Raw genomic sequence first — 72,089 nt, forward strand, 5'->3', positions numbered from 1 at the left:
TTGCTATACATGCCTTTATGGAGCCCCTCTGAAGGCAAGTCGGGGCTGTCCTGCACGATAAAATTTGGCAGAAGTATGATGTGTGTCTTTCAAAAGTGGTACAACTTCTGCTGCAGTTTCTTGTACTGCTGGCTTGGGGGAGTGGACCATCATTTTAAGGGGACTAAAACAAACAATGGAAAGGACTCATATGAAACATAGGCAACTCTTGCCAATGTCACCTTGTCACTCATGCCAGAGTCGCCTCGGTAGTGTCCATGATGAGTCTTTCAGATGTCTGGCACAGCAATTTCACGAGACATCATGAACATAAACCATCCAAGAAGATGCCCCTAAATTCCTGGCCCATACATACCAGGAGCAGATAATAGAGGCTTGCTGTCTTATGTTACCCAGAAAATAATAATTCTGATTTTTTTTAGTGCAGTCCTTATCTCTGTCGATACTAGAAGCAAAATCATCAGTGTTGTTCAGAAATGACACTAAATGACCAAAGAAAATGCCATCAGGAATAGAAAAGGCATGCACATGGTTAAGTATCAGCAAAATGCCCAAGATAAGGAAAAGTTACATTATAATGAGAGAACTGGGTGTTGTGGCACACACTATAATTCCAGCACTTTGGAGATGTAAGCAGGAGGATCAGGAGTTCAGGGTCATCTTCTATTAGATATCAAGTTCAAGGCCAGCCTGTACTATGTGAGATTCTGTGTCAAATTAAAAAATCAAATAAATAAAACAAATGAGAAGATAGAGGTCAGTATTAGCTGGTACAAATAATTCTGTTCCCCTCTCTTAAGGATACAATTAAGTGTTGGATTCAGGGAAAGAAAAAGTACATAGGTCCTGACAATAAGCCAAGTAATACTTTACAGAACATATTTTATATAAATTTTTATAGAGGAAATAATTTGAAGTCCAAAATTTCAATATAATCAGGGCAGGGTTAAGTAGATATGGCCATAAATGAAACAAGAGAGACAGTAAATCAATAAATACTAAAACAGGATAATAGTTAAGTGAGAGCTCATTTTCCTAGTCATTCCACTTTATGACTTCTGATTTTGACAAAATAAAAAGTAGCCAAACAGCCAGCCAGGTGTTGGTGGCACACGCCTTTAATACTAGCACTCGGGAGGCAGAGGCAGGCGGGTCTCTGTGAGTTCGAGGCCAGCCTGGTCTCCAGAGGAGTGCCAAGATAGGCTCCAAAGCTACACAGAGAAAACCTGTCTCAAAAAACCAAAACAAAAAAAAAAAAAAAAAAAAAAAAAGTAGCACAACAAGGCACCAGTAAGATGGCTCAGCCAGTATTGGTGCTTGCTTCATAAGCCTGACTACCCAGAACCACATGGTAAATGGAGAGAACCACCTCCACAAAATTGTCCTCTGACATCCACACAAGTGCCGTCACACATGCCCTCTCTCCCCCTCTTCCTCTCCCTCTCCCTCTCCCCACCTCTCTCTCACACACACACATCCACACATCCACACGAGTGCTGTCACACATGTATACACACACACACACACACACACACACACACAATATTTTTTTAAGAAGCAAAAGGACCCTGACATGAATGTTATTAGTCCCGTGTTACAATGAGAGCAGACACAGGAATCTTAGTGGTCCAAGTTCACATAGTCAGAGGGTAGAGCCAATGTGATCCAATGTGAAATCTAGCAGGTTTGGAAAATGACAGCAATAAAAACCTTTTCCATTACATTATGCCTCTCCCTATCCCCTCCCCTCCCTTCTTCCCTCCCCCTACTCTCTATCTCCCCCCCTCTCACACACACACAGCAATAACACTACAAAGCTGTAGAGCACTTTATAGTTTACATAGAGAATTACACACACACACACACACACACACACACACACACACACACACACACACTGTTGTCTGAGGAAACCAGGTTTCTTTCTCCTGTCCTACCCAGCTATGGTGGTTAGGACCAGGATATTTCTTGAAAACATGCCTGGAAATTATGCATCCGGATGACAATATCAGTATAGGATTCTGATTGACCACCTGCTGCAATCTGCCCAGGAAAGCAACCACTCATCTACAATAAGCAGCAAACCAGCCTGCAGCCAATAGCATTTTTAGCGAGTCTTGTTGTTATCTCTAGGAACAATCTCCGGAAGTCAGACACTAACCCCTGTTCACCAAGGCCTGTCCAGCAAGTAAGCAGTGGCTTCTTCAATTGTGGTTCTCATTGTAGTTTAAGACCAAGCAGATACAGATGCCTTCTCTGTTCAAAAGCATCTGAATGTCCCAGTGCCACACCCTCCAACAAGAACTCAACTCAAGCCACTTCTTTTTCTCTCTTCTGCTTCAAAGAACTTAGTGGGCTGAAATGGCTCCAACACTTTGGGCTCCTACATCATCAAACTGACAATCAACCCCCCATGTACGCTGTAGAATCACACTTACCACTCAACCCCTCAGCCACCACCAAATAGACTTACCACTTTAATCAATCAAATATGTTCTGTCATGTTGCCTCCAAAACTCGGTAAAAGCCTCTCCACCTGCCTCCTGTAGCAGAGCCACTTGTACTCTGCACTTGCTCTGTTCAGGAATCCTCAAATACTCAAGACGAACTCATTAAAATTTTCGTGTGTTTTAACTTACTTTTTTTTTTATGGGCTAGATAGGTGCTCTTACATAGTCTGTTCTCTCAGTCTCCTGCCTCAGCCTACTGAGTACCCCTGATTACAGATGGGCACCACTGCCCCTGGCTTCTGGGTTTCTCTTAAACATAACTACAAAGCTCCTCTACTCTTTTGCTTGCCTGAATCTGGCCTGAGTGCTACAGCAAGTTCTGAATAAACTAGGTGTGGTAACTCATGCCTGTAACCCTAGTACTGAGGAAGCTGAGGCAGGAGGACTACCATGAGTTCTAATAAATTCTGATTATAGTTTTGTCTACATAGTGAACTTCAGTCCAATCTGAGCTACAGACTGGACCCCCCCACCTCCCCCACACACACAAATAAAAATGGAGGAGAAATAGCTTTTTGGAGACATTTGGTAAGCTAGTCTCTAGTCCTACTTGATTTATTTAAAAAACAAACCAAAGTAATAAACCCATGTATTTAGCATCTACATTTATTCAGGGTCTTTGTATGGAAGAGGAGAAAGCCAACTCTGGATTTGTCTGGGTGTCTCTGTATCTTTTCCCTTTAGAGGAAAAGCCATAGTTAGCTTTCTGTTTTCACTGAAAGGGTGCTAGCCAGAGGCAGCCCTCATGAGAAGATCCCTGCCATACTCATCTCCAAACCTGAAACCAGGGTGGGTTTACTTGTAGACTAAGATTATTGTTTTTTTGCTTTGACTTCTTTATTTATACTTTGGGAGTTTCACATCATCCATTCCAATTCCGCTCACCTCCTGATCAACCCACATCCTCTCATCATCCCTGCAGCCACCACCCTCCCAAAGAAAACAAAACAAAGCAAGCAACAAACAAAAAACAAGAACATAACAAAACAAACAAACAAAAAATCAAAACCCCAAATCCTCTTCTGTTTCCCCTTCTTCCCCGCTCCTCCAGCACCTCTTCATTCATTCTGGTGGCATTGTGTGTTATATAGTTTTATATATAGTTGGCCCAATCAGCTTTACTAGCAAATGTTCATTACAATGAGTCACAGGTCTGGTTCAAAGCCTCTGGTTTCTGATACACCATCATCACTTCTCCAGGATATTCCGTGGCCACCCACCGAGTCCTGGAGATCCTGTGGGTATTGTTCCACAGGACCAGTTCCTTCATGAGCTCCAACAGGGCCTAGATGGGGCAGATGTTAGGGTGGGCCAACCCAAGGCTCAGCTGTGGGCCTGGGTGGTAGCTGAGCTGGTCAGTTCCAGCCACTGGGGCCACCCACCTCAGGCAAGGGGGTGGAGTCAGCTCCTCTATTCCCATGCCCTCAGAGTCGGTTCTTCCTCACCTGTGTTGAGGGGTGGGGACATCTCTCCTGAGTACAGGGGCCAGCTCTCACATGATGGTCAGGGCCAGCTCTCTTGTTGCAGTGTCCAGCGAGAGGCAAGACCAGTCCCCCCCCCCCCCCCCCCTACCTCGGAGCCCAACAGCAGTGTGGCCCTCAGATACCAACATGGCCCTAGACCTTGGAGCCTCGGACATCAGCACAGACTCTGGCTGCAGTAGGGCCACTGGCTCTGACATGGCCCCTCAGCTGCAGTTCTGGCCTGGACATCACTATGGCATTGGATAGCAGTCCAGGCCACTCAGATCTGCATGCATCGTGGCCCTCTGATACCAACCTGAACTCAGGTGGCTGAGCTGACCCTGGGCATCCTCATGGTCCTCTGTGGTAACAGGAGCCACATATGTCAATCCAGACTCTGGCTGCTATAGGGCCATGGACCCAGCAGCAGCCTGGGCCTGGATGACACCATGGCCCAGGTGGCAGCACAGGCCACCCAGATCTATATAACCCCTGCTGCAGCATGACCCCTAGACTCCAACAAGGCCACTGGCTGTTGCCCACATCCCGGGCCTCCAAGTGGGCCCTAGTGGCAACCTGTGCCACAAACTTCAACATAGAACCCAGCTGCAGCTGGACCATAGACCCAGATATGGCCATTGGCAGCAGCTTGGTCGGTTGACATCCTAGCTCCATGTGGTAGCCACAGCCACTCAAATCAGGATGTAGTCAGAGATTTTTGGCTCACCTTTTTTGACTTCATGCTAAAAGGGTATTTTCATATGCTAGGTTCAGCTTCTTTTGAGTCCCTGGCTTTGGATTCTTCCAAGCTGGTGTAGTCCTGAATCTCAGGATATTCCCACTTAGCAAAAATAAAACAACCCCGTTCCCAGCAAAGTCACCAGAGGCAATCAGAGGGGCAAAGAAAAAAAGCGGAGGCTGTTCTCAAACCTAGTCACCAAGGTCTAACAATACCTATAGGCCCAGCCCAGGTTGTTCTTCAGACTTGAGGGAAGTGTTCACTTTAAATTAAAAAGGGGAGACTGAGTGTTGCTACAACAACATGAAGATTATCAGGAAACCAAGAACCTACAGCACTTCCCCTTACTGTCCCACTAACTGGGCAGAGGTTGTGAAGCCCTAGAGCAAACCCAGGGCCTCTTTCTGGAGGCACACTTGAGCCAAACCAGAGATTAAGGGGAAGCCTTGTGTGCTTGATTTTTCTGGGGTGACAGGAGGAGAAACCATGGAGCCTCTGCTGAAATGATAGCAAGAAGGATTAGGAAACTGAGTGCTGGCCTAGCATTAGGATTCAGGCAAACTTCAGGAATGGCCGTGGTCTAATTCCACATTCAGATCCCTGCTTCTCTTTGCTTGACTGGAACTCGAGGTTCTCATCAAATCAATACTTTATCTTGGGAGTGGGGCTCTATGGGTAGCTTCAGATTTAGATAGGAAAAAACAAGGGTGGGCATTATGAGTGTCTGGAGCTGCAGGGCTGCAATGATGTGACTGACACTGTCTAACACATATCCTGATTAACCAGAGGAAGGCAATATCAGCTAAAGAGAGAGCCTCAAGAGCCACTGTGCTGATCAATCTTGCATTTTTCTCCCCCAGCTCACCCCAAGGCCTCAGTATGTAGCCCTAGTACTTGATAAGGTAAACATGGCTGCCCCTGACCCTAGTGTTGGGATTAAAGGCGTGTTCACCGTACTTGGCCAGTGGTCTACTTGCTTTCCAGGCTGCAGAGACAATGTGATCAGCTGCCTCACACCCACCCTCACACTGAGATAAAAATAGCCGTAGTTCTCACTTTACGTAATTTCAGAACCAATGAGCATCTAAAATCTCAGTGCCTAGAAAATGAATGCCAGGACTAGGGCGAGTTTAATTACTTTCACACATGCATGCATGCATGCACGCATGCACGCGCGTGCACACACACACACACACACACACACACACACACACACAAAACCTTCACACACTGCAACAAGCACAGAAGGTGATAATAGCTTTTCATCATCTCTTTTTGCCTTATATTCAGTAGTAGAATTATAACAGACACTTAAACGATTGATTTTGCTAAAAAGAACAGACTCTTCATTTGGGTTCATAGGTAACTAGGAGCCCAGTGAAAGCCTGGCACTCCACCTTCATTTTTCATCCACATCTTTTGAGCGATCGGTCTCCCTTTGCGTACGGGCATGTTAATTACTCAAGGAGTGTGTGATGGTTTGGATTAGAAATGTACCCCCCCCCATAGGCTCAAACATGTAAACACTTGGTCCTCAGTCGGTGGCACTATTTTGAGAGGCTGTAGAGAGATGCAGCCTTGCTGAAAGAAGTGTGGCACTGACGGCCTACTTTGAGAGTTTACAGCCTTGGACCACTTGCAGTTCACTCAGATGCAGTCACTCAGCTCCCTGCTCCTGTTGGCTCTTGATGCTATGACCACTCCCCACCATCACAGCCTCTTACTCTCTGGAACCAGAAACCCAAATAAACTCTTTCTCTTATACGTTGTCTTGGTCTTGATACCTTGTTACAGCAACAGAAAAGTAATAAATGCAGAGTAGCTGCATAAAATCTTGTACATTTTATAGGTTTTAGATACCTAATCTATTTTACTTAATCCTTCCAAGCTGAAGCCACAGTTAAAGTTAACATATTAGTGCCAGCTTTCTTGAATGTCCTGTTCCAGACTTTAACAAAGCACCCAAAGATCTCCAGTGGTCCTAAACCTGCAGTTGTCTTGGATTCCAAGAACATCAGAGCCTTGCATAACAGACTACCTCCCAGAGAGGACAATCATTGGCAATGCTGAGACTGCTCCTTGGAACAGTGTCCAGGAAGCAAGCAGAACCAAAGCTAAGAGCAGTCAGTTGAGGCACCAAGTCCCAAGAGATCCCAACCAATTGGTCACCATCTTTTATTTGCTTAAATACACTCACACAAGTGAACTTAGCAGTTTAAGCCCTCTTTGAACTCAGCTCACTCCTGTTCTCAATGTCTTAGGAACCTTTCAAAGCAGATTGTGTACATCAAGTCCATTAGAATCTTTCCTTGGTAAGACAAGACTCCCTCCAGACTCCACTACTTCTTGTGTCTGGGAAGGAAGCATAGTCCATGATCATCGGTAACGCATCGTCTTCCTGTCAGGCTTCACAGAATTGAATTAGAGAAGAGGAAGAAAGTAACTGAAGCAGAAACAGGCAGGAGTGAAACTCTATGGCCACGAGACAGATAATCCCACTGCAGTGGAAGGAAACAAGAATGTCTGATAAGGCCTTTGGTGTTTGCTAGTGCTAAACACGAACGTTGGTGAGATAGCTCTTTATGTGTCATGGTAGCTAGTCAGTAGTCTGTTCAATATTTGAGTCCAAGGAAACCGAGGTCTGACAGACCCTACAAGCTTTGAGGATCACAAAGTAGGTTTCCTTGAACTTTTTTATTTTGCAGGCGTAGACAATAGGGTTCATCATGGAGTTGGCATGGGACAGCAGGATCCCCAGGCACATTGCAGGCTCTGGTATATCGACGTTAAAGTAGGACACCAAGTTGTTGATGGACAAAGGTAACCAGCACAAAGCGAACAAGAAGAGAACCAGAAATAGGGACTTTGCTGTCTTGAACTCCCGTCCATAAAATGCCCGAGTCTCTCTGAAGCCAGACAAGTTCTGACTGAGTTTGTTGCGGAGGATGTAGAAGATGTCCAGGTAGATGATGCACATGACAATGAGGGGGATGAGGATCCAGGTGATGAAACTGAAGAAGACCATGTAATCCAGAGGCACGACCGAACGAAAATGGCACGAAAGCGTGGTACTATTGGGGGAGAGCCCTGAGGTCATTTTTTTATTCCAGCCAAACATGGGGGTCAGCCCAACCAGGAAGGATAATAGCCAGCAAAGGCCCAGGGATAACCATATTCTTCTCTGAGTAGTGACTGTCCTATATCTGTTTGAATGGAAAAAAGTTGGTGAGGTCACAAAAGGAAACGATTAGTTGAGGGGAAGGGAGGCAGAGTAAGTAAGCTCTTCAATTCCCTAACCTTCTGCTGAAAGATGAAACGCCCATAGTGTAAGGTGGTACTAAAAACAACAACAACAACAATCTAGAATGATCAGCAATATGTTTCCAAGAATCAGGTGCCTCCTTGCCTCCATTCAATCGTGGCTCCAAAAATTTTTTTTTTTTTAAAGATTAATTTTATTTTATGTGTATGTTTTGTTTGCATGTATGTCTGTGTACCATGTGCATGCCTGGTGCCGAGGGTGGTGAGAAGAAAGCATTGGATCTCCTGGAACTAGAATTACAGACAAGTGCTGGGTGCTGGAATGGAACCTGAATCCCCTGCCAAAATAGCAAGTGCTTTTCTCTATTGAGCCATCGGGCCAGCAGCACCTTCCTGTCCTGCCATGTAAGAGTTACCTGTCTTGGGATCCCCTAAGCTGATGAGAACCTCCCCAAGGCTTGCTGGTGGGCGGTGCTCTGCACTGCTTTGGTCATAAGTTCCACTACACCTCTACACTTCTCTGTACCTGTGACCCGCCCCCTCTTCCACATGGTCATCTATTCTGCTCTTGGAGTTAATCGATCTGTGTTTTCTTAAGGTTATGCCTAAGTGTTTCAGAGCCTTAATAAGTTCATTCTGGGGAGTCATAATTTCTCCTTAAACCGTACTTCCTAAATAACCTAAAACAAACTACAAAAGAAAGAAACTGATATTTAACTAAACCTCATAGCTAACAAGAGACATCTTTATGATAATCGCTATTTTACCGATGGCAGTGGCATTGTTGAACACAGACTCTGTAGCAGGATTTTTCTGAGAACTTTTGATTGACTAACTTGATTGACTAAACCTTATAAAGATGAAATTATCTTCATTTTATAGATCTAAAAAATAATGTAAAAGGGCTTTAGGTAACATATAGAAGCCAGAAGTTGTAGGGCTACAATTAAAATAAGGTAATCCTGGTTCAGATGCTCGGAACCACTCAGATATGGAGACTGAAGCAGAGAAAGCTAAATAACATTCCCAGTGCCAGATCACAAGACCAGGGACAAGAACCCAGACTTGTTTTCTAGCTTGTTTGTAGTTTCCTCGCCATGCTCTTTACCTAAGAGACACCGGAAGGAGCCAAGAAATGTGATTTTTCATTGGACTGTCTGTTCTTTTTGCATGGTCACAGGAAAAGATGCTACCATTTTGCACAGTATTTTTGCACATATTGCAAAAATATCTTTGTCTCACAAGTGCTTTACACTTTATTTTTAAAAAGAGGAAAATATACATTTTTTTTCCATTTTCTAAGATAGGGTTCGCTTTGTAGCTCTAGCTGTCTTGTAACTCACTTTCTGGACCAGGCTGGCCTTGAACTCACAAGAGATCTGCCTGCCTCTGCCTCCTGAGTGGTGGGGTTAAAGGTGTGAGCCACCACCACCTGGCAAAAATAAACATTTTTAGAATCTTCATTCAACATTAGGACAGATTCAGACAGAAGCAATGTTAAAATCCAACCTACGCCTGCAAAGTCACACAGCCAGCTGCTTATCTCTTATTACACTTATCTTTCTATTTCTCGTAAAACAAGATATCCTATCTACTAGGCCCTACCATTTTGAAAACGAGATCAGATTTTTAAAAACCAAAGATACATCAGACTTTCATCATCTTGGGCTGCTCTAGACAGTAGCAGATACCCATGGTCTTTGGAGAAGACCTCAGAGTGCCTGTTCCCTATTCCTGAGTCTTCATGTCTAACCTCCTCACAAACCATATGGTGCAAAGATATCTACTGCCATTTGTAAACATCAACGGCCAGTTTTGGTTTATTTCTACTGAGTAGGTCTAAGAGTCAAACTTGGTAAGCTCTATTTTCTACCTCTCTCACACACTGCTGCCCCACCCTTCTTCAAGCAGGTTACCTGACTGTCAGCTTGACCCGCAGGTATCGGTCTATGGCAATGGCCAGCAAGGACATGATGGAGGCGTGGGTGAAGATCAGAAGCACGCAGGACATGAAAAGGCAGACATAGAAGTGCATCTCCACTTCCAGGCTGACAGCAATAGCCAAAGGCATGACCAGCACCCCAACAGCAATGTCAGCCAGTGCTAGGGAGACTATGAAATAGAAGGTGGTGGTCCTCAGACTGGGATTCAGCTTAACCACCCAGATGACCAGCATGTTGCCCACTACAGCACAGAGCCCGATGACAACCTCCATGGAGATGTAGGTGATCTTCAACCACAGCGCAGTTGTGGTATTGTCAGGTTTCATGATGTCTCGGAGAAGCTTCTCGGGACAGGTTTGTCAGCAGGAGGTGTATGGGCTGGTGGACCTAGCTCGTGCCAGACATCTGCCCAGAAGTCTGCATGTAGCAGTGGTCGAGAACTCACAACTCACTCTTCCCTTCCAGTGTGATGCTCTCTTGGAGACTCTTCTCAAAAAGGGCCTGTTACAGGACCACCAGCTTCAGCCACACATCTTTGGTCTCCCAGTAACCTGGAGGATGCAGCTCTGTGCATCTCAATCTGGAGTGCTGCTGTTCTTGCTTCCCCAAACACACAGTCAAGCCTTCTGACTTCCCTGCCCCCCTCAGAGGGCTTTTCAAGCTCCATCAAGATAAGCACCCCTCTTTATAGTGTTTCAAGAAGTGAGATAGACCAAGAGGAAGTACAGGGCCAGGAACCCTCAGAAAAGAAAAAAAAAAAAAAAAGGTAGGAAGAACCTGGGAAGCTGGCATGAGTCGCATGCAGACAGCTCAAAGAGAAGATGAGAGTCGGGTAGTGAAAGCTGATGCTCTCAGCTACATGGAAAGCTAAGGCAGGGAGATCACAGGTTCAAGGCCTGTTTCAGTTACACAGTGGGGTTAATGCCAGCCTAAGTAACTTAACAGACATTTCTAAAAAAAAGAAAAAAAAAATCTCAAATGAGGGTGTGGGGAGCTAGAGATATATTTCAGTATTAGAATGATTGCCTAGCATGCATCAGAGCCTGGGTACCACCCCATCACAACACACATACACACACACACACACACACACACACACACACACACAGAGAGAGAGAGAGAGAGAGAGAGAGAGAGAGAGAGAGAGAGAGAGTACCAGATGGAATCAGGGACCAGATGAGTGTAGGGATAGGATTGGGTAGAAGAAGAAATGGAAACACTAAATAGGTAGTATTTCCTCCCTCTGCCTAATTAGCACAGAGTGACAAAGGACTTTCTTGTGACAAACAAAGCGGTGACAGCACATACCTTTAATTCCAGCACTGGGGAATCAGAGGCAGGCAGTCACCAGGAGTTCGAGGTCATCCAGGTCTACCTACAGAGCCCAGATCAGTGAAGGACAGACTCAAAACAATTTGTACACACACACACACACACACACACACACACACACACACACACATATGTGTATACATATATACAGATATAGGTATGTTTGTATATATGTGTCTGTGTGTATGCACATATGTGTGCAGGTGCCCATGGAGGCCAGAAGAGGGCATCAAGTCTCCCTCTGCAATAGCAGCAGACACACTTAAACCACCGAGCCATCTCTCCAGCCCCAATGTTCAAGGTGGTTGGCTTTTGTTGTTGTTGTTGTTTTCATTTGGCTTGGCTTTTTATTTTTGTTTGGAAGGTTTCAACAGCCTGTCTTGTGGCCCTTGGTCTTACTTCTGCTGTAACTGCTTTCCTTATCTCTCCTTCATTGGAGGAAGTTACTGAGAACAATTTCTATCAAGTGGCAAGAAAAAGCCTTTTTTTTTTTTTTTTTACCAAAATCAATCTGAATCTTGCTTGGTTAGTTACTGGAAAAAAAACCCACAAAAACAAAAACAAAACTCCATCCTTTGCCACTCAGTACACAAAGCAACCTCATGTGAGAGAAACACCTTCCTGGGCATAGGGTGGTTCACACTGCCTGGGTACTGTGGCAATTGTACACCCAAGGGCATCTTTCTGGAGAGGTTCAGCATCTCCAGGCATGGCTGAAGTCCAGCTTTAGGGGTGAGTATGGAGAATGGAGCTGGTAGAAATCAGACTTTCATCTCTAAGGTTTGTTGGTCACCAATGAGCAGCTGCTATATTAACAACAACAGAAACAAGATGGCAGTCCACATTTTGTTACAACAAAAGCTGAGTGGACAGGCTGAAGAGATGGTTCAACCATTAAGACCCTGGTTCAATTTCCAGCACCCAGATGTTAGCTCACAACCATCTGTAACTGCAGTTTCAGGGGTTCAGACACCCTCTTCTGTCCTCCAAAGACACTTCATACATGCCGTGCACAGACATACATGAAAGTTAAAACATCCATACACATACAATAATTTTTTTTTAAGATGAAAGAAGTGAGGAGGGTGGCAGCGGCCAGGAACATAGTTCTAGCCCACTGGAAGTAAAAGGACATAGTTAAAGATACAGTTAAAGGACATAGTTAAAGACAGGTGGATCTGAAAACCTGTCTATCTGTGCTTTCATGTTATCCCCTCCTCCTTTCGTTCTCTTACAGAACCTGAGTTCTTTTGAAACCAATTCATTTCCACTGGGTTGGGGAAGTCAATGGGACGGCCTGAGTCTAAGACCACACAATCTGTGAAAGACCAACTCCCCAAGTGAAGAGGGACAGAGGGCACACATACGGCCACAAACTTAGGCACCTCGTCCTACCTAGAAACATTATCCCAGAGGCCTCTGCAATGCCTTGGGTGCTTCCTTGAAGGACAAAAGCCCTTCCTGTTTTCTGAATACACAAGCATCATGCTTGGCCTATGACTGGGCTGTCTGTTCACTAGAGATTGAAATCCAAAAGGCAATCTGGGAAAGGAGACAGAGAGACCAGGATAGACAACAAACCTCTTCCCTCACTGGTACTCATGGGCCCATTACCTCCCATCCTATGTGATCAAGTCCTGGCTCCTTGAAATTGCTTTCATTCCAAGTCCCAGGGTTCAGCCTCTGCGGGCTCCTGCCATCTGCTTCTCTCCCAGATGACAGAAGCCACACAACAGCAATTCATGGCTTGGTCATTCCCTTTCACTCTCTCTTTTGGTCTAGCTGGAGGGCCTCTTTCTTGGCCCACTTAGGAAAATAAAAAGTCTCCCTTCAAGACAGTCCTCCAGCAAGGCCTTGAAGGAAACTTTTACACCACCTCTCTCTCATGCAGGTCCCACCATGCTGCCTTCACAGTTGGCTCCCCACCAACCCTACCCTATAACCCTGTAGTTTCCTGAGACCAGACCAGAACTTTTCATTTCTGTACCACAGTGCCTGGCAGGAAGCCTCACACTATTGCTACATGAATGGTTAGAGACACTTCTTAGCAAGCCAGGTGGCAGAAGCCTGTCACTGGGTACACAGTGACAGAAACCCTCAGCTAGGACCTGTTAGGTACTCTCCAGGACACCAGCTACTGGGGGCTGGAGGAGGGAGGTAAACATCTCATTATTGTAGTCTCATTTACTGTCTTCTGGGGCGAGACACTGCTTATTAATGGTGAACAAACAGAGCCTCAGAAAGGTTAAATAACTTGGCCCAGAGAGCACAGTTAGGAAGTGACAAGCTGACATTCAAACCCACACGGTTGCCTCAGAACCTATGTTCTGAATGGTAGCCCTCAGAAAGTGGAGAAGCAAATGACCAACCACAATATGAAACTGTCACGAGTGCCAGGAGCCTCTCATTTTGCTGTCGCTATATGATCAATATTAGGAAGAAACTAGTATTACAAAATGTAGGTGTCTAGGCCACCAAGATCACAAGAGGATTCAGTGTCTTCTCTGAGTCAGGAAGAGATGGTAGGACCAGAAAAAGGGCCACAGAAGCAGGCCCCTGGTGAAGCTCTGGGTCACACCGAAGACCAAAAAGTCAGTTTTAGACAGGGAATTGAAGAGTAAGTGAACTGGGGCTCATTATCACCCTGCCATTCTTCCCCATCTAAAAAGAGAGCCATTGTGATTTTCAGTTCTACTGGAATAGCCTGATCACTTCGAGGGAAATAAGAATGGGCTGGAGAATCACTACTCTAAAGAAGTGACGGGAATCCAGGAAAAGGCATTCCAAGCTCTGGCCGGGAGCAACAGAGCACAGTCACGGGTTGCATACATCTTGAGAAGGCTGTCCAGGGTGAGAAGACTCATGGCTCTTTCGTAGTGTCTCAGAAAAGCCTAGAGAACTTCAGTTGCCAGCCTTTAACAGCAAGGTGCAGTAGCCGGAGACCACCGGAACCCAGAACTGGCCCAACCCAGAGCCAAGACAGGATGTCAGGCAGCCGGATGGTGGAAACCACTGCTCAGAGCTCTCACTGACTCGATGTGGGCATGCGTGCATAAAATCCATCTACTCACTTCCTCTTGACACCATTACCACTTCCCCCAAAGCCTTAGACATTTCCAGATCTTTCTGTGTGCCAGTGAACAGCAAGACCTCAGAAGGAACCAGCGCTCGTCATCCCTGAAGCTGCCTTCTCTTTCCCCCTTCCTCTAACATGCTCCCCTTCCGGTCTCTGTCGGTTATAGGGAAGATGCTAAATCCTTCGGGAAGGTTCCCACAGGCACTGCTCTAAGCTCCCGGGATCTTCTTAGGACTAGGTCAAGGCCCCTTCAATTTACAGGGCCTGGGAGTCAATGTGCAGAGCTTGCTAGGTGTCAGTGAAAGTGAGAGGTATCGATGAGGCCCAGAAACCCAAGTCAAGGTTCCTGAAATCGGAGTTGCAGGAAATCCTGCTCTGGAAAGGAAACTGCTCCATCCTTGGCGCCCACACCCTGGCTATCATATCCTGACCCACACCAAGTGATCCAGGCCTTCAAGCCCAAGAGAGCGTCTAGAGGGTTCATCTGCCCCTAACGTTCTTTCAGATTATAGACTCTCAAAACGTGAGTAAGCCTTTCAACTATCTATGTAGGGGTAGAGCATTAGTTTGAGTGTTTGAGATCTGGCTAAGGAGCTATGCTCAGACTCGGCCACGAGGTGGCAGCACATTTCCATCGTCCACTAGAACACAGAGGAAAGAAAATGAGGAGAGAGAGCTTTAGCCAGCCAGACAACTCAGGCTTGCTATGACGAGAAGCAAGGGCTGGGGAGGGCAGGAGAGAGGAGCTGACTAAGGTCAGTCTAGTCCAATCCCACACAGTATTGTAATCCTCTGGACTCAAGAAGGCTGGCAAACAACATTCATCCTAACAAAAAGCTTGCTTTCTGCTCTACAAGACAGAGACAATTACCCTCACCTCAGAGAGGAGGAATGTGCTTAGGCCCGTTCTAGTAAAGAGCCCTTTCCAGAACGAAGACCAGCCCTGTCTGGTCTCCCGACAAAACGGCAGGGAGGACTCAGGAGGGGTCTGCTGCCATGAGATGTCTGCCTAAGGAGGTCTCACTGGTGTAATCCTTCCCTTAGCAGCCTCCAGTCCGTAACCTATCCACCTGTGGGCACAGGACCCTCTGGTCACTCGCCTTTTCTAGAAAGCATCCTTCTAAAGTCCATGATTTCTCCAAACGTCCTTGGGCCTTTTCATATCCTAGTCTCAGGCGTTCCCTTACCCATGCTGGTGTTTTTGTTTGTTTGTTTTTTGTTTTGTTTTGTTTTCACTCAAGCCAGGGATATCTGCGGAGTCTGAAGCTCATCCTCTGATTTTACACAGGTCAACTATGAGTCCTGATGTCACTTTCAATGCCCTTTATGTAAACACTAGTAGGTGTAGGGATGAAGTCCTGACACAACACTGCCAGTTACAAATGTTTGCCTCTGGGCTATGCCTTGGCCCCATCTTAACCTATCCTATCCTTAACGACTTGGATTCAGGTCTCCCAGCTACAGCAAGAAATCTGCAGTCTCAACTACTTTAATGACACCTTTTCCCCTCCTACTCCACAAGGTCCTGCTGTGGGAACTCATTCAGTCAATAGCCTTTGAAGTACCATTGTTGTGGGAACTCATTCAGCCAGTAATATCCTTCTATAAGTAGTGTATAAAATCTGGTGTTGATAGGATGCTAACTGACACATGACAGGCTCCTTGATAGGAGTTTTATGCGTATCACTTATAATCATTTGCCAAACCTAGTAAGGTAAGTAAGGCTAACCCATTTCACAAGCAAGGAAACCAAGGTTTGATGAGAGGTGACTTTTGACTAGCAAGTAGCAGAGCCAGAATCTGAACCTGCGCTCCAAGGTTAAAGGCACAGTCAATTACGATGGGAAAAGGTGGCAGGACTATGAAGCAGTTGGTCACATTGTCAAATATTCTATTAGAGAATTTCTCGGGGTCCGGGAGCCCCAGCCTCCATTGTATTGCAGACGCTAGCTGATTTGCCGCTGAATGGCATAGCCTCAGTGGAGAATGTCCCCTAGCTTGCATCTCTACAGACCTAGCATTTTGAATAGGCCTGCACCAGGGCGGAGGTCGAGGTCTATGAGAGGAGAGACTGTTTTGAAGGTTCGGCTGATAGGGTCTAGAAAGAGGATGAGGAGAAATGGTCTCTGCTATCACCAGGGAATGGTTAGAAAGCAGTTGAGGAAAATGCTAGAATAAATGGGAGACTCCAGTTTGCAGCATGGAACTGAGAGCTCTCCAAAGATGACAAGATGCCTATGTCTGGTCTTTATCGCCATTGGGTTGCTAGGAATTTCCAAGTCCATGCTCCCCCACTCAGGCCAGACCTCGTGGCTTCTGTGGTTTGGGACTGAGACAAGCCGGGTCACGTCATCACATTCCACCCACACTTGGAAAGCAAAGAATGATAAGCACTCATTCTCAGTGCCCCCCCCCCGCCGCCCCGTCACTCAGTCCTGGACCCCAATCCATAGAATTGTGTCACCTTCAGCTAGAGTGGGTCCTCCCAATCTAGAAACTCTCACAGACATGCTGAGAGGTTTGTTTGTTTGTCTTGACAGAATTTAGTCTGTCAAGTTGGCAGTCTTCATTTCACAGAGCCTAAACTACCTGTTTAGGTAGTTTAAACTATTTCAAACCCAAGCCCTTTCTGGTGAATTATGCAAGAATAGGCCAACATCAATTATACCAAACCTAAACTGTTATTGGGTAGAAACTCTGAGTTTCCGTGGGTTGGGCCAGCTACTGGGAACAGGACATGTTGCCAGTTTTCTGGTTTCTGGTTCCTCCGCTGAGGTTGCTTTGTGGTGGAAAACAGCCAGGCAACCCTCCCTCATCCCTCTCCACTCCCACACTCCTCCATCTAGTCCATGGTCAGACAACATCAGGAAACCACATTACTTTACTGCCTACTGAAGTGTTCCCCTGGATAACTTTATTTCCCTCAGCTTTTCATTAAAGCTATTATACAGAGTGTGTCTCAGCATTTTATTCTGATTAAAGATACTATGTTGTTATTGCCTATCGATGAGGTCTCAGAGACGGATTCCTCTAAGGAGTTTAGTGCTAGAGAGGAGGCTGCTTTTCTCACTGCTTCCCCTGCTCTGCTCATCAGGTTGGTAAAGAATGCCATGTGGTCATTTCTGCATGGGCAGCCAGGAGACTTAGTGGAGCAGCCCAAGCCAGGCTGTTTCAGCAATCATGTTGCACTTAAAAGACTTCCTAGAAAATCTATATGCATCGTCTCAATTTCGGGTTCCTAGTGTCTTTTAAAATTATTAATTTTGTATTCTTATTTATGTGCATGTGTGCATGCACACTTACATGACAGTACCATAGAGGTCAGAGGTCATTATTGGACCCCTTGCAGCGGGAGTTATGGACCACATGATGTGGGTGTTGGGAACTGAACTCAGGTGACACTGAGTCAACTCTCCAGCCCTGGCTCCGGGTGTCTTAGTTCTGTTATGCCCTATTCTTTTAAAAGTGTCACATGCTTTTTGGAAGGAAGCAAGTCACAAATAATGAGCACACAGAAGGAGCATTAGTGTCTGTTTCCAGTGCACTATAGGGATTTGTGCAATTTTTAAGATAAACCACCTGTCCAGAGCAAGTATACAAACTTGTTGTCCCAGAACTAGGGAGGCAGAGGCAGGGTGACCTTGGTGAGATCAAAGCCAGCTTGGACTGTGTAGCAAGTTAGGGCCAGCCAAGGTTACCAAGTGAGACTCCATCTCAAGAAACAAGAAACAAAGTAGTATCACATAGCTTTGTCATTTTGAGTGTTTAGGAGAGGACTCAGTGCAGGGTACGGATGCCCACCCGTGTTCAGGACGGTCCTTACAGGAAGAACTCATAACTGCGTGTACAAACCACGCCCAGGAAGGAGCAAAGTCACTGTGGGCAGTCAGTCACTGTGTCTACAAACCACGCCCAGCAAGGAGCAAAGTCACTGTGGGCGCTATCCTCTCAACAGGATCCCACTTCAGCTTATGCAGGCCTCTCTTTGAGCACTTAATGCTGCTTTGAGCTTTCTGTTTATGGTGCTTCTCCTACCACCTAGTCAACTTCTTGTTCAACTTTGGACCCCACCCCCATTGCCTTATCATAAAAGTACCAAGAACCTAAAAGAGTACCCTGCGCATGCAAGAGCTGCCTCACGTACAAGCTGAATATGTATAATGCATTAGCTTCAGGTCTGTCTTCTTGTGTGCTCACCATGTCACCGTGTTCAATAGAAACTGGGAGGAACAATCCTAAAGCAATGCAGGTAGAAAATATCATGTGACTTACTTAGGTCTAGATAAGAGGCTCTTAGAGAGAATGCATAACAAAGCTGTGTATGGCTTGCACATATTTGCTTATCGCCATGGGTTCATTCTCTCATCACTGGTATTTGTCTAATATACCATGGGCACCCTCTTTTCTATCTTCCATGATCAGAGCTCCTTTGTTGTCTTGGCCCTGTTCTCTTGTCTTCTTCATGCTTTTTCTGTGGGGCCCAGAACTGCTTCTGGCAGTTTGTGGCTTCACCTGGTTGCACTCATCACTTTTTTTTTTTGTCTCAAATCCATGTTAACAGTGAATCAAAAGAGAGGGAACTGATGTCCAGAGTGGCCAATCCAAGGTCAAAACTGGGACACAGTCTGGTTTCGTGGCTGGCTAGCAATTTTAGCCCCTTTCCCACTCTGGTGCTCACCTCCCTGAACCCCTGGAACCCCCCAATCAAGCACACAGCTAGTGCTTCCATCTGATTCACTGCACTATTTTATAACTGGTCTGCCTATCCTGCCCATCCAGGGTTAAGTGCCAGCCAGCCGCATCTCCTCATATTGGCAGCACCGTCCAGACCTTCAGCCCTCAAAGCTGTGTCAAGAGTCCTCAGCCTCAGTGAGATGCCTGTGGTTGTCTCCCGTCACGCACGATGTGCACACTGCACTTCTGCCTCCAGGTGTCAGGTCTGTCTCACTGTTTTCCTGCCCTGAGGACCAGCCCCAGAGAAGAAATCACTATGGGCTGCTGCCAGCATGTAACTCAGAAGTTGAATATGCCATGCCTTGTTTTGTGAGCTCTTTTTTCTAAGTGGATAACCTTGGCCACATTGCCTAATCTCTCAAGTCTTAATTTCCTCTTTGGGGAAGGAGGGAAAGATTATTCTCTGGACACTGAATGAAATAAAAAGGGCCAAACAGCTGGAGCAGGGTCCTGACCAAACAGGTAGTTACCAGAATCCTGCATTCATGTTCTTCCTTGTGGACCTCACTGGCACCCAGCCAGTGACTCCTCATGAGGTGCTTGGTGGATGCTGAACCAGCAGAAGGTCTTCCTATACCTTACCGACCCTCTGCTTCAGGCTTGCTGGGCACCTGGGGGTGGCCCTGTCTAGATTTGACTTTCCCTGCCATCCATCTTTTGCTGGAGAAGCTCTAGGCTCCAAATCCTCTGTTGGTCCTCCTTTCTTTAGAAACTGGACTCACCCAAAGGCAACAGCAGGAAGGCAGTGACGTCTTCTCCCATCTTTTCTACTTGCCAGGAAGCTTGTCAGCATGAAGAAGCTTGCACCAGAGTTCAGCCTTGGCTCCACCCTCCTTTGTGAGCCTCCGAGGGACAGCCTGGGGGCCTGACTGCAGGCAGTTTCTAGACAGGCAGGATGGAGCTCCTGCAGCTGCAGGGGCCTCTCGGGTGCTGCAGGTGAAACCTTCCCAGGGTTATCTCAAGAGCCAGCTCTATTCAGAACCATAATCACAGTTTCTGTGTCTCGCCTGTCACTCATTCTGGAGGGCCTGGCAGAGTGCTTGGCACTCTCCACTGCTATAAAAAGGCCACCTCCAGGGCAGGGTGTGAAGGTTGCTGAGTATTGTGGTCGCCTCCTGCCAAAATATCTGCTTGACAAACATGAAACACACAGCACACAACTTAAGATTTGATGCTCACTGCTTTCATTTGTGTTTGCTCTTGATCCCGAATACCAAATACTCTCTAATCTCTCATTAACCCTGGAATAGCTCCTGATTATGAAGGGGCAAGGAAACAGAACACTTTATCCTCAGAGCCACTCTCCAGTCACGCCCAGGCCTCCAGGAGAATGCCTCTCTCTGACCTGGTCCCTCCGAGATGACTTAACTGACCCATTCCGGGCCCTCCCAGAGGGAAGCTAGATAGATGCTGCTTCAGTGGCCATGACTTCACCGGGGGTCAGCAGAAGTCTAGGTCACTGCAGATGGTTCAGTCTCTGGTCCTTGCCAACCTTCCCCCTCCCCCATCTAGTGCCCATGACTGGGGCTTTTTGTGTCATCCTGAAGTTGGCACTCTCTCGTTTCCTGACAATAATGCTGGCTGTTGTTCTGAGCAAATGGAACAAATGACCGATGTGAACCTAATGCAATCTGCAAACTGGAAACATCTGCAGGGAGGCAAGGGCAGCTTGCTGGCTGGGAAGGGCTGCAAGATGCTGCCAAAGGTCCACAGAGTGGGAGGCTGCTCCAGAAACCTACAGACAGGCAAGGGAGCTGTGCGTAGGTCCTTCTGGGAGAAGGAAAGTCAGTGTTCTTTAAGGGCATGGCCCCTGGAAGGTCAACCACACACTCCAATGGATGGACACACACCCGTGAATATACAGATAGCAGACTAGACTCAATGGGTTATAAAAAGGATTTTTTAAAGGCTATGACGTTAGGAGGGGGTGGGGTGGGAGTAGACTTGGGAGGAGTTAAGGGGAGAAGTAGGGAATGAATGTGATCAAAATACATTGTGTGTGTAATTCTCAAAAGATTAATAAAAACCATCTTAAAGAGTTACCTCACAACCTTTGTTTCTTCTCACTTACAGAAGATGAACTCCTCGTCATGTTTTGATCAAGTCAAAGGAGCTATGAAGTCCCTCTCCTAAATACCATTTAGACGTTAGATGTGGTAAAGCTGAAGTGGCTCTTATTTCACAGACGACGGCAAAGACCCAAAGAGGAGGCAGGTGCAGTGAGAAACAAGCAGTCTATGCTGGTACTGAGCAACTGCCCTACCCACAGTGAGTCTGTGAGGGGATGGGTAGGAGGGACACACACACACACACACACACACACACACACACACACACACACAAATCCTGTATCACCTTCCTAAAAGTTATTACAAAGCAGTCATTCCTTCCTTAAAGCCAAGAGCCTAAGGATAGTTCTATGCAGTAACACAGTAGGCTCTTTGTAACTCCCAGCTCTCTGGGCCTGGCACAGTGCGTCCCTAACCATCCCATTTTTTTTTTTTTAATGGTCTGTTGCTAACTTTCCCTTGATTCTTGGTACATGGAGCCTATCATTCACTCGGTAACATCTGCTTTCACAGGTAAGGACATTGACATTGACATCACATCAAGTTAAGTAGCTTCTCCTTGGTGGCTTGGCTAGCAGCTGCATCTGTCAGCCAACCTGAGGCACTCACATCTCTGAACACTGTGCCTGTCTGCCCGGAGCAGATCATGTAATCCAACTTTGAGAGCTAGATTTTCTTCAGTTCTACAGTAACTAAGGTTGAACATCAAAAGTCTGGATTCAACAGAAAGATAGCCTAGAGCTAGCTCTTCGACTGCAGAGATCATCTCAAAAACCAAACCTATTTCTCGACACGGACCCTGACCTGGGGAGTTACTGTGGAGGGACACAGATGAGCTTGTACTGCCTTACTTCACAGGGATTGCTCAGACCAGGACTGCCACCTGCTAAGAACTGACTGGCATTCCCTTGGGCCTTGGCAATGAAGTTATAGTTTCTAAACTATTCTCTGCCAGGCCTCAGCCTGCATGTGTAATGAGAAAGAAGGTAGAGGGTGAGGCTCCATGATTCCTGATAGGAGCTGGAGACCAGTCTCAAGAGAACACTAAGGAGGAGGGCCCTGCCGGCAGGTCACCAACCCTTGTACTAGAGGCCACAGGCATGCAGTATTGTAGGCAGCCATTGGGTGCCAAATGCACTTCAGGGTCTCCACTATGTACGGAGGTCTCAAAGGCATCAACAGAAACTATGAGGTCTCCAAGTAGTGTCTTATGGCTGCGGCAGCCCCCCAGGAGCCAAAGTGATCTCAGCTCATCTCCTTTGCATTGTAAATGGTGGACAGAATGGGGCTTTGCTATGACTCATCAGTCACACAGTTTGAGAGTGCTGGTGGTGCACCTGGCCAGACATACGCCCCCGGAACTCAGTGACACTAGAGGGACAGGTGCCCTCACAGACCACAGAAGGCAGCCCAGCCTGGTCCCAGATAGGGGAGCTCCCTGAAGGACAGACCAGTTGACAACACTGAGGTATTCTTATATTTGTCTGGATGCCACAGACTGGGTCACAGGATTCCTAAGTGGCTGCTCTGGCTATCTCCCCTCTCTGAGACCAAGACCTAGACCTGGAGAGCTGGGACTCCTCCACACTGCCCTGTCATGAGCCCAGTGGGGTTTGTGTTCAGCCTGACAGAGTCAGCACCTTGGATTCCCTCCTCAGCTTTTGTCATTGCCCATACAGAGACAGCTCTCACCTCCCACAGCCTGGCAGGCTGTGCCAGAATTGGTCTACCAAAGAAGCAGAGGACATAAGCCAAAAGGAAGTCACAAAGATCAGCTTAAAAATAGCTCTCTCATGTCAATCATGAGGAGCAGCTTGCAGAGAAGCCAAGTTCTGAGGGGGATATAGCCCACGGTAATGTCAGAAGGGCTCTACAGCAAATCAGCCAAGGTTGGGTTTGCAGCCCCTACCTTCTTATCAGCCTGGGCAAGCCACAGCCTGAACCCTCTGCACTCCTCAGATACTTCCGCCCAGCTAGCATCTGTTTCCTTTCCTATATTTAAAGCCAGGTTAGTGAGCTTTCAATGCATTTTTCTGCCAGGGTTGAGCAGAGCCTTTCACAGAACACATGGACCACACAGTAGCCTATTGCTGCTCACCTTCTCTGCTGAGTATGCGGGGCCCAATCATCCTGAGACAGTTTCCATCTCCGATATTTTGTGATGCATGCAAGAGGCAGAGCTGGAGGGCGGGCGGGCAAGCAGCTGGGCAATGGACCCAGATGCTGTCCTACTGTGGGCAGTGTGTGATACCTTTGGCTATGGTTTGAATGTGAACTATCCCCCACAAGCTTTTACTCAGCCTGCTTTCCCAGCCTGTGATGTTAACTTTAAGGCTAAGGGAAGAGGGGAACCTGTTCAGCTTCAGTAAATGTCAGTGTGGCCGGGCCTTTGACGGTGACACCTGCCCCAGGTTCCACATAGCCACTGTTTCATATGAAGAGCATTGCTGCTGCCACAACTTCCCTGCCACAGTGGCCTGAAACCATGAGCCAGACTGTTAGTTCCTCCCTCAAGTTCTTCTCTCAGGTAGGAATTTCATTGCAACAATGAGAAAAGTAACAAATGCATTTGTCCAATACCAGGAGAGGCAAAGGGGCCCTGCAGGGCACCAGAGCTGCAGATGCCATCATCTACTGCACAATTATAAGGGCTCCCGGTGCAGCCTCCTCACGGCCAGGCCCTCGGGACTCTAGGCTATTCCTGCCATCATTCCCACTCCACTAAATAGAGCTGTTTAGAGGAAGACCACCATAGTTCTCCAGTTCTACGGTCCAGGTTATTCACGTCATTGTGGCCCTATCTCAGCACACAAAGTGCTTGCTGGGAATTGTCACCAGAACCTTCTAGAAAGGTCTCCCCTTGTGGTGGGAAATAACATGAGTAACCTAAGAGCCCACATTCCTTGTCTTTGGCCCTCAGTTCTCAGACATCACTAAGAAATGTGCCCTATGGGTAACATTGCAGGGTGACTTGCCTGGACCCAGCAGCTGTCACTGGAGTAAAGCAGAAAGGACTCCTACTAGCAGCTGCCTGCTCTCATCACCACATACCCAGGCTGCCTGTTCCAGCCAAGACACAGAGGCTGGGCTTTCACACTGTCTTCTTCGCCCTAAACATAGAAACCTCCTAACTTGTTAATGTTTTATGTTCTGGGAATTGGCCCTGAGTTGAGCATTGCTGAATTTCAGCCCATGAAAACACAGGCTAGAGTCACACTGGGGATTCAAAAGCCCAGCTCTGCCCTTCTGCAGCCGTGTGATCTTAAATGAGATGACTAACTATTGTGAGCCCATTTCCATAATTGTCAAATAAGACTCATAGAAATGGCTAATAAAAGCCACTTCAAAGGGGTGTGAGAAAAGTCATGAAGATGACATTTATGAACACCCAGCTCCTTGCCACCAGATCCTCTGATGTTTTCCAGGGCGGTGTGGATTCTCTGGTTTGTGTCTAAAGTATACACCATATACTTTAGAGTTGCTTATTAAAATCATTGTTCTTCTGAGCTCAGCAGGTAACAACACTCACAGTCAAGCCTGACAACTGGAGTTTAGTCCCCAGAATCCACATAGCAGGAGAGAATTGACTCCTTCAGGTTGTCCTCTGACCTCCACACATGTGCTTTGGCACAAGCAGGCCTGCATATATTCAGTTATAAATAGACAAACGTTAAAAACAACAACAACCAAAATCATTCCTCCTAATAGTCTCCCTAACTACTCCCCTGCAAGAACAGCAAGTATCAGTTGAACACTTGCTATGCTATGCAGACTGACCCTTCACATGCCTCAATGTATTTCCTATGAGGCAGATTTTTTTTTTTGAGGCAGGTGTTATGAAGGCCATAATACCTATGTAGTGTAGACAAGTGGGCTTAGCTAAATGGCTTTCCCAAGATATGTATATCGTCAATGGTAGAGTCAGGCCTCAGAACCTTCACTCTAAACCTCTTGGCTGGCCTGTGTTACAGTCGGGCTTGTAGGTACCACTGATGAGAGAATTTTCTTTTTTTTTTTTAACTCTACCCAGAAGTGGTTCTGTTTGTTTTTTGTTGTTTTTTATCAAATCACACTAAACTGATCATTTGCTGATGACAGTACAGATGATTTGGCACCTTCCAATCTTGTGTCAAACTCTAAATGCACCTAAGCCAGAGGGTCTTTTTTTTTTTTCATTTCCCCTCTACTACCTGTTTTGACTAAATAATTCTTTTTTGTGAGGGTAGATGTCTACCATGTGATACTGGGTTACTGGATGTTACCATCACCCTTGGCTTCTACCCGAAAATATCAGCAGCAGTCACTGTTCCCCATCAATATGTCTTCAGATATTGCCAAATATTTCAGGGTGGGGTACAAAATCACTACTGTTTGGGAAGTGCTGTTCTGAGCACAAAGTCTGAAATTGACAGAGGTTACGCTGTTTTCTCAAGATCACAAAGGCTGGCAGAGCTGAATCTGAACCAAGGCCTAAATGTTTACTCTGGAACCATGCTTTCAGTTCCTAAATAAAGAAAACTCAGACATGAGACTGCAATGTATTTGCCAAAAACCAGTAGTATCAATGCACTGGGATCCCCTCCCCCAGCACTGTTCAAATTCACAAACTCTAGCTAAGGCTTACCAAACCATGGTCTAAGTATAAGCCATTGACAAGGAAATCATCTGCGGAGTTTGAGTGAGGCCATCCTGCCAAGCCTAAGTTTAAGTTGTGGTTTACAACCTTGTGTCCCTTGGGTGTGCCACAAGATCTGGCCTGAGCATCCATCCATCCTGCTGTTTTTTTCTAGAATCACTATGAAGGTTTTTGGGAAACAATGACCATTCTTAACTTTCACATATTCAGCCACTGTTTAAAAACAGACAGACAGACAGACAAATACCAAAGCTGGAGCCATCACTCTGACTTCTGCCCTAGTTTCATCTCCTTTTTGGTTTCAGACTGTTTATGAAACGCTGACATGAAATGGACTTTTGGCGGAGAAAGAATCTAGATGAGGTGCCACCTTATAACCCAGTTGTTCTGCCTTGTTTTGCCAAATGCTAGGACTACAGGCATGTGCCACCATGCCCAAGCTAATTCAGGCCTAATGTGCAAATTACACCACTGCTCGAGACACAGAGAGATGTGTAATTGAAGAGACCACTAGGCACATAATTATCAAGTTACAGGAGCAATTCAAGGCAGAATGAGGCTATCCCAAGCCTAGGTTTCTTTCATTGCTGTTTTTTGGGGATTTTGGGGGGTGGTGGGGTTTCTCTGCTTCCTCCACTGGTTTGGTGACTTTTCTTCAGTGGGCCCTGTTACACACAGGTAGATTCACGTACTGCATACCCATTAGCAAGCCAGAACTCCTTCCATTCCATCTTCAAATATCAAGGCAAAAATTGGCAACAAATGCAAGCAAATTCTCCAGGAAACCACTAAGTTGTTTCAAAGATGGGATCATTGCTGGAACCAGCATGCTTCCCTCTATGTGAGAAACAGCAGCCAAGAACAGGTGTCTAAAGTCTGAAGGCCTTGACCACCTTTAACAATTGTGTAGTTGTCAACCAGGGAGCCACCACCTCAGTATTCCCGAAGAGCCCCTCTGTACACACACCACCTGACTCCTCACCACGAAGAGTTATGATGATGACATCAAGTGATGATCTCTTAAACAGATCAAATAGTGACAAGAGAGAGCCTATGATCCAAGACTTTGAAAGGCTGGGATTTCTAAGTATGTTAGGGCTCAATGATTTCTCAATTACACGAACAGTAGAAAAGAGAAAGATTTGTGCTCATGACAGGGGCACTGCCTCAGCAGGGCTTGTCCATGAAGCTACAAGGCTGTTTCCATGAAATCCTTTTGTTTTGCAGATAAGAGTGTTTTCAAACTGCAGGTATCAAACCATTACTGATTGTGAAGTCAACCCAGCGGATCATGACCATGGTGTATTTTTAGCTGAAGTGGAAGAAAGAGGTACGTCAGGCTTTACTGCACCTGGTAACCGTGCTACTGTTTGGACTGTATGATTGTTAGTGGGTGTCAGTCTAAAATGAATTCTTTTTGTTTTAAACTTCTGCTGGAGTGCAACACACTGCACAGAAAGCACACACTCTGGTAAATTGTGACATATGAGCATACCCGTGTAAACATTACAATCATCGAAACAAACGTGCCCATGTCTCCCCAGAGTCCTCTTCTATCCCCCTCATAATTCCTCCCTCCCTCTCTTCACTCGGCTCTCTAACTACAGATCCATGGTCTGTCACTGTAGATTAGTTTAGACTTTCTGGAAATATGTAAATGGAGCGACAGTGTAAATAAGTACTAGATTCTCTCAGCATGGTTTTGAGACTCACCCAGGCTGTCACGTGTATCCATAGCTGGCTGTTGTTGCAGCTCTTCCGTTGCACACAGACCACAGTCAGCTTATGCATGCCTCTGTCGATGGACATCTGGGGTGTCTCCACATTGGAGACATTACAAATGGAGTTGTCCTAAGCATTCAAGTACAAGTCTTTCTCCTCGGGCAAATACATGGTTACAAAATAACTGGTCATATAGTGGGTGTCTGTATAACTCCTTATGAAGTTCCCAATCTTACAGTAGAATGATTGTAGCATTTTACATTCCCACAAGTCATCAATGACACCAGTAATGAGTCAGAGTCCCATTTCCTGGAAATAGACTCTCATCGATGCTTGAAATGGCCTGATACATGGTTTCATTTGAGCCCTTCTTGTGGGCATGTGATAAAATCTCATTTAATTTGTGTGTACAGTCATGCACCAATTAATGAAGGAAATTTGTTAGGCAATTTTTCTCATAGCATGACTATCATACAGAGTGTACCTGCACACAAACCTGAATCATTCCACGTGGCCTATGAATAGAATCAAGATAGACAGGAAACCAGATATATGAGGTTGCTAACAGTGCTGCATGGCACACTGTTCTATAGGAGATATATTTTTAGAAATAGAAGTATATCTTAAAATAATGACAAAATGTATAGTATAGTAAACACTTAAGCCAGTCAAAGCCATTTATCATCATTATCAACAATCATATACCGGATGAGATTATATGTGCTACACTTTTATAGAGCAGTCTGCAAACACATGAGTGATGAGCTTAGCATGGCATCACTAGTCCGAAGGTTTCAGTTTCATTATAATTTTCTCTTAGTTGCTACATGGATATTTAACTCATGGCCCTGAGCATGCTAAGCATATTTCTGCCACTGAGCTGCATTCTTAGATCAACTCCATTATAATCTTACAGGGTCACCATTGTATCTGCCAGTCTACCATTGAGCAACATGTCGTTACACAGTGCTGACTGCACTTAATGACCAGTAAGATTTCACGTCTTTTCATGAAATCATCTGACATTTGAATATTTTCCTTGACAAAGTAATTGTTAAATTTCCCACCAATTTTAAAAAGAAGGACATCCCCTCTACAAACTCATGAACTCACAGCATCTGTGGTTGCCCACACAAGATCAAGCCAGGTAGCATTCCAGTGTGGAATTCTACCTACATCTAGCTGATGGCTTCTAGGAGAGGAAAAGCCAGATTTCTTTAAGGTTGGAGCCCATGCTAGGTTGGCCATGCTTGCTGGTAGTTGTACCCCACACACTTGAATATACAGACACTATAAATAGGATTCAGTGGATTATAAAAAGTAAGATTACATGAAATCGGGAATGGTAGCTGGGCGTTGGTGGCACACGCCTTTAATCCCAGCCCTCGGGAGGCAGAGGCAGGCAGATCTCTGTGAGTTCGAGACCAGCCTGGTCTATAAGAGCTGGTTCCAGGACAGCCTCCAAAGCCACAGAGAAACCCGCTCCCCCCCCAAAAAAAATTGGGAATGTTGGGAATGATGTGGAAGGGTAAAATTTTATTGAAGTTGGGAGTGTGAGTAATGAATGGGCTCAAAATAAATTGTATGTACATATGAAATTCTCAAAACAAAATCTTAAAAAAACAAAAAAAAAACCAATAATAAACTCTCATGTTTTTAAAAATAGAAAGCTGCAAATTAACAATATTCTGTAGGGGAACATTTTATAAATGAATTGCATAAACTTATCCCCTTTGAATTTGTGCCCACATGGAGAGGGGAAATTCCTTTTGCATTTTGTGTCTAATAACCACTTAATTGGGCAAAGAAAAATGAAATTAGGCAAAGAAAAATATCTTACACAACATGAACCCAGGGTCATTCAAGATTTTAATGGAGTTAAGTTGTTTTTTCTACATATTTTAGATACAAATCCTTGTCAGATAAATATGTGACTTGCAAATATTTTTTCTCAGTCTGTGCTAACGCTTTTTTTTTTTTATAGTACCTTTGGGAAGAAAATGGATTTCATTTTGGGCAGCATTTGCTGTGACAGTTATTGCTTACTTAACACTTGATGTTAAAGAATATCTGTCAAAGCCATGGCCACTAAGATGTCTCCTGTGTTTTCTCCTAGAACTTTCATGGTCTAAACCTGGCATTTACGTCTATGTCCACTTCAAGTTAGTTTTTATAGATGCTGCAAGGTAAGAGTTGAGCCTCAGTTCATTGCATTAAGCACTGTTGGTTGAAAAATGTGTCCACTGTCCACTCAGTTGCTTTGGCACTGTTCTTGAAAAACAGTTGGTTGCAAGTATGGGGCCATTTCTATGTGTGTTCTGAACACGATTCCACCTGTCTATTTGTCTTCGCACCAATACCACATTTTGATTGCCATAGTTTCTTTTAAATTCTTCATTCCTTAGGGCAGTTTCAACTTCATAGCAAACCCGAATGGACTATACAGAGAGAGCACAGTGATTTCCTGCGCCCTCCTCATACAGTCTCCTTTTATCCAGCTTTCTTGCCAGACTGGCACATCCCAACAATGGCATGTTGCTGGGGACAGCACCATCACCCAAAGTTCATGGGCAGTGCAGTAGGGTGCATTCTAGGTGTTTTACTAAGGGTTTTGACAGAAGTATAATTACATGCATCTACCATTACCTTAGCACTTAGAGTAATTTCACAGCCCTAAAAAATAATCTCCGTGTTCCACAAATTCAGCCCCCATCTGATTCCTGGAAACCATTGATCCTTTTACTATTTGCACCATCTTGGCATCTCTAGAATGTCGTATAACTGAAGTCAGATAGTCTGTGGTCTTCTGTATTGGTTTCTTTCACTGAGTCATGTGCATTCAAATTTTCTTCATGCATGGTCATTGCTTTGTAGCCGATTTCTTTTTAGTCCCACTGGCAGCTGGTCCCTGTGGGGGATTTGGTTATTCCCAAGTTTCGCCTCTGTGTACAGGTTCATTTGTGGACCCAAGTTTTCAAACAATGTGAATAAACTCCAAAGATCAGTTTATAATCTTCAGATACATAGATTAATGAATGAATTCAATTAAGTGGATTTTCAGGAAACAGTACAAAGAGTGGAGTTTGGTGAGAACACACACAGTTTTGTAACCAGTTTTGCCCTGTATCCTCACAGGCTTTTTGGTCAGTGTTCGGGTCCTGATCATTCCAAGAGGTGTATGATGTTGTCTTATGTTAATCTGCAATCCTCTGATGGCATATGAGGTACTTCATTTCCTCACCTGCTGATTTGCCACCTTTTATATCTTCTTTGGTGAGGTATCTGTTCAAGGCTCTGTTCCACTTTCTATTGGGTAGTTAATTCTCTTGTGATTTAATTTTAAGAGCTCTCTGTACGTTCTAAATAGTAGTACTGTGGTGATATTTATGATCTAATAAAGCTTGCCTGAGGGTTCATAAGGATGTCAGCCCCCCATAAGTTCTTTTATAAGTGTTGCCTTAGCCAGGCGTTGGTGGCGCACGCTTTTAATCCCAGCACTCTGGAGGCAGAGGCAGGTGGATCTCTCTGAGTTCGAGGTCAGCCTGGTCTACAGAGAGAGTTCCAGGACAGCCTCCAAAGCAACAGAGAAACCTTGTCTCAAAGATCCAAACAAACAAACAAAAAAACAGGAGTTGCCTTAGTCATACTGCCTCTTCACAGCAAAAGAATGATGAATAAAACATGGGTCCTTTGCAAAGGCTTTTCCCCTAGTCTGAACTTCCTTTCTTGTTGCAATTTGCCCAGCAGAAGGCTTTCATTCTAGTTTAGCCCTGTTTATCAATGATCTCCTCATGGATCATGCCGTTGGTTGGTGTTGTAGATAACGAAAAACCATCACTGTCAAGCCCATAGGTAATCTAGATTTGCTCATGTTATCAGCCAAGAGTCTTCCAGTCTTGCATTTTTCACTGCAATCTATAATTACCTTGAGCTGACTCTTAGAAAGAAAATTATTTCTACATTTCTTTTTGTTTTGCATGAGTTAGGTCCAGTTTCTTATTATCATTTATTGAAGTACACTAAAAAAAAAAAAATAGGCTGTCTATGCAGCACAGGCTGGCCTCAAACTTGTTATGTAGCTGAGGATAACCTTGAGTTTGAGCCTCCTCCTCCACTTCCCAAGCACTGGGATGCAGGTGTGCCACCACACTTGCTTTATGTGGTGCTGAGGATTGAACTCCAGATTGTATGAATGTTTGGCAAGCACTGCCATTCCAACCACATCCACCCCAGCCCTGAAAACACAATCTTTACTGTATTGCTTTTGTTCCTTTGTCAAAAGCCACTGTCTGTATTTATTTGTGTTAATTCCAGGGCTTTGTTTACTTTAACGATGCAACTGTCTGTGAGTGTGTGTGTGTGTGTGTGTGTGTGTGTGTGTGTGTGTGTGTGTGTGTGTGTAAAGAGAGAGAGGGAGGGGATCTCACTTTGTTGCTCTGGCTTGGGACCCACAATGTAGAGCAGGCTGGTCTTGAACTCATAAATGCAGATATGCATGTATGTGTGTATGCATGTATATATGTATGTATGTATTAAAGCTGTATGATTGCATCTACCTTAAACTAGCATTGTAGTAAGTCTTGAAGTTGAATGTGACAGTCCTGTGACTTTATTCTTTTCCTATTGTGTTGGCAAATATAACGATGCTATTCGTCTCTCTGTATAAACTTACGGTCAATTTGTTATCATCTACAAAGTAATTGGTAGCTTTTCATTTGAGACTGGGTTTAATCTACAGATAAATTATGAAGAATGGAAATCTTGACAGTATTGAGTCCTTTCTTTTCAGGGACATAGAATATTTTCCCATTTCTTTAATTCTAGATCATTTTTTGTTTGTTTTTTGGTTTCCCCTTCCCAATTCTGGGGAAGGAACCCAGGGCTTTCACTTCTTAGGGAAGTGTTCACAACTGAGCCTCACACCATCTTTTTTTTTTCTTTGTTTTTAAGTTCCTTTCATTTGTGTTTTGTAGTTCTCATATAGATTATTTTTCTATTGTTGTTTATTTATTGAGACAGGACCTCATCTATGTATCCCTGCCTGGCCTTGAAACCTGAAACTCTCCATGTAGACCAGGGTGACCACAAACTCAGAGATCTGCCTGCCCCTGCCTCTCAACTGCTAGGATCAATGGCCTGCATCACAACCCCAATCCTCACACAGATCTTACATATGGTGTTGATATATAAGCACTCACCATTGAGCATGTGCATATAAATGATAATGTGTTTCTATTTCCAAAATCCAATTACTCAACATAAGCATACAGAAGCAATTACTCTTTTGATATTGACCTTGTATTCTGCATCTTTGCTATAATCATTTATTAATCCCAGGGTTTTGTTTGGTTTGATTTGGGGAGATTTTCTATATAAACAGTCATGTAATCTGGGAAGAAAACTTTACTTCTTTTTCTATCTTATTTTTATTTCCTTTTCTTGTCCTCCTACACTAGCTAAGACTTCCAGTACAATGCTGAAATGAAGAGAGACATCTTGGCCTTGTTCCTATAATTATCATTAATGACTATTTAGTAGTTTTTACTTGATTCCACTTGTTAGATAATCAGCAGTAATACTTTGCCCTGAACATTTATAGTATACAGGCTATCCTCAATATTATACCATTCCACATCTAATGCAACAACCATTTTAAAACAGTGTATGTACATTTTCTCATTTCTAGTCATTGTCTAATTGCCATAACTTTACTTGCTTCTGCCATAAACTCATACATTGTTACTATTTTTGCTTCCCTCCATAAGCTAGTTTAAATGTTTCAACAGTGAAAAATGTTAATATTTACTATATATTGACAATTCCAGTGGTCTTCACTCTTTTGTATAGATCTAGATTTTCCATTATTCTCTCTTGCTTGTAGACATTCTTTTAAGATTTCTTAGGTTTTTTTTTTGTTTGTTTGTTTTCCTTTTGTGAAGATCGAACTCAGGCTTGGACATATTAGACACATGCTCAACCAACAAGCCAACTTCTAGCACTGCATTAACGTGGTTTGACATGTAGTTATCTATCAATTCTTTCCATTAACAAATAATTGGGGAATGTTTTTAATTATGTGTGTCAGCGTGTGTATGTGTGTGTGTGAGTGTGTGTGTGTGTGTGTGTGTGTGTGTGTGTGTGTGTGTGCACATGAACATAGGTGTCTGCAGAGGCTAAAGAAGCTGGAGTTATATAGGTGATTGTGAGCAGCTCAACATTGATTCCAGAAATGAAACTCTGCTCCTCTAGGCATGGCAAGCACTCCTAACCACTGAACTATCTTCCCCAGCCTTTGAAAAATTTACAATTATTACTATTACTGTGTGTGTGGGGGGGTGTGTGTGTTGGGGCTCATGATCATGGCATGCGTGTAGAGGTCAGAGGCTCTTTCCTACCTTTCTACATGAGTCCTAGGACTCTAACTAGGGTTGCTAGGTTTCTCCAGCTGGTGCCTTTACCCATTGAGATTTCTTGCTGGCCCTCCATTCTTATTTTTTTCAAGACAGGATTTCTCACTTGAACTTGAAGCTCAGCAATTTGTCTGGACCACCTGGCCAGAAAGCCCCAGGAATCCTTTCTGTCTCCCTAGCACCAGGATTACAGAGGCAGGCCAGTACACCCTGCTTTTGTACACAAATTCTGGGGATTCAAAGCAGGTCCTCATGCTTGCACAAGCAGACTCTTTGTCAACTGAAACATGTCCCCATCCCTGAAAAAAAATCCTTTTTGAATGACTTTGTTGTTGTTGTTGAATTTTTCTCTGCTTTCGATGTGTTCCCTACGGTTCATGTGCAGTGGTGCCCTCAGGAATGGATCAGAACCGGGATTATAAGGGTGGGCTCCTAATAAAAGGATGCGTTCCATGTTCTTCTTTCTCTTACACATTCTTTTCTCCTCTTCTTCTTATCCAAGGATCTTGTAAGCAAGGAGGCCCTTACCCAGTTGGTCTCCCAGCAGCAGGAAACGTCTTCAGATGTACAAATCATCCCATCTTGGGAGTTCTTTTTATAGCCACATAAAGCAGATTAGACAATTTTCATGTTTGGGCTTTTTGTTTGCTTGCTCGACTGCTTATTTTGTTTGTGTGTGATTTTATTGACATTGGGGAGGTGGATTTGAGTGGTATGGTAAGACCAGGTCTTACTTTATAGCTCAAGCTGGAATGGAACTTGCTATGTATTGCTATGTATAATGGTTAGGGTTAATTATCATCTTGACAAAATCTAGAATTACCTGAGAGACAAGCCTCTGGGCGTGCCAGTGGGGGATTTTCTTAATTATGTTAATTTTTGAGGAAGGTAGGTAGCTCCTGATTATGTTAATCGGGTTGGGAAGACATGCCCCTGTGGGCGGCACCATTCCCTAGCTTGAATCCTGAACTGTCGAAAGAGAAAGGGCACTGAACAGTAGCACATGTTCATTTTTCTCTGACTCTGGTAGTAGATCTCTTGCTGCCGTGGCTTCCCTGCCAAGATGAACTGTACCCTCTAAGCCAGAATAAACCCTTTCTTCCTTAAGTTGTTTTTGTTGAGAGTGTTTTATCACAGCAACAGGAAGAGAAACTAAGAAACTATGTAACCCAGGCTGCATCCACTTTGACACAATCCTTCTGCCCCAGTGTCCCAAACTCTAAAATTACATGCCCATCTCAATATACCCAGCTTGTTTTCTACTGCCTTCCCTGTCTGCGCTTTGCATGTTCAATCTTTGCCTTCTTCGGCACATAGGATACATTATAGCCACCATTTAGAAAACTGTCAGCAGGAATGAGGACACAGACCTGCAATCCCAACACTTCAGAGGACACAGCAGGATTGTGAGTTCCAGGTTAATCTGGATTATAGGAGACGCCACCTAAACCAAGCCAAACCAAAACAACACAAACTCTATTTACTGATTCTATCAAAAGTGTTCCATCTAGTCTCTGCTTTAATAGTCATTGTTAGTCATATCCCTGTTTCTTTCCATGCCAGCTAAGTTTTTGATTGGATGTCAGGCCTGGAGGACTTTGTCTTGTTAATGTTAGACATTTTTGTATTGCCATAAATACATTTGAGCATTGTTCTAGAGCACAGTTAAATTGCTTGGGGATAATTCCTTCCTTCCCAGGCTTGTAGCATTAGACACCTTTTGTCTAGAGATAATTCTGTCCCATAATTTAAGGTCATATCTTTCACTTTCACCTAAAACCCCACTCACTAATTATGAAGTTCTCTGCTCTGGCCTTTCTGGGTAATTAATTCTCTCCCAATCCAAGTGTCAGCTACTTTCCTCACACATGTGTATTGAAAAGCTCTGAGCAGAAGACTTTAGAGAGATCTTCTGTCCCCCAGAGCTTTCCTTCAGCACAGACGGCACTGTTATTTCCGATGTTTGCTTTTGTTCTCAGTCTCCCTCAGCTCCCAGGTCTGAGTCCTCAACCACACTACCTGGCTTTCTCCTCCCTGTACTGCAGTGGGAAACTACCCTCAAGAGTAACTGTAGGGCTCACTTCCTCTGTTTTCTCTTTTCTTAGGAAGCACCTTCCAACACAATCTGATAAGATTAGCATTAGAATATTGTTATCTTCCAAATTTTTTCCAGTTTATTATTTGGAAGGTAAACTTGGCTCCTCTTACTCCATCTTGGTGTAAGTAAAAATCTCAAACATACTCTGTGTGTCTGGGTGTATGTTTTAAATAGTACCATCTGTGACTTACACATCTATAAGCAATGCATTTCCACCCACACAAAAGCTCAGGCAGCTGTAATACCTTTTCTCAGAATCTCCCTAACTTGTCATTCTAGGGGACACAGTAGCTTATGTGAAGATTAGACTCGAGTTCAAGTGGTTTGAATAATTAATATCTGTACTCAAGACCAGAAGAAATCAAGTCCAGCCCTTACAAATGCACAGATCAGTTTTACTAGGAATAGATACCATCAGCAGAGAAGTAAGTCTTGGATGCCAATCAGCTTGATGGACAGCAATGCCCAGGCAGGGAGGAGCTCAGAGGGCCATCTGGCTTGGCATAGGAAAGAGAAAAGTATCAGCCAGCATTTCTCATAAACCTCTGGACACAAGTAGCACGAATTATATTCTAGACGTAAGTAAAGAATGTTGAGGCTTTGAGTCTTCTAGAATCTCATGGCACTTAGTAGTCAAGTAAATCTCACTTCTAAGACACATACACAAGTGACATTCATAGAAGGTAAGGCAGAGAAGAATGGACATTATGGCCTGTAATATACAACTGCTTATACTACAGTTTTCTCACCTATTAGAAGGTGCTTGACTAAAAAGCCATTCTTATTCCTGTTTGAAAGAACTATCTAGGAAGCACAATGTAAACTTTTATAAGATTTGGAGAATAGACCTGAATTCAAATCCTATCTCTATACAAATGAGTGAGTCTCTTAGCATCTCCGAGTCTCTGTTTTGTTCATAAAATAATGTAGCATTTTGTTGTGAAGAATGTTGTATAGGAGTCTTGGCTTATAATATTCACCCAGAAAACATACCTATTATCACTATTCCAGCAGCTATTTGAGGAAGAAACTGTGACAAAGGCAGCACTTCTTCACTTGTCAAATGAAGACATGGAGTGACCTAAAATGAAGTCCATCTGAGCTCAGAGAAAAACCCAGTCTTGTTTATGCTCCAGAAAAACCACAGTTGTCAGATATTGTAAGGACGGCCGTCATCAGGTATTGCAAGGACAACCGTCATCAGGCCAGCTGACAGCCCTTTCAGGTCTACCTTTCCCAGTAGACTCTGTCTTTCCCATAACAGTGGCCTCTGCTCTGACCCTGGAAAGCAAGGCTTGGTTCCCTGTTCAAGGCTGAGCATTGCCTGTCACTGTGTGTACCCAGAGCCCTCACTCTGGTTCAAGGGTACAGGTGGCTGAGCTTGATAGCAGACCAGGCATAAGAGCTACTAGGATCTGCTGGTGTGGATCCAAGTCAAGACGCCTGCCATGGGGCAGCCAAGTGTCCCAACAGCTGATGCACGACCCCTGCCATGACAGGCTTCTGTGGATGTGGAGTAAAGGGTGTGCAACCTCCCTCCAGAATGACATTTGGCCTCAGTGGAGTGAAACCTAGTAAAACTGACCACCCTCCCTACCCCATCCAGAAAATTCCAATTCCTGGTTAACTTTATAAATGGGCTCAGTGTTTTATTTCTGTGAATGCCATACACAGATCTCCTCACCCCAAGACTTTATATTGACGTGTGGGTCCTTAAAGTTGACTGTGTTGAATCCCTACCTCTTGACCAACATCAACTCACAGATTCAACTCTTCCCTTCTTTGCTGCCTCTTTCAGCTCCTCGGTTCCTTCACCTTCTCTTCACTCCCTGCTGTTTCTCTCTACTTATCAACCTGACACAGTTCTCATTCTTTCTACCTAGAATGGATCCCATCAGTTCTCTTCCATTGTCTAAGGTACCACTGACTCCACAGCTGTCTGCATTCCTAATGGAGGTGCAAAGTTGTAAATAAATTGTAATCTAATTTCAGAATAGCTCCTTCCACAAGGACCTGATTTCTATCTCTAGCATTGCCAAAAAAGAAGAGTGCATATGCTGTAAAAAGAATATATCCCTTCCACCACACCACACCCACTCCCTTACTTCTTAGCTAATGATAGCTGGGAGTTTGTTCTATGTCTTTCTAGATTTTGTTTATATTTACACATATAAGTTAACTTATATTACCACATATAAGTTAACCTATTGGTTAGTAGTGAACATTTTGGAGCCAGGGCACTTGAGAATGAATTCTGACCTTGTCATTTACTAGTTAAGGGATCTTACAGAAGTGGCAACCTTTCTATACATTCGTTTGTTCATATAAGATTGATATAATATCAATATCTACTTCACGGAATTCTTTTCATATAAATCACATTTTAAAAATGTGTGTGTGTGTTTGTGTGTGTGCACGCATGCATGTGTATGCATATGTCATCTGTGGAGGTCAGAGGAAAACTTGAGGAACTTGTTTCTCAGTGTGGAACCCCAGATTAAATTCAGATCAACAGGATAGGGTGCAAGTGCTTTTATCTACTGAACTAGCATTGGAAACCACAGAGTTTTTTGGAGGACCAATAAGTTAGAATAATGCCTGGTATATGATTAATTGTGCATTTTATTGTTATGTATGCATTTTTATCTTTGTTGCACAAAGTGGGACCACAGCATGCATACTGTTCTACAAGCTTATGTCATCTGATAATGTATCATATGTATCTTTGAATGCCAGAACAACCTCATGCATTGTAATGATAGTGTGGCATTGACTGTATTTGTGCAAGAGTTGGATCTACTTTTAAGTCCAGAGTATAAAATAGCATAAGGGGATGGAGGGGCGGGGAGGCTGGACAGAATGGCTCAGTGGTTAAGAGCACTTGCTACTCTTCAGAGGACCGGAATTCAATTCCCATCACCCACCTGGTGGTTCACAACCATCTGTAACTGTAGTTCCAGGGGATCTGATGCACGTGACTGACCTCTGCAGATATTGTTTATGGTGCACATACATACATGCAGGCAAAACACTCACATACATAAAATAAAAACAAAGGAATCTAAAAGAATTTTTAAAGAGCATATGAAATAAATGATACCATATCACATGCTATGACCGGAGAGGGTGATCTTGGAGTCCTAGCTATCTGTTTTCTCAATTCTGAGTTCCTGGAGGACAAGGCTGGTACCCTCCCATACTCTAAGAGCTATCAACTGCACTCTGCTATGCACAGAGATCTGGTGTCAAATATTCTTATTGATCAATTTGTATGTGTTCCTTTCCAAACATGGTTTCCTGACAGGCCCTTGAAAAGGAAGTCCTTTCCTTCTTGCCCCTTCCCATGACCTGGAATAGGAAAAACTATCCCTCAGGGAAGGGCTATGTTTAACCTGCTCAGAAAGCCTCTGGGAGCACAGGAATGATGTGAACACAAAACTAAGAGGCAGAACTGGGCGTGGTGGTGAATGACAGCAATCCCAGCTCCTGGAGACAAGAGCATCAGAAGTTCAAGGGTACTCTCAGCTACATAGCAAGTTCCAGGCCAGCCTGAACTGTATGAGAACCTATTACAAAGAAACCAAAAGAAAAGAGGCTACAAGGATAGTTCAGTCTGTAAAGCATTAGCCTTGCAAGGCATGAAGATATGCATTCAATACCATGACTTCTCTTTGGGGGTAAAGGAAAGAAAAACATTTTAAAGGTTAGGTGTGTGTACATGCGTGTAATCCTGGTACTGAGGAGGCAGCAACAAGTGGGTCCCTGAAGCTTTCCATACTTCCAACCTCTTCTACTTGGTGAGGTGAATCCCAACCCAGTGAGAGACCCCGCCTCAACAGGAAAGAAAAACAAGTTAGATGGCACCTGAGGTTGACTTCTGACTCCCATGCACACTTGCACACATATGCATGCAGATATGCATGCGCACACGTGCATGAGCACACACACACAAACACACACGCACACGCACACGCATGCACACAGACATCCATCTAGATGGATGAATGAATGAATGAATGAATGAATGAATGAATGAATAAGTGTACACATGGGTACATGTATGGCCATGTGCATGTTCTCAATGACATGATTATCTCTTACTCTCTACCCTGTTTATTCTCCCATTATTTCCTACTTATGCCTGGAAATCAGAACACAAAGGTGACAAATAGTTAAGAGATATATTCCAAAGTATATTTATGGCTAGCTTGAACTCAAGAGGCATGAAAATTAGGGAACACCCCATTCACTGGAAATCAGTCTGGCATTTGGTTCTAAGTAACAGATTTAGGAGCCTGACTCAATGATGTATCAGCTCATAACTTTAATCCTTCTGTGCCTCAGTTTCTCCATTTTTAAGGTGATGAGGATAATAATGAAGAGTCACATTGAGGATTGTACAAAGTCAATTCATTAAGTACTTTTAACAGCACCTAGAAGAGTCAGAACCAAACAAATGTCCATTTTATTTCACTGTAGCTAAATGCATCTGCAAGCCCTCACCTGCAAGATTTACTCTTTTTAAAGAGAATTTAAGAGAAAGAGAAATCGTGCATGTGCTCGCGCTCACACACACACACACACACACACACACACACACAGAGAGAGAGAGAGAGAGAGAGAGAGAGAGAGAGAGAGAGAGAGAGAATTACTCAGCGCAGTTTAGTGGGGAGAAAATTTATCACTTCAGAAACTGTTCCCAACGAAAGGGTCAGGGCCATTTCAAGAGCCATCTGATTAAATCCGTAAGCAGTAGGCACAGAGATCCCTCTGGACTTCACAAATCAGATGGGCATCTAGTCAAGTCATTCCTATAGGGGGAGCTTACAAAATTAAACCAACATAGCCAAAGGACCCAAGCAGTCCAGGAATTCAGTCACCTAAAATGGTTGCTGGGGGCAGGGCAACTGTTTAAAAGAGGGATAGAGTGTTTAATGGCTTCTTGATCTACTGAAAATCTTTATTCTCCTTTTGCTCTGCTACTTCCAGAAGCCATGTGCTAACAGAGCTGACAGTCCCATGCAGGAGCAGCACCTCTCCTGCTCCCTGGAGCTAACTGACCAAAAGTATGTGTGTCCTGTGAGGTATGTCTCCTACAGAGGGAGAATCAAAGGGAGACCAAAAGGTGCTGGCCATTGGAAATCCAGCTGCCTGTTCCAGCCTCTGGCCATACAACAGCTTCATTGTATGAGGACAAAAAACTTAACGGAGGCTTGCCTGCAAGCACATTTGAACTTGGACCTCAAGTGCAAGGGCTAGAAGCCAGCTCCCATGCCCAGACACCCCCCTCCTCTCCTTCACTCTCCTCTTCATCTTTGCAAGAGCATTTAGTTCCATTTAAGTCCAGGAGACCTGGCAAAAACAACACTCCAAACGCCACTTCCATTTATGGCAATGGGATCCTCTTCACCAGGGAGACACAGCTTGTCAACTCCTGAGTCTTTTAGGCTCAGTGCTGCTGGCTCCTCTGCTCACACTGAGAGAAGAGCTAGACCTGATGGGTAGGGCTTCTTTTTAAAGTTTTGTTTATCTGTTTGTTTATTTTTAGGAGAATGACTTAAGGTCGGCAAAGGAAGAGTTCCAGATTTCTAACATTAGAGTGATCTTTGCCAGCCACATGTCAGCTTCTGCATCTATCACATGAGGGAACTGAGGCCAAAGAAGCACTTTGAGACAGACCCAGGAGACAAGCCACACCCCTGCCCTCCATGCTTACTCAGTGTTGGCTCTATTAGCATTTGCTGTTCTGTGGGTGTGCTAAATCCTAAGCTCAGGAAAAGGAGAAAATTTTTACCCTGCACAGTCAGTTGACTGTGACTGGTTAATCTCTTTGTCTTTGAATCCACGTCATCTCTCATAGCTCTCAGCTTGTCATTCTTTTTTGTCACTGGGGTTCAAATTCTTCAAGTGAAATCATGTTTCAGTTCTACCCCTGTGGTTAGGTTTTGTCAACTTGACACAGATCTCAACATATCTAGAGAGAAAGAATTACAACGGAGGAACTGACTCCATCGGATTGGCCTGTGGGCATGTCTATGAGGCATTTTCATGATTTGTGATTGATGTGGGAGGGCCCAGCTCATTGTGGGTGGTGCCACCCCTGGGCAGGTGGCCCTGGCTGTATAAGAAAGCAAGCTGTGCAAGTCATGGAAAGCCTTCTAGTCCACAGAATTGCTCTATGGCTTCTGCTTCCACTCCTGCCTCCAGGTTCTTGCCCTGAGTTCCTACCATGGCTTCCCGCAGTGATGGATTGTGACCTGGGAGTTTTAATATGAAATTAAACCCTCTTCTCTCTAAGTTGTTTTTGATCAGTGTTTTATCACAAAAGTAGAAAGCAAACTAGGACAAACCCTTTTGAAAACATTAGCAAGGTCAATGGTCTATCTAAGTGTTAGGCCAGTGTCTCATAAGTTATCTTCTTCGACAAGCCAGGCACAGTCCCTTCACTTCCCTTCTGTAGTGGTCTGAATGAGAATGTCCCACATAGGCTTATATATTTGAACACTTGGTCCTTGGGCTTGCGGGGGGGTGGGGGGAGAAGGATGTTTGGGGAGGTGTGGCCTTGCTGGAGGAAATTAGTCACTAGAGGCAGACTTCAGAGTTTAAACACTCACCATTTCCAGTTCTCTCTTTTACTCTGTGTCGTGCTTACAGCTCAGGATGTGAACCCTCGGCTTCCTGTTCATGTTGGCATGCCTGCTGCCTGCTGCCTGCTGCCCTGTGTCTCCTCTGTGATGGCCATAGGCCCTATCTCTCTAGAACTGTGTGGCAAATGCACTATTTTATGAACAGCCTTGATCGTGGTGTTTTAGTACAGTAACAGAAAAGAAACTAACACACCTGCCACTCCTTCTCTTGTCCTCCTCCAGTCTCAGACTATCTCCTTCCAAACTGTATTACATTTCTTTAGTGTGTGTGTGTGTGTGTGTGTGTGTGTGTGTGTGTGTGTGTGTGTGCATGCGCTTGTGTGTGTGCATGTGTATGCACAGGTGCACACATGCATGCCAGAGTGCTCCTAAGGAGGTAAGAGAGAACCTGAGGAAGTTCAGTCTCTCCTTCCTCTATGGTTTCCCCAGGATTGAACTCAAGTCCTCAGGCTTGGGAGCAAGCACTGCTCCATTTAGCCAGTTCCTATTTTACTATAATCCACTCCCAACTCTCTCTCCTCTGCTCCTGACCCATCTCTCTGACCAGCCCAGGATGGATAGACTTGAACTCACAATTCTCTGCTTTGACCTTCAAGTGGTGGGATTATAGATCTACAGCATGACACCAGCTCCGTGTCCTCCTGGAAGAGTTACACTAATTCTTCCAGGCCTAGGATCAGGCATTAGCTCACCGCTTTAAAATTCCTTCTCTCCAACCTCAGAGTAATGGCTTTCCCTAGCTGTCAACATTCACTCTTACTTCAAGACGGTTCGCATTGCTGTAAGCATCTCTGTTTACTTACAGTCTTTCTTACCTGGGTTCTGAGCTGCTTGAACTCGGGACCATACTCTCCTCCCACGTCTCCTAGTGCATCAAGCTAACACTGAGCTCTCCACAAGTGCTCGATGGAGATCAGCTGAGCACCCACAGGCAAGCAGACACCCAAGCATCCTCCAGTGATGCAGGCGAGCATGTCAGCAGCAATTATGACACACGTGCCTAGTCACAGAGCAGGTTTTTAAAGAGGCAACTTCTCTCTGGAGGAAATCAAAGCCAGGGATTGCCAAAGTCCAAGCACTGCTGTGACATCTTAAGCTGTCAGAGGACACCAGGCCTTTTGAGGAGAATTACTTTGAAGAATTAGAAAGAAGGCAGTCCAAACTTACAAATGCTGTCCAAAATAGCATTTCCAAGAGAATCAGTTTTATTTTACCATGTCTAACGAAACACGTCTGATCTGGAATTCATAATGTTAAGGAAAAAAATATAGTAAGGGATATGAGACACATGGGGTCCATCATAACCAAAGTGAAAATAGAAGTGATCTTTATGATTTATTCAAGGGAATTCCTCCAATCACGTACCCTTACTACTATAATAGTCCTATCATTTTCTTAAACAAATACCAAAGCATTTTTAATTCTAAACAAACAACAACAACAAAAAAAAAAACCCAGACAACTTCTTTGTTAGTTCATGTGCATGTCCACAATTTTTAAAAAGAATGAGTGGAGCCCAAAACTAAGCATACCTGGTTGATACAAAAATTTACTTCCTGGGTTAAGAATGTACTTCAGTTGGTAGAGTGCTTGCTTAGCATGCAAAGCTCTGGGTTTGATCTGTAGTGCCACACACACTGGGCATAATAATACTGCCTATTATGCAATACTTCAGAGGTAGAGGAAGACAGAACAAAAGTTCAAGGTCATCTTTGGATAAAGAGGACATTCAAGGTCATTATAAGATTCGTAACTCTCCTCTTTCTCTCTTCCTTTATATAAAAACTCTTCCTACCTTGAAGTATATCCTAGAATTCTTGCCTACAATACTTAAACCTGAGGTCAGTCCTCAGCTGAAAAACTAACCACACACACACACACACACACACACACACACACACACACCCTACCATGTACACAGGTAATATCAAACCTCGCAGAAAAACAGAATCATTCTTGCTCTCATTTGCCATAAGCGGGAGGGGATGATGGCCCGGGAAAGTCATCACGTATACCTGTGTGTCTTCAGAAACTTTTGTGTTACCACCTCCATGACATACACCCCTCATCAGCCTGTGACTAGTAGATCCAAGCAGGGTGTGAGATTTCCAGCTAAGTATGTCTCTCTCATTGTGGCTGCTGAGCCAGCCTACTCTGCTTATCTTTGGGCTAGACACTTGCCACCACTCACTATGTCCTACATGTATTGTTTTTTATCTTGGATTTCTCAAGAACCAAGCCCATTGGGTCTTCTTTGGATTTAAAACCATTTCATCCACAAAACAATTGCAGTACCTCCAGTCTCCTGAGCTAAATTTGCATAAAGCATGTTTCCACTGTCTAAATGCTCTGGAGAACCAAAGGTCTCCAAGGCCTCTGGCATTCCTCCAGGAAAAGGCTACTGCACCAGAGAAGAATTGGGCTGTTGCCCAGTGGCCTTTGAGGGGCCTTGAACTTTATATAGGTTTTCTGAATAGGAGTTCTGTGTGGTGACCTGGCAAGAGGGGAATTTTCCAAGCCTACTCTATAGAAGTCAGCTGACACTGCTATTATGTAGCAAGTGTTCATACATTCCGAGTCCCAGTGTGCCTGGTCCCCAGGCACCACAGGGCCTCTCCCTCTGGTCCTTCCTTTTACCCAGAGCAGCAATGTCCACTCTTAGTGGCAGGCCTCTTCCTGGGTGATTCCTTCTTCTTTTAGTTCTGTCAAGTTTAACAAAAGTTATTGGTGCACCATTGATTGATTGTATTTATACACTGGAAAAAAAAAACAGAAAATCTAGCTTCTGCCTTTGAAGAGCTACTGGAAATTACCACATAATATTTATTAATCCATACAGCATTGTAACCTAATTCCCAAAGAAAGACCTAGGGGTAATTTGAGGCTAAGAAAATGAGGGAAAGCATGTGTGGCAGAGGGAACGGTAAAGCAAAGGCACAGTGATGCATAGACAACTAGCCATGATAAGAATATCTGCAAGTGATTAGGCATCTGTGAAGCAGTTAGAAAGCAAAGGCCAGAATGAGAAAGGGAAGGGGAGTGGCAAGGAAGAATAACTCCACAGAAGATAGACATGGAGAACTTGAATCACCTGAAGGGGGTGGGGATCAATTTGCTCCAGAGCAGGGACTATTGGAGAGTTGTCCTCTGGTAACACACGGAGTCATTTGGCTACAGTTTCCTATTAAGTTTCACTTTTAGTAGTTTGTTACTAATAAAATTAATATTCATTTCATTTTAAAATCGGAAAAACAAAACCACCTAAAAATGGTAACCCTGAATAGCCAAAATCAACCTTAAAGGGCAAAAAGAAACTCCAGTTTCACAGTTCCCAATTTCAAATGTTAACTGCAAAGCTGCAGTCATCTGGAACAACGTGGTGTTAGCATCAGACAGACATACAGACCAATGGGAAGACTGGAGAGGTCAGAAACAAGCCATCATGCACACAACCAAATTATTTTCAACAAGGGTGCCAAAGACATAGAAAGACAAAGGGGAAACAATTTTCAACAACACTGGATGGAACGCTGCATATTCTCAGCAAAAGTTAGCTTGAATGGATTAAACTGAAGGGGAAGAGCTGAAACTTAAAATTTCTTAGATGAAACGAAGGAGAGCATCAGGCATTCAGTTTGGCAGTGATTTTTTTTTTTAATGTGACACAAAAATCATAGGCAACAAGAGGAAAAATAGATAAGTGGCACACTTCAAATTTCAAACACGTGTGTAAAGGGGCACTAGGAATTGAGTAAAAGGAGGCAACCCATGGACTAGGAGAAAATATCTACAGATAATACATTTAATTAAGGGCCAATATCCCCAATTCAAAAAGAACACCAACAGCTCGACAACTATAGATTTGATTTTAAAATGGGCAGAGAACTGAAATAGGTATTTCTCCAAAAAAAATAAATAAACAAATTCACATTTTGGGCTGGGATAAATGTCTCTGTGGGTAAAAGCACTTACTGCATAAGCCTTATGAGTTCAATCCACAGAACCAGGATGCTGGAAGTAGACAACTGATTCCTGAAAGTTGTTCTCTGACCTCTACACCTTCACTGTGGCATGTGTGTGCCCACATTTCCACACCACATCAAATGCAGACACACAATTTTAATAAATAAAATATATATTTTTTATTTTTTATATATTTTTATTTTTATTCATTTTACTTTATTTTAAATAAAATAAAATAATAAATAAATAAAAATAAATATTTATTTATTAAGATTGTGATATATATATATATATCACCAATAGATGCTCAGTACCATCAATCTCAGGAAATGAAAAGCAGAACCACTAAGATAAAACTCACTACATAAATCAAATAAACAAAACAGGGCCAGCAAGATGACATTTGCCACCAAGCCTGATGACCAACACCTACATGATAGAAGGAGAGAACATACTCTTATGTGTTGTCCTCTAACCTTCACACATGTGTTGTGGCATGTACTCTCACACCTCACCACACACACAACAAATAAATAAATGTAATTAAAACAAATGCAATTTAAAAGAAAGAAGAAATACATCTTGGTAAATATGTGGAAGGTAATGATTAATCTTCATTGTCGACTTGATGGGATTTAGAATCACCTAGGAGACGGGTGAGGTACATCTCTGTGTCTGGAGACCCATGGATAGGGTCTCCAGACAGATGGCCAAGTGGATGCTAGTGTGCTCCCTCTCTGCTTCCTGAGACTTGAACTGGTAAATATCCCCTCCCTTTGTTTCTGTTATGTATCTGGTGTTTTAGAAATGAAAAGTAGCTAATACACAGAGAAAGCAGAAGCTGTTTGCATGGTTGGTAAGGATGTGTAACTGTAACTGCTTTAGACACCAGGAACCTATGGAGACACTTTGAAGCATTACAATAGAAAATTCTATAGGATCCAACAATTTTACTCCTGGGAATAAACCTAGAGTAACCAAAAGCAGAGATTCAAACAGATTCATAGTACAGGTGGGAGTGGTGACTCATAAGCTCAGAGCTATTCTTACAAAGGACTTGGGTTCTACCCACAACACCGACATGGTGGTTCACAACCACCTGTAACTCCAGCTTCAGGGAATCATCGTCCTCTTTGGCTCCCTTAGTACCAAGCATGCATGTGGTGAACAGACACATTCAGGCAAAACACTCATACACATAAAATAAAATAAATCTAAGAAAATGGTTTAAGTTCCTAGTCATAGCAGAATGGCCTGAAGACAGAAGCAGTCTTCCGGAAGAACAAGTAAATGCAATGTAACATGCACAGACAATTTAAGATTACTTAACCTTAAAAGGGAAAGGTGAGTCTGACTCATGAAATGTATGGACAAATGTCTCTGGAGGACACTGTGTTTGGCTCCAAAAGGATAAATGCTGTACAATTCTGCTTATGCAAATACCTGTAGTGGTCAATAGTCAAACTCCTTGGGATAAAAAGCAGGATGGTGGTTTCAAGGAGAAAGATGAACAAAATCCAATGATACATAGTGATAGCAGTGAATACGCACTTAATATCACTGTGCTGCATATCTTTAAAAGACAAGTGGTCAGTTTCAAGTCACTTATATCCAGTCATTTTTTAAATGCTGGAACTATAGAAAAAGGTGAAACATCTTACTCTTTCCAGACTCTATTCACAAGCACAACATTAATTCTGAAGCAGTTAACCGCAGAATGCACTGGTTGTTGGTGTGGGAGTGAGGGTAGAAAAGAGGACCAACAGTGACATCACAGAAGCTAACAAGGTCTCCCTGAGGCCATATCCCTACGACATGACGTAATGAAGGGCCATGACCAAATAAATACACAGAGAAACAAAACCAGTCATCTAACGAGACATCTGAACTATTTGAAATACAATGCAGAATAGCTTAGTTAAACTTAGGGCTAGTGAGATGGCTCAGTGGTTAAGAGTGCATGTTGCTTAATGCTAAAGGCTGGAGTTAGGCATCCTACATGCACCAAGGGGAGCAGGACAAGGGAGTCACTGAGGCTTACTGGCTTCCAGTCTAGGAGAGAAACACAAGCCCAAGTTCAAGGAGAGAACCTTGCCTCAGGTAAACAGGCAGAAAGTGAAAGGACATCCAACATCTTTTCCTAGCCTCCATGTATGTGCACAGGTATGCACACACACACACACACACACAAACACACACACACACACAAACACACACACACACACACACTTGTGCTCACACACAGAGAAATAATAGAATGGTTATAATAAAATAATAAAAGACTCATCATTAATAGACAAAAAATCAATTAAATAAAATAAAAATTAACTATTGAAAATGTGATTTTCCCATCTGTCTGTCTGTCTGTCTGTCTGTTTATTTTTCTCACTATAAACCTGGCTGACCTGATGCTGTGTAGACCAGCCTGGTCTAGAACTTGTGGCAATCCCCCTGCCTCTACCTCCTTAGTGCTGGGATTATTGGTGTATAAAGCCATCTCCAGAAAGTGGTTTGCAATTGTTAGTGTAATTGTAAGTATTTCTCAGGACACTTCCCCTTGTGTGTTTCTGGCTCTTGTCATCGTAAGCAACAGTTATCAGGAGCCTTAGAGGTGGAGATGAAGCAGCAACCATATCACCTTGATGCAGAAAAGGATGGTGACAGAGCACTAAGCTGATGCTGTCATTTACTTGCTAGCTCTACCCCTTGGCATATATAGACCATAGCCTATAGCTGCCCCACCTCCTTCCAGACTTTCCTGACATCAGAGCCAGGCAAGCACTTAGCTCCTGTGGATACCACTTTAACATATCTGGGGACAGTTACATATTGACAGAGGCTCTATCCAGTTTTGCAGGTTCCAGCTGGCGGTCCTGTTCCCCTTCCCCCACCTTATAGCCATCTTTTCTGGACTGATTGCCCTGCAAACCTCACACTCCAGCACCACACACAAAGACAACAACACATCTCAAGATCCTGTAAGACCAAATTTCAAGAGGTTTTGCTTCTTCAGCCCAACCCTGATAGGGAAATTTGGCATCCGTTTGGAATCCAGGGGTATGGAACCTTGCGAAGAAATGAGCTCTGTCAGTGGGGTTTGGGGTTGGGTTAATTTATTCACTGATTGCACTAGATTCAAAGGCACTTCTAGTCCTCTTTCCAGGGGCAAAGGGGACACTAATGTTGCACAGCATGCAGAGGCACAAGAGTGACACCTTTGATCAAATGTCTAGAGACCAGGAAAGTGCAGCTTCTTCTAAAAAGAGACAGACAGCAAACATGTGAGCTCTTGTAAGCCAGATGGTCTCTGTGGCAACTATTCACCACTACGATTGTAGCATAAAAACAGCCATGGACAATATGTATATGAGCGGACGTGGCTATGTTCCAATACAACTTTATTTTCAAAAATGGGAAGCAAGCCAGATCTGGCCCAGGAGGCACAGCTTGCAGACTTCTACCATAGAAGGTAAAGCTGTGACGGAGGAACCACTTGCTGGTGTGGGGTATTTCAGTGAGAATATGAACTATAACGGGATTGATTAATCGTTTCTGAGAGTGCTGGAGAACTTGAGGCAGGAGAGTGATGAGCTCAAGGTCCATCCATATAAGGAATCTGAGCTCCCCTGTGAGTGAGAACCCCAAGAGAATCCTGACAGATACAGTGAAGAGAGGAACGAAGTCAGCAGATGATTTGCAGGCTGGATGGGAAGGAGTAACGCATTCATAGAGGAGCAACTCATGGCATGCCAAGTAGGAGACATCTGAGTGCAGATGCTTGGCAGGCAGGCATATAGGAAGCCTTCAGTTCGCGGAGATTTTTCAGTTTGGAAACCACTTCCTTGGATGCGATGGTCACTATCATAGGAATGGAAGAGAGACACAGGGAAAAGAAAGAGAAGAGCAATAGGTAAAGGCAGACCAGGGAGACCCCAGATAGGCAGGTGAGAAAGCACTCATAAAAAAAGCCCAAGACTGAAAGACCCCAGTAGAGCATGGCGTCACCAAAGCAAAATAAATAGCAACCAAACAAGCTGTGTGGCTGCCATAAAACTGGACATGGTTTGGGCAGGGTGGTTTGCACCTGCAACCTGAGCACCAGGAGGTGGAGGCAGAAAGATTTGAGTTTGAGATCAGCTTAGGCTATACAGAAAGACTCCACAGCAAAACAAGCAAAGACATAAACTGTATGTTTATAAACATATTTACTGCTGACAAATGCAGTAAGCCAAAACGGAAAGAGATTTCAAAATACCCACTCCTTTCCAAAGAAACATCTGGAAAAGAGGGCAAGATGGGCAACTTTGGGAGGTCTGTGTCAACAGGACCACCTGTTCATCCACTGGTCCTCCTTTCTTTAGATATGAGTAGCATTTGGGGCTGTTTAACTTGGGGAAAACACAAAGAATTTAAGAAGTGTTCTTTTCCACGAGTGTGGGAGGCTGTCCTGGCTGAGGGGTGGAAACAGGAAGCTGGCCGCTGCCTCCATTTCCTGGATGAAGCACCAAGCAGTTGTTCAGAGAGGAAGATGAGGACTGAGGAAGAGAGTCTTAGCTGGGAGGAAGACACAAGAGTTGTGTGAGGGTGGGGACATCTGACTGGATATAGCATAACCCCATGTATGCTCCTTTCCTCCTGTGGTAGAACCTTTACTGACACACAATACTTGGACACATGTTTACTTCTAGACTATTCCCTAAGATTTAAAAATTGTCACGAATAGTTTTCATAGCCATATATAACAAATGAATAGACAGTCTCTTTTTCTTTATGGTTTTTAGCATTTCTGAGACCATCCCTTTAAATCTCTGATGCTCTGGGGGCAAAGTGTAAGCATTATGCTGAGAGCTAACCAGACCTGCAGAGATAGAACAGTACGGCCCCCTCCAATGTCTTAGCAGCTTGGTACGGGGAGTGCATTTCACTGTAAAGACTACATGGGTGAGGGTGGTGACTCAGGCCTGCCATCCCAGCGTTTGGGAGGCCGAGGCAGGAGGATTGCACAAGTTCAAGGCCAGCTTGGGCTATATAGTAAGACTCTGTCTTAAACAAACAAACAGCGGGGCTTTGTGGATGAACTCCAGCCCTGCTGAAGGGCAGGTACGGCTGTGTAACTACACATCTAGGCCCTCATGAGGAGATGTGAAAGCTGTAATTTGGAAGGTGACGAGACACTGACACCAAAATCTACTTGTCCACACAGCCGAGGAGAGGGTTCTTCGATCCAACCATGAAACGCTGTTTGTATGGGCATCTCCCCCATGAGCCTGAAAAGAGTGAACTACGACGATTCCGTGGGAACTCAAATATAGGTACATTTTTTTTTTTTACCCTAAAATCTGGGGCACGGGGATTATCTGAGAGAAAAACTGAGTTTGTTTTCAAGGAGAGCCACTGCCAACAGGAAAAAAAAAAAAAAAGAAAGAAACAAACAAACAAAAAACCACTCCACTGTCTAGTCTCACCAAACACCTTCCTCATTCATTTTCCACTCAGCAACCCAGGCATCATGGTGAAGCAAAGTTAACTGGGCCACATCCCTCTTCTGCTTAAAACCCCCAGACACCATCTCTTGATGTCTCAGTGCTTCAGGGAAATGAAAAGTGGTTCTGTCTCATTAAAAGATTAGTCACAGCCTTGAGGAGAGTGAGAAGTCTGAATCCCAGGTCTAGCCCTGAATTCTCATGAGACATCTGCTAGAGGTCATCATTATGGGCAAAACACAGTCTTCAGTATGAACCTGACATGTTCAAAGTCAGTTTTGCCATTTGCCCTTAAAAGTCAAGATCCCCTTTCTAAACTTACTCATCTCTATCAACAGAAAGTGCTCTAAACTGCCTGTGCTGGAATGTTCATATTAATGTACTCACCTGGATGCAATCCCCTCCCTTTCTTTCTTGTCTTGAGATGGTCTATGTCACCCACAAGAGCTCTGCACTCCTAATCCTTTTGCCTCAGCCTCTTGAGCATTGGGATTATAGGCCTGCACCACCACATTCAACTTTCTTCTATAAAGCTAAAACCAAAGTCAGGCCTGCCTTGGCTACAGAGTGACTTTTGGGCCAGCATGGGATACTTAGTGAGACTGTATGGAAAAGGTGGTGTAGAAGAAGCTGGGCCTGTAGTTAAGTGATAGAACACTTGCCCAGTGTGCACATAGTCCCAGATTCCAAGCCTATCGCCCTGATCTACACGTCCTGACTTCCGGCTGTACCACACTAGTAGCAAGTTTCCTTACTGATTTCTATGAACTAATTTTGTTTTGTTGTCTGCAAACACTAGTGCCTCTGTTCTGTTAACTTAGTGGCCAGGTAGTGGTTGGATGAATATTTCCATAAAGACCCGGAACAAAGGAATACCTCCCAGTCTTTTCAGAGGATGTCTGTATCTTCACTGAGGCATGCGTTCATTGCTCAACCAGGAAGTTTACAACACTACCTTCACTTCCTGTCTTACATTTATTCCCTAAAGCATCTCACCCCAGCCTTTCTCCCCAAGGTCTTTGGTTGAATGTGTTGGTTTCCTCAACCATTATCCATTGCCTCAAAGGTTACAGTATTTGTCTGTTTCAATAAATTGCCTGGGGTAGTGGCTTCAGGTGAGGGAAAGGCAAGGCAAGACAAACAATGCCATTTGAGCTGATCCTTTAGGAAGCTCCCAGAATTAGCAGAGTGATCGAATGAGGACAAACAATGGCATTCACTATATACTCTCTCTGGCATTGGTCTTAGCATGGAAGCTGTGGTTTTCAAGGCTATGGTTGGGCTGGGAAGCTGAAAATGGGACTAAGGTAAGTTAAAAGTGTGCAGAATCTGACAGCTGGAGCTCATGAGTAGAGCACACATGCAGTGTGTGAGGTCCTGGCTTCTGTCCCTGGCACTGGAAAAACAAATGCCTCTGTGGCTAGGCTAGAGGTGCTGCTTGGTCACAGAGTGCATACTGAGCATGCACAAGGCTCTGGGTTCTGTTCCCACTCTGGGTTGTTTGTTTGAATGCTTGGGGGTGTTTTTTGGCTTGCTTTGTGAGGCAAGTTCTCACAGTGTAGCTGAGGCTGACCTGGACTACTCATTATGTAGTCCAGGCTGGATTCAAACTCACAACAATTCCCCTGCCTCTGAGATTACAGGCCTAATCTACCACAACCACATACTTTATTCTGGTTTTAAACAAAATGGAAATGTGCTGGGTATACAGCAGAAATGGGATGTGACTGACAGGAGGGCTTTTGTGTGGATATACTGAAGCTGAGTTTCTCATACTCAAACACCTGCCACTTACCAGCCCTGACCGTGGGCATATTACTCCACTGTTTTGTACCTCCATTTTCTGGTCTTTATCATGGGGACAGGAATAATAATAATTCTTACCTTACCCACTTATTAAAATAATTAAAAGAATATTTGTAGAATATCATTAGAATATTAAATCAAATATGTTCAGAATTCAGAAGTCTGAGGGCCTGTAACACGAAAAATAAAAGCCCAGAGACTGATATTGAGGTTCGAGCTTCAAGCTGAAGATCAGAGAAGTAAAGCAGCCAAGCCAATAGGTCTTAATTCTATACAGCTGAAATTGCAATCCTGTCTCCACGAATCCTCAGAAGCAAAAGCTCAGAGTTCTTGTCTCCTCCTCTGTATATCCCTTTCTCTGCCCAGCCATATCACTCCTGTCTCCACCTCCCTAGTGCTGGGATTAAAAACATGTGATCCCAAGTGCTAGGGCCAAAGATGTGAGCTCTGTTACTCTTCACTCTTGTAGCCTTGAACTCAGAGAGATCTATCTGCCAGTCTCCTGAGTCCTGGAATTAAAGGTGTGTGCCTGGCTAGCTAGTATGGATGCTGGGATTAAATGTGTGTGTCACCACTGCCTAATATCTATAGTTTGTGGCTGGTTGTGCTTTCTGAATCCTCAGGCAAGCTTTAATAAATCATAAGTAATATAGGGCCTGTGGATATATATGGTATAGAGAGTTCCATGTCAGAAATACCTTTCTTATAAATCTCTGAAATTACCAGGTAAAGCTATGCACACATCTTTTGTTTGGCAAAAAAAGAAAATATTCAAAAGTCAAAAATGACCCCCTAGCATAAGCCTGAAGAGTAGGTCAAACACTAAAACCACTGTCTATTCTAGAATATTTTCTGGTCCACAGTAATGCAGATTGTTTTTAACTGGGAGATGGGTTATTTTTAGATCCACACAAATTCTAAAGTAATATTAGAGACCCAAACATTTATTCACGATCTGAAAAGGATTCTGACAAGCATAACAAAGGAACCTGAGTCTGTATTTCTTTCATGCTCCAAAATACCCAAACCAAGAATCCTGTTAAAAAGTGTCCCCCAGGTTGGTTTTGACCTCCCAGCAAAAGTAAACACAAATCCATTTACTGTTCAAGCCGCTAAGAATTCCCACAAAGTCCTGGAGTATGATAATTCCAAAAAAAAATTTTTTAAAAAGAATATATAGTAGGGCTACTGATTTTTTTGAGTTAATCTTGTATCCTGCCACTTTGCTGAAGGTGTTTATCAGCTGTAGGAGTTCCCTGGTAGAGTTTTTAGGTTCACTTATGTAGACTATCATATCATCTGCAAACAGTGAAAGATTGACTTATTCCTTTCCAACTTGTATCCCCTTGATCTCCTTTCGTTGTCTTATTGCTCTAGCTAAAACTTCAAGGACAATATTGAAGAGATAAATAGAGAGTGGACAGCCTTGTCTTGTTCCTGATTTTAAAGGAATAGCTTTGAGTTTCTCTCCATCCAGTTTGATGTTGGCTGTTGGCTTACTGTATATTGATTTTATTATGTTCAGGTATGTTTCTGTTATTCCTGATCTCTCCAGGACCTTTATCATGAAGGGATGTTGGATTTTGTCAAAGGCTTTTCCAGCATCTACTGAGATGATCATGTGGTTTTTCTTCTTCAGTTGGTTTATATGTTGGATTACATTGATAGATTTTTGAATGTTGAACCAACACTGCATCCTGGGGATGAAGCCTACTTGATCATGGTGGATGATTTTTCTGATATGTTCTTGGATTCAGTTTGCCAGTATTTTGCATCAGTGTTCATGATGTGTCTTTGTGTGGCTTGGGTATCAAGGTTATTGTAGCCTCATAAAAAGTTTGACAATGAACCTTCTGCCTCTATTGTGTGGAACAACTTGAGGAGTATTGGTATTAACTCTTCTTTGAATTTCTGGTAGAATTCTGCGCTGAAGCCATCTGGCCCTGGCTTTTTTTTTTTTGGTTGGGAGACTTTTGATGACTGCTTCTATTTCCTTAGAGGTTATAGGTCTGTTTAAGTTGCTTATCTGTTCTTGATTCAATTTTGGTAAGTGATATCTGTCCAGAAAATTGCCCATTTTCTTTAAATTTTCAAATTTTGTGGAGTACAGGTTTTCAAAGTATGACCTGAAGATTCTCTTGATTTCCTCAGTGTCCATTGTTATGTCCCCCTTTTCATTTCTGATTTTGTTAATTTGCATGTTCTCGCTCTGCCTTTTGGTTAGTTTGGATAAAGGTTTGTCTATCTTGTTGATTTTTCTGGAAGAACCAACTCTTTGTTACATTGATTCTTTGAATTGTTTTCTTTGTTTCAACTTTATTTGATCTCTGCCCTCAGTTTGATTATTTCCTGGCGTCTACTCCTCCCAGATGCATTGACTTCTTCAAAGGACCAAGACAAAAACTAAGCTTACCTCATGTGTACATCATAAAAAATACCCCATCAAAATAAATGTGGAATGAGAAAAGTTTCAAGCAACTAAAAACTGGAGAGTTGGGCATGGTGACCTAGGCCTATAGTCTGAGAACCTGGGAGGCTGAGGCAGGAGAATTGCCACAAGTTCAAGGTCACCCGAGAGCCTTTCAATAAGTAAATAAAGCAATAATTCCAGTATGAAGACTCAACTCTTTTGGTTAAAAATGAATGCGGTTCTGGGTGTGTAGCTCAGAGGTACAGAGCTTGCCTGGCATGCATGAAGCACTACAAAGAAGGCAGGGGAACGTCAGTATGGGAGGAATTTCCTTTAAGGACTTGAAAAACCCACTCTCTTTGTTGTTTACGGATAAACACTTAGAACATAAAAAACAAAGAGAAGGCTGAGAATGTAGCTCTGAGGAAGAAGAGCATGTGGGAGTGAAGGGAGGGAGGAAGGCGGGGAAGGAGGGGCGGAGGGAGGGAAAGAAGACAGAGAGAGTGGGAAGCACACAAACTAAAAGGTGGTATACCTGTATTAATAGCTGACAAAAATATTATCCTTGTGGCAGTGGTTCTCAACCATCCTAATGCTGTTACCCTTTAATACAGTTCCTCATGTTGTGATGACCCAAAACCATTTAATTACTTTCATTGCTACTTTATAACTGTAATTTTGCTACTGTTATGAATAGTAATAGAAATATGTGACCCCTGTGAAAGGTTCATTCAACCCCCAAAGAGGTCATGACCCACAGGTTGTGAACCACTTCTTTATGGAAATAAATGGGGCACTATATAACCATCATTTCCTTTTCCTCAAAATATATAAACATCTAAAGTCTTACATCACTAATAACAGCTGTAAACTATATGAAGTTAAAAAAGACAAAATGACATGACAAATTAAATAGTAGCAACAATTTCTAGCATACCAATTTCATTAATTAACATAACAGCTGTCAATAGGGGATTATTCAAACAACACCACAAGTTTCAAATGTAGTCTTGGGTTATGTAGGTTACTCTTAACAAAAACTGGAACATGTCTGAGCATATACTAGATCATCAATTATGTTCTAGCATGTTCAAATCAGTTGCCCACTAATCAAGTTATCTAAGCACAAAACAATCAAGCTACACGTGAGTTGCTTCCAGGATGAATACAGATAGATTCATTTGAAAGACTGAGAAAGAACTCATGAAAGTGGGAGGACCTCCAAGGGATAAATGCCACCCACCTCAAATGCTAAAGATTTATTTACAAGGTGCCTTCAAACTTTAAAGCTTGGAGAGCCTGTGTGATTATTAGATCTGCTCTTGTATATGTCTATGACTCTTGAACAGTGGTATTTCCACAGTGTCCGGTGTCCTCATTTCAAGACTAAGATTTCTCATCACATTCAACACTGAGTTCAAAATCAACCCTCAGAACAGCCTAGATAGTCACAGAACACCCTTTTGCTGAGCATTTCTTGGTGACAGCCCTTGCACTGGAAATCCAAGGACTACAATTTAAGGGGTGAGGCTGACGGAGGTGCCTAGCATTCTCTCACCACACTTAATCATGTGGGAGTCATAAAAGATGATGCTGCCACCCCTACCATGGCTTCATCTTGTCCTCCCAGCCTTAAAGCTAGCAGAAGCTAGAGTGAAGGCAGAAGCTGATGGTGCTGGCTTCCTTTCTTATTTCACATCCTTGAACCCTGGGGCAGGTGCAGATGTGTAGTGGGTTCCTAAGAAAACGTTGTTGAAAATGAATCAATGGGTTGTGCGGAGCAATATGGTACAGTTATAACTCACCTGAGAGACAATGTTGGTTGCCTTAGAGACCAAGGAGGATGTCAACCTCCTTGCATCTTCTCAAACCCTTGTCAAATTCTTTCTTCCTGCCTTGGGGCACCTGACCCAATTAGCTCCAACTTGTGTACCTCCACCAGCTAGTCCAGAAGTAAGATAAATGCTGTCACCTCTGAGCATCCATCCTCTACTAGGTTGGATTTAGCTGGAAACTATGTTACATTGCTGCATCTATCCCTGTGCCCCACAACCATCTCATCAACATTTCAAGACTAATGCTGGCAATATTCCCCCTCTGCCTAAACCCATAACCTATTTCAAATGAGATTTATCACTTGTCAACCCAAGAAAATAAAGTGCCCTTTTATTGCTGTTTAAGTCTCTGCCTGGGTCAGGCAGCCATAAACCTTTCTGTTTGTATTGACTAAAGCCAGGTTTGGCTTGGAGTCACTATGCTTTCTTAGTTTTATTTCTACTTCTCAATCAAGAATTTGAGGAAAATCCAATTCTAACATTCCCCAGCTTTATGCTAGTAGCTCTTGTTAATAAGGGATCATTGATTAGTCTCTTACTGTGTGCTTGGTCCAGGTCAATACTTTAGATGCATTAAATACATCTTTTCATTCTCACACTGCCACTCTGCAAAGAATATTATCATGTTAGACCTGAAAGAGATTAAGTAACCTAACTCCAGTGGTACAACACTAGTAAAGAGCAAAGCTGTAAACATAGTTCTGAATGATTTAGCAGACAGCTTACAGTCTAAATCTGGAGGGAAAGACATTCATATAAGAAATAACTGACACCGGTATTCATTGAAATACTGAGGTATGGCTCCTTAAATCACAGATTATGATAGCTCCTGTAGGTTGAAATTTGATTTCCTGAACCTTGTGGGACATTCAGGAGGAAAGAGCCTGAGTTCCACAACCAAATAAAAGTTTATCAGAGCCCTGCGTTATAAGCAATCAACAATGCAATTATTAAAGGTGTAAGGTGGGCAGACAAGGGAACTCTCGGGAAATGCTTCCCAAACACTCCATGGCTCACAGAATGCTTTCATATATGTCGTGTCAGGTTGTCTTCACTGTGCTGGGAATAGAATTGTCTCTACTTAGCAGAGAGGACTGAACATTGTGGAAGTAGGGTGCCCTTGTCCTGAGTGATCAACACACAGAATCTGGCCTTCTGCTCTCGATTTCTCTGTGCTGCCTCATGCTTTTCAAGGCTCAGGAGGAGGCGACTCCAGTGTGGTTACTCTACATGAGGGCTTTCCTACCTGCCCTTCTTGTTCAATGGGTTCCCGCTGAAGTCCTGCACATCCATCTGGTCATCTTTACCAACTGCCATGGAAGCTTGCAGCTGCCACATTCCATCCCTCCAACCCTTCTCTGGAGAACCAAGCATACCTTGGCTATTGGGGGAGAGAGTCAGACATGCTCAGAAGAAGGGGATAAGGAGGAAAACTGGCCTCAGATGATGAGACTCTTGTCTTTTTCCTTTCTCTCCACTATCCTAGATAACTTTCTTGCTGTCAACCAGTGCTTACTGAGCATATATCTACTAGATATCAGACACCAGGTAAGGAGAGTACATTACCAAACACAACAGCAAAGAGATTTATCTCAGGAAACTTGTATTCCAGTGGGGAGATCAGATCAAAAAAAACAACACTTCAAATAGTAATGAGAAACTTGCTTAAAAAAATAAAACAGTGACAGAGTTAGAAAGTGACTGGTTCTGTGTGTTTTCTTCAGAAAGCTTTCAAAGGAAGGTTTGAGTGAGGTGCCAGAGGCAGTAAGAGAACCCACCAAGCAACATATCCTCACTGGAAGGGCTTTCCAGAAAAACACCCAGTGTAAAGGCCCTGAGGTTAGCTCAGACTTCAGTTATTCAAAGAATAGAAAGGAGGCCAATGTGTTTGGAGTAGAGAACAAAAAGGAGTATGGTAGGCGATGAGATCATAGAGAGTGAGGGACCTGATCCTGCAGTACTGTATTGGTCCACAGAAGACTGTTGTTTAGGCATTCAAACTCCTTCAAACAAACAAACTAAGCAAATATTTTAGGCTTGAATTGTTGGATGCTGATGATACAGAAATGAATTAGACAAAGTCCTCATTGTCAAGAAGCTCAGAATCTAACAAGAAACAAAGGCAGCGAGCAAGCAGCTGCATCACAGTGCAGTAAGTAATGAGATCAGGTTAAACATGGGACACGGTAGTGAAAGATGAGGGTGCTGAATCCAGGCCAGGGAGTGTCAGAGCAAGCGACGTCCAAATCTGATAATCAAGAAGGTTGACAAAGGAGGGCGATCAGGCCTGTCTGTCTTGGTTTGATCCCATGGACCCAGATGGTGGAAGGAACAGACAGACTCTGGTAAATGGTTTTCTTACCTCCACATATACATCCTGCCAAATAAATGAATATAATATTTAAAAATGGGGGAAAAAGTGACCATAGTCCAGTAGTGCTATTAAGGTGTAAACTCGAATAGAATGACTGAAGAAATTCAACACAGTCTCTAATATCAGGAGGGCTTCATCCACTTTTGCCTTTGCAGCATATGAGACTGTTGTTTTTCAATGTTTATCCTCTTTCAACTTACTAAAATGTCCCTACCAGACAATTTATAGTGAAATAAAAACATGGCTCATATAATATTTGTAATTAGCAATGACTAATGGGAAGATACATTCCTTGGGATCATTTCACTGGGCATCTAGTTGTCTTTAATTAATGTAATTTTTGGAAGTCAGTATGGTCCATGCTGCTCTGTACACAGCTCCAGCATTTTCATTTCCTTTGATCAAAGGATGGATGACTGTGGATTATATCTCTCCAAATTGGTCAGGGAAGGAGAGGGGTAACTGAGATGCTTGTTCACCTGACTCCAGCGATAAGTAAGGAAGAAATATTAAGTATAGAGAGTCATATCCTGTCTTAGCAAATCAGGGACACTCCAGATTTTGTATAACCTAAAATACATGTGTGTTTCCCTATTCTCTCTCTCTCTCTCTCTCTCTCTCTCTCTCTCTCTCTCTCTCTCTCTCTCTCTCCTAGTTCTTCTTCTTCTCCTTCTTCTTCTCCTTCTCCTTCTTCTTCTTCTCTTCTTCTTTGTCTTCTTTGTCTTCGTCTTCTTCATCATCATCATCATCATCCCTTTCCTCCTTTCTTCTTTTCTGATATTAAAGTCTTACTCTGTAGCCCAGACTGGCCTCAAACTCATGAACCTCTTGACTTTTCTTCCCAAGTGGTGGGAATGAAGGCATGAGCTTCAATGCCCAGCTCAGTTCTTCTTAGTTAAATACATTCCAGTTAATTTCTTGTTAGACTAATTTGGAACCCAAGAAAAAGGAAGGTTGTATTTCTTCTCCTTCTCCTTCCCCTTCCCGCTTTGGTTTTTCAAAACAGGGTTTCTCTGTGTAGCCTTGGCTGTCCTAGAGCTCACTCTGTAGATCAGGCTGGCTGCAAACTCACAGAGATCCACCTGTCCCTGCCACCCAAGTGCTGGGATTAAACCATGTGCCACCACACCTGGCTTTGGGTCATATTTCAGGGGTAGAGAATCTTGCATCTATGAGCACTACAAATTAAAACAAAGCAAAAACAGTCCGGATTTGTGGCACACATGTGTAATCCTAGTGTGTGGGAGTCAGAGGCAGGAGCAACGTGAGTTCAAGGCCAGCCTTGGCTACACAAGATGTAACAACTGCAGCCTGAGAGGAAAAGACACTAAAAACAAAAGAAGCATGGCAAGCACCACTTGGAAGAATCACCATGGCTTCAAGGCCAGCCCTAGGCTACAAAGTGAAGTTTCAGGCTAGCCTGGGCTACAGAGTGAAACTTTATCTAGAAAAGAAGGACCATAGTAAGATGAAGCACGGTGAGAGACAAACATGGCCAAGCAATCTCCTTTTCCTTTAATTTTGTGAGAAACCTTGTACTTCTGTTTGGAGAATTCATAGTCCCAATTCCATACATGGTCTTGGATTTTGTTGATAGAATATTTAAAATAGCATACGTTTTGACTATTTGTTGTCATTGCTGTTAAGGAGCTAAATTTCTTCTTTTTTCCTTTGGTTGGTTGGTTTAGGTTTTTAGTTTTTTGAAATACAGTTTCTCTATGTAGCCTTGGCTGTCCTGAACTTGCTCTGTAGACCAGGCTGGCCTCAAACTCAGAGATCCACCTGCCTCTGCCTCCGGAGTTCTGGGATTAATGGCATTTTCCATTACTACCAGACTTAAGAGCAAAATTTCTTGTTTGGTGGTTTCCATAGCATTAGCTAATTAGGATGCTCTCTGACTAGCTATGCTTTTCCCACTAGGCCAGGGCTCTTGCACTCAAGAGCTTCTGGCTCTGTTTCCCTGATATGGCAAAGTTGAGAACTCCGCCTGCACCACCCCACGGCTTCTACCATGGGTGTAGATTGATGCCCGCTCCTTCCTCATCTCCTATCCTGTCAAGGTTGGCATTGGGAAGTAGCATGGCTGACTATCCTGGGATAGGTGGGTTTGCTGATACAGCAACTTTTTAAAAAAGTAACCAAGAAAGTTGCAGCAAACATAGGCATATTCCATAGGAAGCAGCTGAGACTGGCAGAAAACTGATGTAGCCTTGGGTAAGATTTTCTAAAGCAGCATTCAGAGCCTGGTTTTATTTGGAAGGTAATGACTCTGCCGTAGTGTTCTCTTGAATTTGGCGATCAATAATGCATGACTACACAAAAATAGATCTCTACAGCAAGAGAGGAAAGGCAATGGAGTCCAAAATGAAAGAATATCCACAAAAGTGTAAATTTCATGAAAATAGAAGCCATGACTCTGTATTATTGTCATAAACTCATAGCACATGTCAGGGTTATGCACAAGTACACAAGGACTCCCAGCTTCGGCATCATGACTACCAGCTATATAACATTGTTATGGAAAAGTTTTTAGGCCTGTTTCACTTTTAAGGTGGTAAGAATTAGGCACTTTGTAATGACTTTGAACTGAGTCCTGTCCCTCTACTCCAATTATAAATTGAGGCCCTAACCAGCAATATCTTAGAGTATCTTTATGAGAACTGGGAATCTGGACATACAGGCAACAGATCTGTGCACTTAAACAGGAAAGAGCTTGTAAGAATGCAGCAAGAAGGCTAGGCCTATAGCTCAGCTGGTAGAATGCTTGCCTAACACACATGAGACCTTGGGTTAGATCCCTACACCATATATACTAGGAGTGGTTGCACATACTTGTAATCTTAGCACTAAGGATGTAGAGGCAAGAGGATTTAGAAGTATAAAGTCATCTTCAGCTACATAGTGAGTTCAAGTCCAGCCTATGCTATTTGAGACTGTGTCTCCAAAAAGAAGCAGAAACAAAACCAAAAAACAAAAAAGGAACACAGTGAGGATGGGGCCATCATCAACTCATAGAGAGAAAACTCAGGTGAAAACAAACCTACCCACACTTTGATTTTGACCAGCTAACAACCAAAACTGTGGGAAATTTATGTTACTCGAAACTCCCTGTCTCTGGTATTTTGTTACAGCATTTCAAGCAAGTGCAGGTGCAATGGAGATTTGAAATGTAAATTCCTTAGCAGGTGAGTACTCAATAAGAAGTCATTGCACTCATTGAAAGGGCTCTGTTGGGGAATCAGGGAATACTGAAATGGATTTGGGGAGTATGGGGTTTATTAGAAGAAGAATTATTAATGCCTTGGATGGACAAATAAATAACATGAGTTCAAGCCCCAGCACCAGAAACAGCATGGCAAGAGGGTCTGAAGAGACGAAATCAGGGGCCGATGGCAAAAGTTGGGTCTCTTCTTACACCTTTCTGAGCAGCAGGAAGGTTCCATAGCACATGTCTCTAGCCAGGCTCTCTGGCTAGATTCCCAGGCAGGAGGCAGGGAAGGGGGTAGGGAACAGTATGTGTGCCCCCTGATACCCCTGAAGTCAACCCACTTCCTCGGGTCAAAAACCTCCTGCACAAGAAGTCTGTTAGGCAGAGATTTACATACAAGTTCTCAGCAGGGTGCCTGTGTGTATCTGTGAAGGAGAAAGGACTAGCACAGGTATGGTGGCCCAAGGGGCAGCTTGATGCTAACATTACATTCCTACACTTACTACTATTATTACTAATGAAAATCTCTGAACACGCCAATATATATAATATATACTTGTGTAATATATACAAGGGATGCAAACAGGGTGGTAGTAGTTTTGCCTACACCCAAAGACCTTGATGGACAGATGACAAACCTGTCCTACCTACTATTTAGCACACTTAGGATGACAGAACTTGTATATTTGTAAACACCATTCCAGCCCCGGGCACCTCAAATTTTAAATGGCAGATGAGTCACCTGGGACCATGTTAAAACGTGAACTGACTCAAGTGAATCTGGGGTGGAGTCTGAGAGGCTACATTTCTAAAAAGCTCCCAGTGCACTCTGGGGTTCTAGGCAGAGGACCACACCAGGCAACACTGAAGACACAGGATGTGGAGTCCTAAGGTGAGCTATTGTTTGATACACAAGACACAGAACCAACATCAAAGGGGTTGGAAAACACTCGCTAAACCGGATCCTACAGCCATATAAACAACGATTAGAGACTGCAGTCCCATTGTGGTATGCTTATAATTCTAGGCCAAGTTAAGGTGCTGAGACAGGTAAGGCTATTTGAGGGAGTTATGAAGAAATCAGGGAATGTACCCCAACTCCATGGGGGAATGAAGAAAACTTTCTCTGTAGGAGAACTCATCTGGGCTAGACTAGTCTCTCAGCCAGGCTTGTATTCAGTTCCTTATTTTCCTCTCTAAGTAAGGACAGGAGTAACAGGTTGCTGCTTCCCCAGGACTGAGGAAGGAGAGGAGGTGTGGGTGTGTTTATGGCACTGTTTACACTCCTGCTAGCTAATATTTGGTTTCCTTATCTTTGGAAAGTATACTGGCTGCTGGTGCCAGCTGAGAGGCCACCTGATCTCAATCAGAACCCAAAGTCCTTAAGGAAGCTACAGGGCCTCCTTGCAGTCAGGGCTTTGGGAAGAGAGAATACCAAGGGGCACTTGACCTGAAGTTACCTGGTGTTAACGTCTTTGCCAGAGGCCTCACATCACCATTAAGACTCTCAGTGTGTTCTGATAAAACAGCCTCTTCTATGAAACTGACCACAAAGCAGTGAGATTTTCTAAAAGTCAGGACATTCCGGAGGCTAAACGGATGTGGATCCAGCAACTGGGGGAACCTTGCATTTTTGAGTGTTTTGCTAGACTTGGAGGTGGTAGGATAGATCCAGGGAAAACAGCCCAAACCTCAGCCCCTGAACACCAACATCCATTAGCTCCTCGCTGGGTACTTTGCAAGGACCAGGAGGTTTCTTATGTGCTGAGTGGTTAGAACAAACCCTGATAGAAATCTTCCCCAGATTATTGAGGGTTCAGTTCAAAGACAGGGTCAAATACACTAACTTTGAAAGTTTACTACCTGCTTCGTCCTGAGCAAATTGCCTTCCATTGCTGAAGCCTCAATTTCTCAAATAAAACACTTCTGAAGTAAATATTGCATCCTGTCTCCCCAGGCTCGGGGATCACTGCAGAAGAGGGAGTGGAAAGAATGTGAGAGCCAGAGGTGGCAGATGCCCACAAGGAAATATTGTCTTCTGAACACAGCAGGGCAGCTTCACACATGAACTAACAGCAACTGTAACACCATGCACAAACCCTGTGCAAGCCCAAGCCAGACCAAATCCCTTCTAGGAAAGAGGAGTTGTGCACACAATCCCACCCCTAGCTGTGGAGATATTTGCAATTGCCAGCTGCTGGAGAGGGAGAGAGAGTTTTGTCTAAGTGTTCCTGGCAAGTCAACCATGCTCCAGTGGAAGACCAGGCATCCAACAATATTTGGACAACACAAATTGGTCTTAAAGGTTTTTGATTTTTTTTTTAAGTACACAGAGTTGAGTGGGTAGGGTAGGGGAAGTGGATCTTGGAAGACTTATGAGGGTGAATGCGATCAAAACACTTGTACAAAACTCAAGTAAAAATTTTAAAAATAAAAGTATAACCCTAAAATTTTTTTTCAAATAAAACACTGAAAAAGTTTAAGCATATAAAGTACTTGGATTTTTTGGATTGGTTGGCTGAGGTTTTTTGTTTGTTTGTTTGTTTGTTTGCTTTTTTGATTCTCATAAAGCTCAGGCTGGCCTTGAACTCCTGATTCTCCTCCTCCTCCTCCTAGGTTCTAGAATTGCAGGCTTGTGCTACCACACTAGCCTAGTGCTTGGCTTCTATTATTATAGTTTCTTCTGTCTTGTTCATGAAGTGGTGGAAGGTCCCCTAAGAGCAGAAGGCACTGTGGACCTGTTTCATCCCCTCCTTCCCTCCTGAAGTAAACCACAGGGCTTCTCGGGTTCATTTTGTTGTAATGATTCTGTAGTGCTAGGGATTGACGCATGGCCTTGTGTTTGTCAGGCAAACTCCCCACGCTGACTACACTCTCCAGTCCTCTGTTAAATTCCACTTTCTATCTCCTATAAGCCTTGCCCATAAAGGTTCCATAGTCTCTTAGAAGGAGACAATATGATTCAAATAAATACCAGTGTCCTAGGTGCTCTGACAAATACAGATGTGTGCGATGGAGACAACATGGAGTGTGTCTCATTTGATTAGAAGACTTGAAGAACAGAGTTTAGAGAGGACATGTTTGAAATGAGTTTTGAAAAACTGAGATAGCCATAAATCTGGAGTGTATGTACATGTACCAACTGGTGTGTGAGCACTGGGCAGTGAAATGTTTTAGCATCTCACTCCCAGAAAGTACAACTCAAAATCCCAGTGCCAGGTGTGGAATACATTTTGTTAGCTAGAGAGCCCCTAGGTACTCCAAAAACAGTACAGGTTATTGCCACTGCTCTTGGTTTCCCACTAGATCTACACAGTAGGTCCCTGTTGCTAAAAACAAGACTCACATGGGATACAGGACACAGAAGAATCATGCTGGAACTAAACTGGAAGCAACATCCTTGATAATTAGCATTCATAGTGCTGAAAGGTGCTACTTAAGCTGTTGGAGGAGAAAAGTCATCAGAGATCTAACCCAGATGTGGACTTGAGGGCTCCAGTATTGATATTCCAGGCAAGATATTTCCACTGGTATAATAGTGGCATGATTGTTCTTGGGCTACCCAACCACTTCCTGATCTGAGGCTCACTCCAAGGGAAGGAATACATGCCTCTTACTATAAACCTGCTCAAAAGTCTATGGCTTAGGGAAGAATCTACTACTGATGTTTTGCTAAATGGACATGTACTTAAATTGCCTTCTAAATGCTTATGCCTACACCCATGGTACAGGCCTTGGTCAGGGAAACCTCTTTTAGCACTGGGTGACAGGCAAGCAGAGACTCATAAATCATCAAAATTCTGAGAATAAGGGTCTGCTGGGTGCTCAGCACTATTTGAGGCATCTACTTCACCCACTTAAAGGCCTGGGGAACATTGTGGAAGAGAGGGTAGAAAGACTGAAGAGTCAGAAGAAGGGGAACAGTACTATAAAATATTGTCTTCTAGATAAGACATAGCAGTTACAGTCATGAACATGCAACATCTGTTCATGTGTGCAGATGTTGTGCAGGCATGAGCATGCAGGCACGCGTGCACACAGGCACACACACACACACACACACACACACACACACACACAACGATATGAAAGTCAGAGAGACCAGTTAGGAAACAGACCAGTTAAGAAGACTAGGTCAGCAGGACTGGGAAGGAGACAAGAACATACAATCAGAATACATTTCATACAAGTAAGAAACAGTCAAAAATTAAAAACATTTCATAACTAGACAAAAACCACTCATGAAGGATCTTACAAGCCACATTTAGAGGTTTTTACTTGACCAGGAATGTCAGCAAACAGTCAGCAGAAGGAATGGTGTGGTCAGGTGTATGTGTAAAAGAATATTTTAATGTTTATCTTGAGTGGCATAAATTGTTTCTTTTCAATGAAAAAATGCAAAGAGTACGTTCAAAATTGTTTATACTCTCACTACCAAATCACAGTTCTTAATGTTCTAGAGTGTGTCTTTCAGACAGACAAACAGGAATTAAAGTAAAAGGCAAGCTTTATTTCCTTCTTTGCTCCCACTTACTCAACACAAAGCACCCAGTGTGGCTGCAGTTTTCCCCATAGCTAGCTGTTCTCAACCAGATACCCACTGGGTACCCAGTAACTCAATTCTAATACTCTGCCGTAGGTCAAGAGCTCAGTCGCACAAACTCCTTCCCTTAAGCTGTGGGTCTTAGTCCAGGCCTTCTATATTTCTGATCACCCACCAATCTATAAACCAGGGTTTTCTCAATTCCCTTCTTAAGTTCAGTTAACTTGCTAGGGCAGCTCATGACTCGGAGAACACTCACTTGCCGGTTTATTATAAAAGGTATCAAACAATATGATGATGAACCACCAGAGCAAGATGCAGGGGTTGGGGGTGCACAGCTTCTTGGAGCATCTCACAGTACCACTTACTGTCAGCTGCCGAGAAAACTTGTTCCACAGTTTTGATCTCCAGCCCCGACCCAATCTCTTCTGGAGGGTGAGTAGAGCTGAAAATTCCAAATCTCTAATCATCCACTCCCTCTGTATTTCTAGTAACTAGACCCCTCCTGAACTGTCTAGGGACCCACACTGAACCATCTCTTCTACATACAATCAGGTGCTTTAAAGGGGCTGAGTGGGAGCATCAATGTGTCTACTTCATGTAAGTGCATTATATAGGTCTGTGACCCAGGTCAGTTGGCAAATTCCAGGGGTTGTAGGAGCAATGTGACAAGAGTCAGGGACAAAGAGTAAATCTTCTTCATGTTATACTACACAGGGAAGAGAGCTTATGAGTGCCTACTGTGCACAAGGTGCATTATAGATGTTTTCTTTTTATTATGACACTCAATTATCTGGTTCATGTGTACCTACAACACCAGAGCTTGATATTCTGTGTGCACCACTATGTAGCTGAGATGGGGCATGGAAAGGTGGACCGTTGGGGGTAAAAAAGCTATGGGATAATAAATTCTCTAGGAGAGTATGTGAGAGACACATGTCAGTGTGTAGATTTAATACTCAGGAGACAAATCTGGGCTTGAATTAAAAACTTTAGAATTGATGCGTCCCTTGGAACAAAAACACTGAGAATAAATGACCATGCCCCAGGAGAGAGAGATGCCCTTGGGGGATAGGGCATGCCATAATTTAAAGAAGCAGGACACAACAGTGACCTTACTAAAGATTCCCTCTACAAGAGAAGGTAAAAGAATAACCACGAAGCTAGACATCTTGGACATCACCAAATGTTAGATGGTAGAGGCCAATTAGGTGATCATGGCAGAGAGGAGACTCAAGCCTTTTACAAAGAGGGTGAGGGACCCTGCCTGCAAAACTGGATGGAAAGTGACAGTCAATTCAGCCATAGTTCTTTAGCAAACTTGACCAAGAAGAAAGGGTTTTGTGGTTAATTGATTTGTTTTATTTTTAAAGACTGGAGAAAATAGCCTGTTTTTTATGAAGGAAGGGAGCCTGAGTATAGAACAGTGAATATAGAGGTTGGAGAGGGAATGAGCAAGGAGAAAGATCTCAGTTCTCAAGCAGGCGGCAGTGTCAGGACACACTCTGGTTAACAAAGCAAGGCAGGGGAGTTGCTACCAAGCATCTAGGAAGTAGTGAGCAGGGATTCTGATGAATGGCTCACAATGCACGGGGCAACCTCCACATCCACTCACATGGAAGAGTTAATGTGGCCCAAATGTTAAGTATTGAGATCAAGACAACTTATTCTACAAAACAAAATGTGGGTGCTGACAAAGGATGTGGAGTGAGAGGAGGTGGAGGACATGCTGGCAGCTTTGGTGGTGTCTTTCAGCAGATGAACGTTTCTGGAAGCTTTTCTGAGGCGTTCCTGGCTTTGTGGAGTCCAGTGGTCAGGAAGTCTGCTGTGAGGATTTGCCTCACATATCAAGGGGACAGGGCAGCTGTTACTTGGCATACCCATGCTTGTTCCTAGTTCAGATTCCACTCTGGCCTCCTCGAGGGCCTCTGTGAGGTTTCAAGAAGGCACCTCTGACAATGTGAGTTTGAGTTTGGGACAGACCAGAGTTTGAGGAGGGGCTCTCAGGCAAGATCTCCCATCTACGGGAAATTCACCAACATGGTTCATACTACATGAAATGACCAGAAGGCCTGCTTTAGTGGGACCACAGCTGTCTCCTGACAGACCTCTTTTCCTATAGGCTACCACATGATTAGTTATCTTCATAATTTTAGTAATCATCATTAAAACAATAAGACTTCTAGATACTATTAATTGCTGGGTGGTGTTTGCCCACATCTTTAATCCCATCAATCAGGAGGCAGAAGCAGGTGGATCTCTTTGAGTTAGAGGTCAGCCTGGTCTACAGGTTGAGTTCCAGGACAGCCAGGGCTACACAAAGAAACCCTGTCTCAAAAAAAAAAAAAAAACCAACAAAAATAAATTTTATAGTTCATTAAGTCCAGTGAACCAAAATGTTGATTTCAAATTGTAATCAGTATGAAAAAACTAATGAAATGTCTTGCATCCCACTCAGTAGGAAAGCTTAAAAACAAACGGAGAAAGCTGAATGAACATCTGACATTAATTTTGATAATATACTTAATCTAATATAACCAAAATGCTAATTTCTCAGCATCAAAAAATACCAATGAATTTTAGGTTGCACACACCTGCAATCCCAGTATTTGGGAATAGAGGCAAGAGGATCAGGAGTTCAAGGTCATCTCATACTGTATAGGGTTGAGTTTACGACCAGCCTGGGATATATGAGAGCCTGTCTATAAAAGCTAATTAAATATCTTGCAGCCTTTCACTCATGAGCCGTTTTGTGCTCTGGTGTGAGTTCTATGTTTCTAATATTTCCATCACCGGACATGTGTCTCTCCATTTTTATATGGTCTTTTAAATCTTATGTAATTTACTGTTGAAAAGGTAAATCTGAGCTGGAAAGATGGCTCAGTGTGCAAAGTGCTTGCGGCACAATCACCAAGAGCTGAATTTGAATCCTCAGGACCTGTGTAAAACCCAAGTGTAGCAGCATGTACATATAAGACCAGTCCTGGGATGGGGGTTACCAGGAGAGGTGGAGCCCATGGGCTAATTGGCCAACCAATCTAGCTAAAACAAAAATTTCCAGTTCAGTGAGAGTCCCTGCCTACAAAATGTAAGGTGGAGAAGTAGTAATGAAAACAATCTAATGTCAACCAGGGGCCTTTTTTATACCCCTTTGTGAGCATGCGCACACGCGCACACGCACACACACACACATACACACACACACGTTGAAGCATATTCTACTACTACTACTACTACACACAAATGTATCCCAATTATTCCCCACATACTTATAGGTCTTCCACAAAGTTAAATAAAATGTTAGTCTTCAAAATGCACGCTTTCTTAATTTTTAAATTTTAACTATTTAGAGCTAAGTATAATAAAATGTTCCACTTCGCCATTGCACTTAATTAAAATCAAGTAAAACCAGAAGCTCCATTTTAGAGTTGCACTGGCCCCCAGCCAAGTGCTTTTGGGTGAGTCTCTGTGACAAGTGGCTACTGGATTGGACAAGTGAAGTTTTAAAACCAACCAGGTGCTTAAAAAACATTTATTTGTTTATCCATTCAGTGTGTGTGTGTGTGTATGTGTGTATGTGTGTGTGTATGTGTGTATGTGTGTGTGCGCACGCGCACACGTGCATGTACTCACAAGTCAAAAGACAGCTTTTGCCAGTCAGTTTCCTTCTCCTACCTTGTGGGTCCTAGGGATTAAATTCAAGACATCAGGCTAGGCAGCAGGTGGCTCTACCTGGTGAGCCATCTCATCAGTCCTAGTCAGGGCACTTTTAGGGTGATAACATTATCTTCAAGATCCAATCAACTTTGTCTCCTATTAACTAGCCA

At 43.6% G+C, this 72,089-nt stretch overlaps 1 protein-coding gene across 1 annotated transcript; it reads right to left on the bottom strand.

Moving 5' to 3' along the window:
- Window positions 1-6,888: 6,888 nt before the first annotated feature.
- Window positions 6,889-10,878, bottom strand: Adora3 (adenosine A3 receptor). Its single transcript, XM_035450335.1, has 4 exons — window positions 9,890-10,878; window positions 9,461-9,482; window positions 8,286-8,302; window positions 6,889-7,927 (listed from the first exon to the last, which is right to left on the bottom strand). The coding sequence occupies exons 1-4, from the start codon at window positions 10,240-10,242 to the stop codon at window positions 7,309-7,311; spliced, it is 1,011 nt and encodes a 336-aa protein (XP_035306226.1). The 5' UTR covers window positions 10,243-10,878; the 3' UTR covers window positions 6,889-7,308.
- Window positions 10,879-72,089: the final 61,211 nt, after the last annotated feature.

Source organism: Cricetulus griseus (assembly GCF_003668045.3).
Source record: "Cricetulus griseus strain 17A/GY chromosome 1 unlocalized genomic scaffold, alternate assembly CriGri-PICRH-1.0 chr1_0, whole genome shotgun sequence".
Classification (NCBI taxonomy): domain Eukaryota; kingdom Metazoa; phylum Chordata; class Mammalia; order Rodentia; family Cricetidae; genus Cricetulus; species Cricetulus griseus.

What these genes read in the sequence shown, in the direction of transcription:
- Adora3 (XM_035450335.1), bottom strand. Translation starts at nt 10,242, where the DNA reads ATGAAACCTGACAATACCACAACTGCGCTGTGGTTGAAGATCACCTAC. An exon ending in CGGGTCAAGCTGACAGTCAG is followed by an intron (nt 9,483 to 9,889) that starts GTAACCTGCTTG and finishes TTGCAGGCGTAG; the next exon opens with GTTGGATTTTAACATTGCTT.